This window comes from Lonchura striata, unplaced genomic scaffold (assembly GCF_046129695.1).
Source record: "Lonchura striata isolate bLonStr1 unplaced genomic scaffold, bLonStr1.mat Scaffold_82, whole genome shotgun sequence".
Classification (NCBI taxonomy): domain Eukaryota; kingdom Metazoa; phylum Chordata; class Aves; order Passeriformes; family Estrildidae; genus Lonchura; species Lonchura striata.
The window spans coordinates 3,152,266-3,224,354 of record NW_027461187.1 but is presented as its reverse complement, the minus strand read 5'-3'; positions in this window follow the sequence as shown (position 1 = coordinate 3,224,354).

Genomic DNA, 72,089 nt, shown 5'->3' with positions numbered 1-72,089 from the left:
GGATTTGAGATGTACCTCCCTGATGGCTCTGACTATCTCGGTCTTGGATATTTATCGTGTATTTATCGTCCGGGTGTTTCTCGGACAACCTTGATGCATGATCCCTCTCTGGGCTGGCCACTTTCGTTCGCTTGTAAATAAAGTCCTCCCTCTCTTGTCCAGGTGGCTTTGACATGGTGTTGCAGTCGCTGTTGCTGGCTTGTGCGATTTAAAAACTTCTTATAAGAGTATAATTTAACAGCACATAACTATAAAAGAGACGACAATTTTATTTGCACGAATTATCCTATAGACATATAACAGTCCTAATGATTCCTTGAGGCCTTGCAGTGTCACAATGTTCTCCATGGTTCCACAGGCCCCACAGTGTCATGTGACTCCTCTGTTCCATGAGTCCTGCAATGTCACAATGGACCTTTGGACCAATGGACCATGGGGCTTTGCAGTGTCACAACGCTCTCCTTTGGCTCCACAGGGTCACAATGGAGCACTGATTACAGGCAGCCTCTCTGTGTTACCCTGGAGCTTTGTTTCCGTGGGGTCTCGCAGTGTCCCAATGGAGCCTTGGCTGGATGGGGCCTCACAGTGTCACAATGATGCCTACATTCCACTGAGGCACACGGCGTCACTAGGGTCCCCTTGCTTCCATGAGGCCCAGCAATGTCACAGTGGTGTCCATGAATCCATGAGGACTCACAGTAACCCAATGGTCCCTTGATCTCACATGGTCCCACAGTGTCCCAATGGTCCCTTGGTCTCACAAGGCCCCACAGTGTCCCAGTGGTCACTTCTTCTCACATGGCCCCACAGTGTAACAATGGTCCCTTGGTTCCATGGTTCCTGGTCTGGTGCATTCCCCTTTCCCCTTCTCAGGCCGCCCTGCCAGCTGAGAAATGCTCACTGGGCCAGGGCCTTGGCCAGCAGCCCCTGGGCTCAGCTCCTCTGGAGCTCATCACAGACACTGTCTGCTCCAGGCTCAACCCTTCATCCCCTGGGGAGATGCCAAAGTCTCCACAGGGAACATTTCCCTTTGCTCAGGGGAATTTCTCACAGGTGCCTTGTAGTGACTCTTTGTGTCTGTGTGCACACAGGAGTGCCTGTGCTCAGGGAAATGTGGCAGAAATGCTGCTCTCTGAGGGCTTTGATTGCCTTGGATAGCTGAGCCAGTCAGGCCTGGAAGTAAGGTTAAGTCATGTCACCCTGATTCTTAAGATTTTCTAAAGCCTTCTGAGTTTCCATTCTGTTGGAGAACCTTCCCACACAATTTCTGTCAACAACATATTGTTTACAATCTTTTATGGGGCTGGACAAACTTGATGTACTAGTGCTTTGTCCAATGTCTTTGGACAGGTGGCCCATTCACTCTCCAATCCAATGTCACCTTTGGGAAAGTATAAAAGTTGGAGTCAGAGAATAAACTTTTCTCTTTACCTTGAAAATAGCAGGTGGCTCGCGTCGTGCTTTCACGTGTCTTATAGCGACAAAGTCACAAGCTGTAAGCAAAGTTAAATGCTGCTAAGAGTTGTTCTTTTGCTAATTTTTGAAGCTTAATAGAAGTTATAAGCGAAGTTGAATATTGTTAAGTGTTATTCCACAGCTGTGTTTAGCTTTTAGGCTGTATTCCTTTTATCCTTGCCCTCACTGTCCTTTCGTCACACACACACACACACACAAACACACAGAGACACACAGACACCGGGACAGTTCTTGACTCCTTTTTGGTTTGATTGCCTGGATTTTGTTTGGTTTTGTTGTTGCTTTGTTTCCTTGGTGTGCCTGAAGTGTCCAGTCAGGAGCAGAGTGACTCTTGCCAAGGAACTCTGTGGTGCTGTCACTTAATATTAAAGCTGTTTTATGCTACTCCCCTGCTGGGGATTTTTAAAGTGCTCTCAAGCCCTCCTTCATAAGAGGGTGAAGGAGCCCTGGCCAAGCTCTGGCCCTGGGGGCACAGGGATGCTGCTAGGGGGTCCCTGTCTCCCTGTTCCAACTGTTACGGCCCTGAGCCCCTGTCCCCATGTCAGGCTCTGGGCTTGATCTCCTCGAACATCCTCAGCGGGAGGCTGCAGCGCCAGGGGCAGGGGGACCCAGAGGGACACGGGATGCCACCGGGCACGAGCAGCTTTGGACTTCTCTGGGAGGAACTGTGAGTGGGAGCTGGCTTGAAGTGACCTCCCCAGTAAGGTCACAGAGCCCCTGAGATGTCACACTGCCTCCTGGGATGTCACAGCCCACCCTGAGATCTCACAAATCCCCCTTGTGATGTCACAGAGCCAGTGCTGCTCCATCACTCTGGGATGTCATACAGTTGCGCTGTGATGGCACAGAAGACTCTGGCATCACAAAGTCAGCCCGTGTCACAATCCTCTAGTGCAAGCGGGAATCATGACAGTTCATTTTCCCCATCTCAGAATTAGCAGAAGTAGATAGGCTTATCATGAGAAACCGAATGTGATAAACATCTTAGAAATGCAAGGCTCCAAGTTATTAATTTTTAATTTAATAAAAGTTATTAAGTGTACCAAATATAAACTTTGAGAAAAATGAAAAAAAGCCACTATAAAAAAAAGTCAATGTGGAGCCCGGGATTGCCACCGGGTGAGACACAGGTTGGACAGCTGCAGCAGAGGGTCCTCTATGCTTCACACCGACCGTCCTGTCTGACCCATTTTTATACGATTTTCCTTGCCTGAGCCAGAGTCCCCTTTCTTCCTTTTCAAAGTGCATGTATTCATGTGGAGTTCTTTTCTCTGTGGCAAGTTGAACAATACGTGTCCGGAGAGTGATGAACACCTGTGTTTGCAGTCCCGGAATTCGGATTTGAGATGTACCTCCCTGATGGCTCTGACTATCTCGGTCTTGGATATTTATCGTGTATTTATCGTCCGGGTGTTTCTCGGACAACCTTGATGCATGATCCCTCTCTGGGCTGGCCACTTTCGTTCGCTTGTAAATAAAGTCCTCCCTCTCTTGTCCAGGTGGCTTTGACATGGTGTTGCAGTCGCTGTTGCTGGCTTGTGCGATTTAAAAACTTCTTATAAGAGTATAATTTAACAGCACATAACTATAAAATAGACGACAATTTTATTTGCATGAATTATCCTATAGACATATAACAGTCCTAATGATTCCTTGAGGCCTTGCAGTGTCACAATGTTCTCCATGGTTCCACAGGCCCCACAGTGTCATGTGACTCCTCTGTTCCATGAGTCCTGCAATGTCACAATGGACCTTTGGACCAATGGACCATGGGGCTTTGCAGTGTCACAACACTCTCCTTTGGCTCCACAGGGTCACAATGGAGCACTGATTACAGGCAGCCTCTCTGTGTTACCCTGGAGCTTTGTTTCCGTGGGGTCTCGCAGTGTCCCAATGGAGCCTTGGCTGGATGGGGCCTCACAGTGTCACAATGATGCCTACATTCCACTGAGGCACACGGCGTCACTAGGGTCCCCTTGCTTCCATGAGGCCCAGCAATGTCACAGTGGTGTCCATGAATCCATGAGGACTCACAGTATCCCAATGGTCTCTTGATCTCACATGGTCCCACAATGTCCCAATTGTCCCTTGGTCTCACAAGGCCCCACAGTGTCCCAATGGTCACTTCTTCTCACATGGCCCCACAGTGTAACAATGGTCCCTTGGTTCCATGGTTCCTGGTCTGGTGCATTCCCCTTTCCCCTTCTCAGGCCGCCCTGCCAGCTGAGAAATGTTCACTGGGCCTGGGCCTTGGCCAGCAGCCCCTGGGCTCAGCTCCTCTGGAGCTCATCACAGACACTGTCTGCTCCAGGCTCAACCCTTCATCCCCTGGGGAGATGCCAAAGCCTCCACAGGGAACATTTCCCTTTGCTCAGGGGAATTTCTCACAGGTGCCTTGTAGTGACTCTTTGTGTCTGTGTGCACACAGGAGTGCCTGTGCTCAGGGAAATGTGGCAGAAATGCTGCTCTCTGAGGGCTTTGATTGCCTTGGATAGCTGAGCCAGTCAGGCCTGGAAGTAAGGTTAAGTCATGTCACCCTGATTCTTAAGATTTTCTAAAGCCTTCTGAGTTTCCATTCTGTTGGAGAACCTTCCCACACAATTTCTGTCAACAACATATTGTTTACAATCTTTTATGGGGCTGGACAAACTTGATGTACTAGTGCTTTGTCCGATGTCTTTGGACAGGTGGCCCATTCACTCTCCAATCCAATGTCACCTTTGGGAAAGTATAAAAGTTGGAGTCAGAGAATAAACTTTTCTCTTTACCTTGAAAATAGCAGGTGGCTCGCGTCGTGCTTTCACGTGTCTTATAGCGACAATGTCACAAGCTCTAAGCAAAGTTAAATGCTGCTAAAAGTTGTTCTTTTGCTAATTTGTGAAGCTTAATAGAAGTTATAAGCAAAGTTGAATATTGTTAAGTGTTATTCCACAGCTCTGTTTAGTTTTTAGGCTGTATTCCTTTTATCCTTGCCCTCACTGTCCTTTCGTCACACACACACACACACCCACACACACACACACACACAAACACACAGAGACACACAGACACCGGGACAGTTCTTGACTCCTTTTTGGTTTGATTGCCTGGATTTTGTTTGGTTTTGTTGTTGCTTTGTTTCCTTGGTGTGCCTGAAGTGTCCAGTCAGGAGCAGAGTGACTCTTGCCAAGGAACTCTGTGGTGCTGTCACTTAATATTAAAGCTGTTTTATGCTACTCCCCTGCTGGGGATTTTTAAAGTGCTCTCAAGCCCTCCTTCATAAGAGGGTGAAGGAGCCCTGGCCAAGCTCTGGCCCTGGGGGCACAGGGATGCTGCTAGGGGGTCCCTGTCTCCCTGTTCCAACTGTGACGGCCCTGAGCCCCTGTCCCCGTGTCAGGCTCTGGGCTTGATCTCCTCGAACATCCTCAGTGGGAGGCTGCAGCGCCAGGGGCAGGGGGACCCAGAGGGACACGGGATGCCACCGGGCACGAGCAGCTTTGGACTTCTCTGGGAGGAACTGTGAGTGGGAGCTGGCTTGAAGTGACCTCCCCAGTAAGGTCACAGAGCCCCTGAGATGTCACACTGCCTCCTGGGATGTCACAGCCCACCCTGAGATCTCACAAATCCCCCTTGTGATGTCACAGAGCCAGTGCTGCTCTATCACTCTGGGATGTCATACAGTTGCGCTGTGATGGCACAGAAGACTCTGGCATCACAAAGTCAGCCCGTGTCACAATCCTTTAGTGCCAGCGGGAATCATGACAGTTCATTTTCCCCATCTCAGAATTAGCAGAAGTAGATAGGCTTATCATGAGAAACCCAATGTGATAAACATCTTAGAAATGCAAGGCTCCAAGTTATTAATTTTTAATTTAATAAAAGTTATTAAGTGTACCAAATATAAACTTTGAGAAAAATGAAAAAAAGCCACTATAAAAAAAGTTCAATGTGGAGCCCGGGATTGCCACCGGGTGAGACACAGGTTTGACAGCTGCAGCAGAGGGTCCTCTATGCTTCACACCGACCGTCCTGTCTGACCCATTTTTATACGATTTTCCTTGCCTGAGCCAGAGTCCCCTTTCTTCCTTTTCAAAGTGCATGTATTCATGTGGAGTTCTTTTCTCTGTGGCAAGTTGAACAATACGTGTCCGGAGAGTGATGAACACCTGTGTTTGCAGTCCCGGAATTCGGATTTGAGATGTACCTCCTTGATGGCTCTGACTATCTCGGTCTCGGATATTTATCGTGTATTTATCGTCCGGGTGTTTCTCGGACAACCTTGATGCATGATCCCTCTCTGGGCTGGCCACTTTCGTTCGCTTGTAAATAAAGTCCTCCCTCTCTCGTCCAGGTGGCTTTGACATGGTGTTGCAGTCGCTGTTGCTGGCTTGTGCGATTTAAAAACTTCTTATAAGAGTATAATTTAACAGCACATAACTATAAAAGAGACGACAATTTTATTTGCACGAATTATCCTATAGACATATAACAGTCCTAATGATTCCTTGAGGCCTTGCAGTGTCACAATGTTCTCCATGGTTCCACAGGCCCCACAGTGTCATGTGACTCCTCTGTTCCATGAGTCCTGCAATGTCACAATGGACCTTTGGACCAATGGACCATGGGGCTTTGCAGTGTCACAACACTCTCCTTTGGCTCCACAGGGTCACAATGGAGCACTGATTACAGGCAGCCTCTCTGTGTTACCCTGGAGCTTTGTTTCCGTGGGGTCTCGCAGTGTCCCAATGGAGCCTTGGCTGGATGGGGCCTCACAGTGTCACAATGATGCCTACATTCCACTGAGGCACACGGCATCACTAGGGTCCCCTTGCTTCCATGAGGCCCAGCAATGTCACAGTGGTGTCCATGAATCCATGAGGACTCACAGTATCCCAATGGTCCCTTGATCTCACATGGTCCCACAGTGTCCCAATGGTCCCTTGGTCTCACAAGGCCCCACAGTGTCCCAATGGTCACTTCTTCTCACATGGCCCCACAGTGTAACAATGGTCCCTTGGTTCCATGGTTCCTGGTCTGGTGCATTCCCCTTTCCCCTTCTCAGGCCGCCCTGCCAGCTGAGAAATGCTCACTGGGCCAGGGCGTTGGCCAGCAGCCCCTGGGCTCAGCTCCTCTGGAGCTCATCACAGACACTGTCTGCTCCAGGCTCAACCCTTCATCCCCTGGGGAGATGCCAAAGTCTCCTCAGGGAACATTTCCCTTTGCTCAGGGGAATTTCTCACAGGTGCCTTGTAGTGACTCTTTGTGTCTGTGTGCACACAGGAGTGCCTGTGCTCAGGGAAATGTGGCAGAAATGCTGCTCTCTGAGGGCTTTGATTGCCTTGGATAGCTGAGCCAGTCAGGCCTGGAAGTAAGGTTAAGTCATGTCACCCTGATTCTTAAGATTTTCTAAAGCCTTCTGAGTTTCCATTCTGTTGGAGAACCTTCCCACACAATTTCTGTCAACAACATATTGTTTACAATCTTTTATGGGGCTGGACAAACTTGATGTACTAGTGCTTTGTCCAATGTCTTTGGACAGGTGGCCCATTCACTCTCCAATCCAATGTCACCTTTGGGAAAGTATAAAAGTTGGAGTCAGAGAATAAACTTTTCTCTTTACCTTGAAAATAGCAGGTGGCTCGCGTCGTGCTTTCACGTGTCTTATAGCGACAAAGTCACAAGCTGTAAGCAAAGTTAAATGCTGCTAAGAGTTGTTCTTTTGCTAATTTGTGAAGCTTAATAGAAGTTATAAGCGAAGTTGAATATTGTTAAGTGTAATTCCACAGCTTTCTTTAGCTTTTAGGCTGTATTCCTTTTATCCTTTCCCTCACTGTCCTTTCGTCACACACACACACACACACAAACACACAGAGACACACAGACACCGGGACAGTTCTTGACTCCTTTTTGGTTTGATTGCCTGGATTTTGTTTGGTTTTGTTGTTGCTTTGTTTCCTTGGTGTGCCTGAAGTGTCCAGTCAGGAGCAGAGTGACTCTTGCCAAGGAACTCTGTGGTGCTGTCACTTAATATTAAAGCTGTTTTATGCTACTCCCCTGCTGGGGATTTTTAAAGTGCTCTCAAGCCCTCCTTCATAAGAGGGTGAAGGAGCCCTGGCCAAGCTCTGGCCCTGGGGGCACAGGGATGCTGCTAGGGGGTCCCTGTCTCCCTGTTCCAACTGTGACGGCCCTGAGCCCCTGTCCCCATGTCAGGCTCTGGCCTTGATCTCCTCGAACATCCTCAGCGGGAGGCTGCAGCGCCAGGGGCAGGGGGACCCAGAGGGACACGGGATGCCACCGGGCACGAGCAGCTTTGGACTTCTCTGGGAGGAACTGTGAGTGGGAGCTGGCTTGAAGTGACCTCCCCAGTAAGGTCACAGAGCCCCTGAGATGTCACACTGCCTCCTGGGATGTCACAGCCCACCCTGAGATCTCACAAATCCCCCTTGTGATGTCACAGAGCCAGTGCTGCTCCATCACTCTGGGATGTCATACAGTTGCGCTGTGATGGCACAGAAGACTCTGGCATCACAAAGTCAGCCCGTGTCACAATCCTTTAGTGCAAGCGGGAATCATGACAGTTCATTTTCCCCATCTCAGAATTAGCAGAAGTAGATAGGCTTATCATGAGAAACCGAATGTGATAAACATCTTAGAAATGCAAGGCTCCAAGTTATTAATTTTTAATTTAATAAAAGTTATTAAGTGTACCAAATATAAACTTTGAGAAAAATGAAAAAAAGCCACTATAAAAAAAGGTCAATGTGGAGCCCGGGATTGCCACCGGGTGAGACACAGGTTGGACAGCTGCAGCAGAGGGTCCTCTATGCTTCACACCGACCGTCCTGTCTGACCCATTTTTATACGATTTTCCTTGCCTGAGCCAGAGTCCCCTTTCTTCCTTTTCAAAGTGCATGTATTCATGTGGAGTTCTTTTCTCTGTGGCAAGTTGAACAATACGTGTCCGGAGAGTGATGAACACCTGTGTTTGCAGTCCCGGAATTCGGATTTGACATGTACCTCCCTGATGGCTCTGACTATCTCGGTCTCGGATATTTATCGTGTATTTATCGTCCGGGTGTTTCTCGGACAACCTTGATGCATGATCCCTCTCTGGGCTGGCCACTTTCGTTCGCTTGTAAATAAAGTCCTCCCTCTCTCGTCCAGGTGGCTTTGACATGGTGTTGCAGTCGCTGTTGCTGGCTTGTGCGATTTAAAAACTTCTTATAAGAGTATAATTTAACAGCACATAACTATAAAAGAGACGACAATTTTATTTGCACGAATTATCCTATAGACATATAACAGTCCTAATGATTCCTTGAGGCCTTGCAGTGTCACAATGTTCTCCATGGTTCCACAGGCCCCACAGTGTCATGTGACTCCTCTGTTCCATGAGTCCTGCAATGTCACAATGGACCTTTGGACCAATGGACCATGGGGCTTTGCAGTGTCACAACGCTCTCCTTTGGCTCCACAGGGTCACAATGGAGCACTGATTACAGGCAGCCTCTCTGTGTTACCCTGGAGCTTTGTTTCCGTGGGGTCTCGCAGTGTCCCAATGGAGCCTTGGCTGGATGGGGCCTCACAGTGTCACAATGATGCCTACATTCCACTGAGGCACACGGCGTCACTAGGGTCCCCTTGCTTCCATGAGGCCCAGCAATGTCACAGTGGTGTCCATGAATCCATGAGGACTCACAGTATCCCAATGGTCTCTTGATCTCACATGGTCCCACAGTGTCCCAATGGTCCCTTGGTCTCACAAGGCCCCACAGTGTCCCAATGGTCACTTCTTCTCACATGGCCCCACAGTGTAACAATGGTCCCTTGGTTCCATGGTTCCTGGTCTGGTGCATTCCCCTTTCCCCTTCTCAGGCCGCCCTGCCAGCTGAGAAATGCTCACTGGGCCAGGGCGTTGGCCAGCAGCCCCTGGGCTCAGCTCCTCTGGAGCTCATCACAGACACTGTCTGCTCCAGGCTCAACCCTTCATCCCCTGGGGAGATGCCAAAGTCTCCACAGGGAACATTTCCCTTTGCTCAGGGGAATTTCTCACAGGTGCCTTGTAGTGACTCTTTGTGTCTGTGTGCACACAGGAGTGCCTGTGCTCAGGGAAATGTGGCAGAAATGCTGCTCTCTGAGGGCTTTGATTGCCTTGGATAGCTGAGCCAGTCAGGCCTGGAAGTAAGGTTAAGTCATGTCACCCTGATTCTTAAGATTTTCTAAAGCCTTCTGAGTTTCCATTCTGTTGGAGAACCTTCCCACACAATTTCTGTCAACAACATATTGTTTACAATCTTTTATGGGGCTGGACAAACTTGATGTACTAGTGCTTTGTCCAATGTCTTTGGACAGGTGGCCCATTCACTCTCCAATCCAATGTCACCTTTGGGAAAGTATAAAAGTTGGAGTCAGAGAATAAACTTTTCTCTTTACCTTGAAAATAGCAGGTGGCTCGCGTCGTGCTTTCACGTGTCTTATAGCGACAAAGTCACAAGCTGTAAGCAAAGTTAAATGCTGCTAAGAGTTGTTCTTTTGCTAATTTTTGAAGCTTAATAGAAGTTATAAGCGAAGTTGAATATTGTTAAGTGTTATTCCACAGCTGTGTTTAGCTTTTAGGCTGTATTCCTTTTATCCTTGCCCTCACTGTCCTTTCGTCACACACACACACACACACAAACACACAGAGACACACAGACACCGGGACAGTTCTTGACTCCTTTTTGGTTTGATTGCCTGGATTTTGTTTGGTTTTGTTGTTGCTTTGTTTCCTTGGTGTGCCTGAAGTGTCCAGTCAGGAGCAGAGTGACTCTTGCCAAGGAACTCTGTGGTGCTGTCACTTAATATTAAAGCTGTTTTATGCTACTCCCCTGCTGGGGATTTTTAAAGTGCTCTCAAGCCCTCCTTCATAAGAGGGTGAAGGAGCCCTGGCCAAGCTCTGGCCCTGGGGGCACAGGGATGCTGCTAGGGGGTCCCTGTCTCCCTGTTCCAACTGTTACGGCCCTGAGCCCCTGTCCCCATGTCAGGCTCTGGGCTTGATCTCCTCGAACATCCTCAGCGGGAGGCTGCAGCGCCAGGGGCAGGGGGACCCAGAGGGACACGGGATGCCACCGGGCACGAGCAGCTTTGGACTTCTCTGGGAGGAACTGTGAGTGGGAGCTGGCTTGAAGTGACCTCCCCAGTAAGGTCACAGAGCCCCTGAGATGGCACACTGCCTCCTGGGATGTCACAGCCCACCCTGAGATCTCACAAATCCCCCTTGTGATGTCACAGAGCCAGTGCTGCTCCATCACTCTGGGATGTCATACAGTTGCGCTGTGATGGCACAGAAGACTCTGGCATCACAAAGTCAGCCCGTGTCACAATCCTTTAGTGCAAGCGGGAATCATGACAGTTCATTTTCCCCATCTCAGAATTAGCAGAAGTAGATAGGCTTATCATGAGAAACCGAATGTGATAAACATCTTAGAAATGCAAGGCTCCAAGTTATTAATTATTAATTTAATAAAAGTTATTAAGTGTACCAAATATAAACTTTGAGAAAAATGAAAAAAAGCCACTATAAAAAAAGGTCAATGTGGAGCCCGGGATTGCCACCGGGTGAGACACAGGTTGGACAGCTGCAGCAGAGGGTCCTCTATGCTTCACACCGACCGTCCTGTCTGACCCATTTTTATACGATTTTCCTTGCCTGAGCCAGAGTCCCCTTTCTTCCTTTTCAAAGTGCATGTATTCATGTGGAGTTCTTTTCTCTGTGGCAAGTTGAACAATACGTGTCCGGAGAGTGATGAACACCTGTGTTTGCAGTCCCGGAATTCGGATTTGAGATGTACCTCCCTGATGGCTCTGACTATCTCGGTCTCGGATATTTATCGTGTATTTATCGTCCGGGTGTTTCTCGGACAACCTTGATGCATGATCCCTCTCTGGGCTGGCCACTTTCGTTCGCTTGTAAATAAAGTCCTCCCTCTCTCGTCCAGGTGGCTTTGACATGGTGTTGCAGTCGCTGTTGCTGGCTTGTGCGATTTAAAAACTTCTTATAAGAGTATAATTTAACAGCACATAACTATAAAATAGACGACAATTTTATTTGCACGAATTATCCTATAGACATATAACAGTCCTAATGATTCCTTGAGGCCTTGCAGTGTCACAATGTTCTCCATGGTTCCACAGGCCCCACAGTGTCATGTGACTCCTCTGTTCCATGAGTCCTGCAATGTCACAATGGACCTTTGGACCAATGGACCATGGGGCTTTGCAGTGTCACAACGCTCTCCTTTGGCTCCACAGGGTCACAATGGAGCACTGATTACAGGCAGCCTCTCTGTGTTACCCTGGAGCTTTGTTTCCGTGGGGTCTCGCAGTGTCCCAATGGAGCCTTGGCTGGATGGGGCCTCACAGTGTCACAATGATGCCTACATTCCACTGAGGCACACGGCGTCACTAGGGTCCCCTTGCTTCCATGAGGCCCAGCAATGTCACAGTGGTGTCCATGAATCCATGAGGACTCACAGTAACCCAATGGTCCCTTGATCTCACATGGTCCCACAGTGTCCCAATGGTCCCTTGGTCTCACAAGGCCCCACAGTGTCCCAGTGGTCACTTCTTCTCACATGGCCCCACAGTGTAACAATGGTCCCTTGGTTCCATGGTTCCTGGTCTGGTGCATTCCCCTTTCCCCTTCTCAGGCCGCCCTGCCAGCTGAGAAATGCTCACTGGGCCAGGGCCTTGGCCAGCAGCCCCTGGGCTCAGCTCCTCTGGAGCTCATCACAGACACTGTCTGCTCCAGGCTCAACCCTTCATCCCCTGGGGAGATGCCAAAGTCTCCACAGGGAACATTTCCCTTTGCTCAGGGGAATTTCTCACAGGTGCCTTGTAGTGACTCTTTGTGTCTGTGTGCACACAGGAGTGCCTGTGCTCAGGGAAATGTGGCAGAAATGCTGCTCTCTGAGGGCTTTGATTGCCTTGGATAGCTGAGCCAGTCAGGCCTGGAAGTAAGGTTAAGTCATGTCACCCTGATTCTTAAGATTTTCTAAAGCCTTCTGAGTTTCCATTCTGTTGGAGAACCTTCCCACACAATTTCTGTCAACAACATATTGTTTACAATCTTTTATGGGGCTGGACAAACTTGATGTACTAGTGCTTTGTCCAATGTCTTTGGACAGGTGGCCCATTCACTCTCCAATCCAATGTCACCTTTGGGAAAGTATAAAAGTTGGAGTCAGAGAATAAACTTTTCTCTTTACCTTGAAAATAGCAGGTGGCTCGCGTCGTGCTTTCACGTGTCTTATAGCGACAAAGTCACAAGCTGTAAGCAAAGTTAAATGCTGCTAAGAGTTGTTCTTTTGCTAATTTTTGAAGCTTAATAGAAGTTATAAGCGAAGTTGAATATTGTTAAGTGTTATTCCACAGCTCTCTTTAGCTTTTAGGCTGTATTCCTTTTATCCTTGCCCTCACTGTCCTTTCGTCACACACACACACACACACAAACACACAGAGACACACAGACACCGGGACAGTTCTTGACTCCTTTTTGGTTTGATTGCCTGGATTTTGTTTGGTTTTGTTGTTGCTTTGTTTCCTTGGTGTGCCTGAAGTGTCCAGTCAGGAGCAGAGTGACTCTTGCCAAGGAACTCTGTGGTGCTGTCACTTAATATTAAAGCTGTTTTATGCTACTCCCCTGCTGGGGATTTTTAAAGTGCTCTCAAGCCCTCCTTCATAAGAGGGTGAAGGAGCCCTGGCCAAGCTCTGGCCCTGGGGGCACAGGGATGCTGCTAGGGGGTCCCTGTCTCCCTGTTCCAACTGTTACGGCCCTGAGCCCCTGTCCCCATGTCAGGCTCTGGGCTTGATCTCCTCGAACATCCTCAGCGGGAGGCTGCAGCGCCAGGGGCAGGGGGACCCAGAGGGACACGGGATGCCACCGGGCACGAGCAGCTTTGGACTTCTCTGGGAGGAACTGTGAGTGGGAGCTGGCTTGAAGTGACCTCCCCAGTAAGGTCACAGAGCCCCTGAGATGGCACACTGCCTCCTGGGATGTCACAGCCCACCCTGAGATCTCACAAATCCCCCTTGTGATGTCACAGAGCCAGTGCTGCTCCATCACTCTGGGATGTCATACAGTTGCGCTGTGATGGCACAGAAGACTCTGGCATCACAAAGTCAGCCCGTGTCACAATCCTTTAGTGCAAGCGGGAATCATGACAGTTCATTTTCCCCATCTCAGAATTAGCAGAAGTAGATAGGCTTATCATGAGAAACCGAATGTGATAAACATCTTAGAAATGCAAGGCTCCAAGTTATTAATTATTAATTTAATAAAAGTTATTAAGTGTACCAAATATAAACTTTGAGAAAAATGAAAAAAAGCCACTATAAAAAAAGGTCAATGTGGAGCCCGGGATTGCCACCGGGTGAGACACAGGTTGGACAGCTGCAGCAGAGGGTCCTCTATGCTTCACACCGACCGTCCTGTCTGACCCATTTTTATACGATTTTCCTTGCCTGAGCCAGAGTCCCCTTTCTTCCTTTTCAAAGTGCATGTATTCATGTGGAGTTCTTTTCTCTGTGGCAAGTTGAACAATACGTGTCCGGAGAGTGATGAACACCTGTGTTTGCAGTCCCGGAATTCGGATTTGAGATGTACCTCCCTGATGGCTCTGACTATCTCGGTCTCGGATATTTATCGTGTATTTATCGTCCGGGTGTTTCTCGGACAACCTTGATGCATGATCCCTCTCTGGGCTGGCCACTTTCGTTCGCTTGTAAATAAAGTCCTCCCTCTCTTGTCCAGGTGGCTTTGACATGGTGTTGCAGTCGCTGTTGCTGGCTTGTGCGATTTAAAAACTTCTTATAAGAGTATAATTTAACAGCACATAACTATAAAAGAGACGACAATTTTATTTGCACGAATTATCCTATAGACATATAACAGTCCTAATGATTCCTTGAGGCCTTGCAGTGTCACAATGTTCTCCATGGTTCCACAGGCCCCACAGTGTCATGTGACTCCTCTGTTCCATGAGTCCTGCAATGTCACAATGGACCTTTGGACCAATGGACCATGGGGCTTTGCAGTGTCACAACGCTCTCCTTTGGCTCCACAGGGTCACAATGGAGCACTGATTACAGGCAGCCTCTCTGTGTTACCCTGGAGCTTTGTTTCCGTGGGGTCTCGCAGTGTCCCAATGGAGCCTTGGCTGGATGGGGCCTCACAGTGTCACAATGATGCCTACATTCCACTGAGGCACACGGCGTCACTAGGGTCCCCTTGCTTCCATGAGGCCCAGCAATGTCACAGTGGTGTCCATGAATCCATGAGGACTCACAGTAACCCAATGGTCCCTTGATCTCACATGGTCCCACAGTGTCCCAATGGTCCCTTGGTCTCACAAGGCCCCACAGTGTCCCAGTGGTCACTTCTTCTCACATGGCCCCACAGTGTAACAATGGTCCCTTGGTTCCATGGTTCCTGGTCTGGTGCATTCCCCTTTCCCCTTCTCAGGCCGCCCTGCCAGCTGAGAAATGCTCACTGGGCCAGGGCCTTGGCCAGCAGCCCCTGGGCTCAGCTCCTCTGGAGCTCATCACAGACACTGTCTGCTCCAGGCTCAACCCTTCATTTCCTGGGGAGATGCCAAAGTCTCCACAGGGAACATTTCCCTTTGCTCAGGGGAATTTCTCACAGGTGCCTTGTAGTGACTCTTTGTGTCTGTGTGCACACAGGAGTGCCTGTGCTCAGGGAAATGTGGCAGAAATGCTGCTCTCTGAGGGCTTTGATTGCCTTGGATAGCTGAGCCAGTCAGGCCTGGAAGTAAGGTTAAGTCATGTCACCCTGATTCTTAAGATTTTCTAAAGCCTTCTGAGTTTCCATTCTGTTGGAGAACCTTCCCACACAATTTCTGTCAACAACATATTGTTTACAATCTTTTATGGGGCTGGACAAACTTGATGTACTAGTGCTTTGTCCAATGTCTTTGGACAGGTGGCCCATTCACTCTCCAATCCAATGTCACCTTTGGGAAAGTATAAAAGTTGGAGTCAGAGAATAAACTTTTCTCTTTACCTTGAAAATAGCAGGTGGCTCGCGTCGTGCTTTCACGTGTCTTATAGCGACAAAGTCACAAGCTGTAAGCAAAGTTAAATGCTGCTAAGAGTTGTTCTTTTGCTAATTTTTGAAGCTTAATAGAAGTTATAAGCGAAGTTGAATATTGTTAAGTGTTATTCCACAGCTGTGTTTAGCTTTTAGGCTGTATTCCTTTTATCCTTGCCCTCACTGTCCTTTCGTCACACACACACACACACACAAACACACAGAGACACACAGACACCGGGACAGTTCTTGACTCCTTTTTGGTTTGATTGCCTGGATTTTGTTTGGTTTTGTTGTTGCTTTGTTTCCTTGGTGTGCCTGAAGTGTCCAGTCAGGAGCAGAGTGACTCTTGCCAAGGAACTCTGTGGTGCTGTCACTTAATATTAAAGCTGTTTTATGCTACTCCCCTGCTGGGGATTTTTAAAGTGCTCTCAAGCCCTCCTTCATAAGAGGGTGAAGGAGCCCTGGCCAAGCTCTGGCCCTGGGGGCACAGGGATGCTGCTAGGGGGTCCCTGTCTCCCTGTTCCAACTGTTACGGCCCTGAGCCCCTGTCCCCGTGTCAGGCTCTGGGCTTGATCTCTTCGAACATCCTCAGCGGGAGGCTGCAGCGCCAGGGGCAGGGGGACCCAGAGGGACACGGGATGCCACCGGGCACGAGCAGCTTTGGACTTCTCTGGGAGGAACTGTGAGTGGGAGCTGGCTTGAAGTGACCTCCCCAGTAAGGTCACAGAGCCCCTGAGATGTCACACTGCCTCCTGGGATGTCACAGCCCACCCTGAGATCTCACAAATCCCCCTTGTGATGTCACAGAGCCAGTGCTGCTCCATCACTCTGGGATGTCATACAGTTGCGCTGTGATGGCACAGAAGACTCTGGCATCACAAAGTCAGCCCGTGTCACAATCCTTTAGTGCAAGCGGGAATCATGACAGTTCATTTTCCCCATCTCAGAATTAGCAGAAGTAGATAGGCTTATCATGAGAAACCGAATGTGATAAACATCTTAGAAATGCAAGGCTCCAAGTTATTAATTTTTAATTTAATAAAAGTTATTAAGTGTACCAAATATAAACTTTGAGAAAAATGAAAAAAAGCCACTATAAAAAAAAGTCAATGTGGAGCCCGGGATTGCCACCGGGTGAGACACAGGTTGGACAGCTGCAGCAGAGGGTCCTCTATGCTTCACACCGACCGTCCTGTCTGACCCATTTTTATACGATTTTCCTTGCCTGAGCCAGAGTCCCCTTTCTTCCTTTTCAAAGTGCATGTATTCATGTGGAGTTCTTTTCTCTGTGGCAAGTTGAACAATACGTGTCCGGAGAGTGATGAACACCTGTGTTTGCAGTCCCGGAATTCGGATTTGAGATGTACCTCCCTGATGGCTCTGACTATCTCGGTCTCGGATATTTATCGTGTATTTATCGTCCGGGTGTTTCTCGGACAACCTTGATGCATGATCCCTCTCTGGGCTGGCCACTTTCGTTCGCTTGTAAATAAAGTCCTCCCTCTCTTGTCCAGGTGGCTTTGACATGGTGTTGCAGTCGCTGTTGCTGGCTTGTGCGATTTAAAAACTTCTTATAAGAGTATAATTTAACAGCACATAACTATAAAAGAGACGACAATTTTATTTGCACGAATTATCCTATAGACATATAACAGTCCTAATGATTCCTTGAGGCCTTGCAGTGTCACAATGTTCTCCATGGTTCCACAGGCCCCACAGTGTCATGTGACTCCTCTGTTCCATGAGTCCTGCAATGTCACAATGGACCTTTGGACCAATGGACCATGGGGCTTTGCAGTGTCACAACGCTCTCCTTTGGCTCCACAGGGTCACAATGGAGCACTGATTACAGGCAGCCTCTCTGTGTTACCCTGGAGCTTTGTTTCCGTGGGGTCTCGCAGTGTCCCAATGGAGCCTTGGCTGGATGGGGCCTCACAGTGTCACAATGATGCCTACATTCCACTGAGGCACACGGCGTCACTAGGGTCCCCTTGCTTCCATGAGGCCCAGCAATGTCACAGTGGTGTCCATGAATCCATGAGGACTCACAGTAACCCAATGGTCCCTTGATCTCACATGGTCCCACAGTGTCCCAATGGTCCCTTGGTCTCACAAGGCCCCACAGTGTCCCAGTGGTCACTTCTTCTCACATGGCCCCACAGTGTAACAATGGTCCCTTGGTTCCATGGTTCCTGGTCTGGTGCATTCCCCTTTCCCCTTCTCAGGCCGCCCTGCCAGCTGAGAAATGCTCACTGGGCCAGGGCCTTGGCCAGCAGCCCCTGGGCTCAGCTCCTCTGGAGCTCATCACAGACACTGTCTGCTCCAGGCTCAACCCTTCATTTCCTGGGGAGATGCCAAAGTCTCCACAGGGAACATTTCCCTTTGCTCAGGGGAATTTCTCACAGGTGCCTTGTAGTGACTCTTTGTGTCTGTGTGCACACAGGAGTGCCTGTGCTCAGGGAAATGTGGCAGAAATGCTGCTCTCTGAGGGCTTTGATTGCCTTGGATAGCTGAGCCAGTCAGGCCTGGAAGTAAGGTTAAGTCATGTCACCCTGATTCTTAAGATTTTCTAAAGCCTTCTGAGTTTCCATTCTGTTGGAGAACCTTCCCACACAATTTCTGTCAACAACATATTGTTTACAATCTTTTATGGGGCTGGACAAACTTGATGTACTAGTGCTTTGTCCAATGTCTTTGGACAGGTGGCCCATTCACTCTCCAATCCAATGTCACCTTTGGGAAAGTATAAAAGTTGGAGTCAGAGAATAAACTTTTCTCTTTACCTTGAAAATAGCAGGTGGCTCGCGTCGTGCTTTCACGTGTCTTATAGCGACAAAGTCACAAGCTGTAAGCAAAGTTAAATGCTGCTAAGAGTTGTTCTTTTGCTAATTTTTGAAGCTTAATAGAAGTTATAAGCGAAGTTGAATATTGTTAAGTGTTATTCCACAGCTGTGTTTAGCTTTTAGGCTGTATTCCTTTTATCCTTGCCCTCACTGTCCTTTCGTCACACACACACACACACACAAACACACAGAGACACACAGACACCGGGACAGTTCTTGACTCCTTTTTGGTTTGATTGCCTGGATTTTGTTTGGTTTTGTTGTTGCTTTGTTTCCTTGGTGTGCCTGAAGTGTCCAGTCAGGAGCAGAGTGACTCTTGCCAAGGAACTCTGTGGTGCTGTCACTTAATATTAAAGCTGTTTTATGCTACTCCCCTGCTGGGGATTTTTAAAGTGCTCTCAAGCCCTCCTTCATAAGAGGGTGAAGGAGCCCTGGCCAAGCTCTGGCCCTGGGGGCACAGGGATGCTGCTAGGGGGTCCCTGTCTCCCTGTTCCAACTGTTACGGCCCTGAGCCCCTGTCCCCGTGTCAGGCTCTGGGCTTGATCTCTTCGAACATCCTCAGCGGGAGGCTGCAGCGCCAGGGGCAGGGGGACCCAGAGGGACACGGGATGCCACCGGGCACGAGCAGCTTTGGACTTCTCTGGGAGGAACTGTGAGTGGGAGCTGGCTTGAAGTGACCTCCCCAGTAAGGTCACAGAGCCCCTGAGATGTCACACTGCCTCCTGGGATGTCACAGCCCACCCTGAGATCTCACAAATCCCCCTTGTGATGTCACAGAGCCAGTGCTGCTCCATCACTCTGGGATGTCATACAGTTGCGCTGTGATGGCACAGAAGACTCTGGCATCACAAAGTCAGCCCGTGTCACAATCCTTTAGTGCAAGCGGGAATCATGACAGTTCATTTTCCCCATCTCAGAATTAGCAGAAGTAGATAGGCTTATCATGAGAAACCGAATGTGATAAACATCTTAGAAATGCAAGGCTCCAAGTTATTAATTTTTAATTTAATAAAAGTTATTAAGTGTACCAAATATAAACTTTGAGAAAAATGAAAAAAAGCCACTATAAAAAAAAGTCAATGTGGAGCCCGGGATTGCCACCGGGTGAGACACAGGTTGGACAGCTGCAGCAGAGGGTCCTCTATGCTTCACACCGACCGTCCTGTCTGACCCATTTTTATACGATTTTCCTTGCCTGAGCCAGAGTCCCCTTTCTTCCTTTTCAAAGTGCATGTATTCATGTGGAGTTCTTTTCTCTGTGGCAAGTTGAACAATACGTGTCCGGAGAGTGATGAACACCTGTGTTTGCAGTCCCGGAATTCGGATTTGAGATGTACCTCCCTGATGGCTCTGACTATCTCGGTCTTGGATATTTATCGTGTATTTATCGTCCGGGTGTTTCTCGGACAACCTTGATGCATGATCCCTCTCTGGGCTGGCCACTTTCGTTCGCTTGTAAATAAAGTCCTCCCTCTCTTGTCCAGGTGGCTTTGACATGGTGTTGCAGTCGCTGTTGCTGGCTTGTGCGATTTAAAAACTTCTTATAAGAGTATAATTTAACAGCACATAACTATAAAATAGACGACAATTTTATTTGCATGAATTATCCTATAGACATATAACAGTCCTAATGATTCCTTGAGGCCTTGCAGTGTCACAATGTTCTCCATGGTTCCACAGGCCCCACAGTGTCATGTGACTCCTCTGTTCCATGAGTCCTGCAATGTCACAATGGACCTTTGGACCAATGGACCATGGGGCTTTGCAGTGTCACAACACTCTCCTTTGGCTCCACAGGGTCACAATGGAGCACTGATTACAGGCAGCCTCTCTGTGTTACCCTGGAGCTTTGTTTCCGTGGGGTCTCGCAGTGTCCCAATGGAGCCTTGGCTGGATGGGGCCTCACAGTGTCACAATGATGCCTACATTCCACTGAGGCACACGGCGTCACTAGGGTCCCCTTGCTTCCATGAGGCCCAGCAATGTCACAGTGGTGTCCATGAATCCATGAGGACTCACAGTATCCCAATGGTCTCTTGATCTCACATGGTCCCACAATGTCCCAATTGTCCCTTGGTCTCACAAGGCCCCACAGTGTCCCAATGGTCACTTCTTCTCACATGGCCCCACAGTGTAACAATGGTCCCTTGGTTCCATGGTTCCTGGTCTGGTGCATTCCCCTTTCCCCTTCTCAGGCCGCCCTGCCAGCTGAGAAATGTTCACTGGGCCTGGGCCTTGGCCAGCAGCCCCTGGGCTCAGCTCCTCTGGAGCTCATCACAGACACTGTCTGCTCCAGGCTCAACCCTTCATCCCCTGGGGAGATGCCAAAGCCTCCACAGGGAACATTTCCCTTTGCTCAGGGGAATTTCTCACAGGTGCCTTGTAGTGACTCTTTGTGTCTGTGTGCACACAGGAGTGCCTGTGCTCAGGGAAATGTGGCAGAAATGCTGCTCTCTGAGGGCTTTGATTGCCTTGGATAGCTGAGCCAGTCAGGCCTGGAAGTAAGGTTAAGTCATGTCACCCTGATTCTTAAGATTTTCTAAAGCCTTCTGAGTTTCCATTCTGTTGGAGAACCTTCCCACACAATTTCTGTCAACAACATATTGTTTACAATCTTTTATGGGGCTGGACAAACTTGATGTACTAGTGCTTTGTCCGATGTCTTTGGACAGGTGGCCCATTCACTCTCCAATCCAATGTCACCTTTGGGAAAGTATAAAAGTTGGAGTCAGAGAATAAACTTTTCTCTTTACCTTGAAAATAGCAGGTGGCTCGCGTCGTGCTTTCACGTGTCTTATAGCGACAATGTCACAAGCTCTAAGCAAAGTTAAATGCTGCTAAAAGTTGTTCTTTTGCTAATTTGTGAAGCTTAATAGAAGTTATAAGCAAAGTTGAATATTGTTAAGTGTTATTCCACAGCTCTGTTTAGTTTTTAGGCTGTATTCCTTTTATCCTTGCCCTCACTGTCCTTTCGTCACACACACACACACACCCACACACACACACACACACAAACACACAGAGACACACAGACACCGGGACAGTTCTTGACTCCTTTTTGGTTTGATTGCCTGGATTTTGTTTGGTTTTGTTGTTGCTTTGTTTCCTTGGTGTGCCTGAAGTGTCCAGTCAGGAGCAGAGTGACTCTTGCCAAGGAACTCTGTGGTGCTGTCACTTAATATTAAAGCTGTTTTATGCTACTCCCCTGCTGGGGATTTTTAAAGTGCTCTCAAGCCCTCCTTCATAAGAGGGTGAAGGAGCCCTGGCCAAGCTCTGGCCCTGGGGGCACAGGGATGCTGCTAGGGGGTCCCTGTCTCCCTGTTCCAACTGTGACGGCCCTGAGCCCCTGTCCCCGTGTCAGGCTCTGGGCTTGATCTCCTCGAACATCCTCAGCGGGAGGCTGCAGCGCCAGGGGCAGGGGGACCCAGAGGGACACGGGATGCCACCGGGCACGAGCAGCTTTGGACTTCTCTGGGAGGAACTGTGAGTGGGAGCTGGCTTGAAGTGACCTCCCCAGTAAGGTCACAGAGCCCCTGAGATGTCACACTGCCTCCTGGGATGTCACAGCCCACCCTGAGATCTCACAAATCCCCCTTGTGATGTCACAGAGCCAGTGCTGCTCCATCACTCTGGGATGTCATACAGTTGCGCTGTGATGGCACAGAAGACTCTGGCATCACAAAGTCAGCCCGTGTCACAATCCTTTAGTGCAAGCGGGAATCATGACAGTTCATTTTCCCCATCTCAGAATTAGCAGAAGTAGATAGGCTTATCATGAGAAACCGAATGTGATAAACATCTTAGAAATGCAAGGCTCCAAGTTATTAATTTTTAATTTAATAAAAGTTATTAAGTGTACCAAATATAAACTTTGAGAAAAATGAAAAAAAGCCACTATAAAAAAAAGTCAATGTGGAGCCCGGGATTGCCACCGGGTGAGACACAGGTTGGACAGCTGCAGCAGAGGGTCCTCTATGCTTCACACCGACCGTCCTGTCTGACCCATTTTTATACGATTTTCCTTGCCTGAGCCAGAGTCCCCTTTCTTCCTTTTCAAAGTGCATGTATTCATGTGGAGTTCTTTTCTCTGTGGCAAGTTGAACAATACGTGTCCGGAGAGTGATGAACACCTGTGTTTGCAGTCCCGGAATTCGGATTTGAGATGTACCTCCCTGATGGCTCTGACTATCTCGGTCTTGGATATTTATCGTGTATTTATCGTCCGGGTGTTTCTCGGACAACCTTGATGCATGATCCCTCTCTGGGCTGGCCACTTTCGTTCGCTTGTAAATAAAGTCCTCCCTCTCTTGTCCAGGTGGCTTTGACATGGTGTTGCAGTCGCTGTTGCTGGCTTGTGCGATTTAAAAACTTCTTATAAGAGTATAATTTAACAGCACATAACTATAAAAGAGACGACAATTTTATTTGCACGAATTATCCTATAGACATATAACAGTCCTAATGATTCCTTGAGGCCTTGCAGTGTCACAATGTTCTCCATGGTTCCACAGGCCCCACAGTGTCATGTGACTCCTCTGTTCCATGAGTCCTGCAATGTCACAATGGACCTTTGGACCAATGGACCATGGGGCTTTGCAGTGTCACAACGCTCTCCTTTGGCTCCACAGGGTCACAATGGAGCACTGATTACAGGCAGCCTCTCTGTGTTACCCTGGAGCTTTGTTTCCGTGGGGTCTCGCAGTGTCCCAATGGAGCCTTGGCTGGATGGGGCCTCACAGTGTCACAATGATGCCTACATTCCACTAAGGCACACGGCGTCACTAGGGTCCCCTTGCTTCCATGAGGCCCAGCAATGTCACAGTGGTGTCCATGAATCCATGAGGACTCACAGTATCCCAATGGTCTCTTGATCTCACATGGTCCCACAGTGTCCCAATGGTCCCTTGGTCTCACAAGGCCCCACAGTGTCCCAATGGTCACTTCTTCTCACATGGCCCCACAGTGTAACAATGGTCCCTTGGTTCCATGGTTCCTGGTCTGGTGCATTCCCCTTTCCCCTTCTCAGGCCGCCCTGCCAGCTGAGAAATGCTCACTGGGCCAGGGCCTTGGCCAGCAGCCCCTGGGCTCAGCTCCTCTGGAGCTCATCACAGACACTGTCTGCTCCAGGCTCAACCCTTCATCCCCTGGGGAGATGCCAAAGTCTCCTCAGGGAACATTTCCCTTTGCTCAGGGGAATTTCTCACAGGTGCCTTGTAGTGACTCTTTGTGTCTGTGTGCACGCAGGAGTGCCTGTGCTCAGGGAAATGTGGCAGAAATGCTGCTCTCTGAGGGCTTTGATTGCCTTGGATAGCTGAGCCAGTCAGGCCTGGAAGTAAGGTTAAGTCATGTCACCCTGATTCTTAAGATTTTCTAAAGCCTTCTGAGTTTCCATTCTGTTGGAGAACCTTCCCACACAATTTCTGTCAACAACATATTGTTTACAATCTTTTATGGGGCTGGACAAACTTGATGTACTAGTGCTTTGTCCAATGTCTTTGGACAGGTGGCCCATTCACTCTCCAATCCAATGTCACCTTTGGGAAAGTATAAAAGTTGGAGTCAGAGAATAAACTTTTCTCTTTACCTTGAAAATAGCAGGTGGCTCGCGTCGTGCTTTCACGTGTCTTATAGCGACAAAGTCACAAGCTGTAAGCAAAGTTAAATGCTGCTAAGAGTTGCTCTTTTGCTAATTTGTGAAGCTTAATAGAAGTTATAAGCGAAGTTGAATATTGTTAAGTGTTATTCCACAGCTCTGTTTAGCTTTTAGGCTGTATTCCTTTTATCCTTGCCCTCACTGTCCTTTCGTTACACACACACACACACACACACACACACACACACACACACACACACAAAAACACACAGAGAAACACAGACACCGGGACAGTTCTTGACTCCTTTTTGGTTTCATTGCCTGGATTTTGTTTGGTTTTGTTGTTGCTTTGTTTCCTTGGTGTGCCTGAAGTGTCCAGTCAGGAGCAGAGTGACTCTTGCCAAGGAACTCTGTGGTGCTGTCACTTAATATTAAAGCTGTTTTATGCTACTCCCCTGCTGGGGATTTTTAAAGTGCTCTCAAGCCCTCCTTCATAAGAGGGTGAAGGAGCCCTGGCCAAGCTCTGGCCCTGGGGGCACAGGGATGCTGCTAGGGGGTCCCTGTCTCCCTGTTCCAACTGTGACGGCCCTGAGCCCCTGTCCCCGTGTCAGGCTCTGGCCTTGATCTCCTCGAACATCCTCAGCGGGAGGCTGCAGCGCCAGGGGCAGGGGGACCCAGAGGGACACGGGATGCCACCGGGCACGAGCAGCTTTGGACTTCTCTGGGAGGAACTGTGAGTGGGAGCTGGCTTGAAGTGACCTCCCCAGTAAGGTCACAGAGCCCCTGAGATCTCACACTGCCTCCTGGGATGTCACAGCCCACCCTGAGATCTCACAAATCCCCCTTGTGATGTCACAGAGCCAGTGCTGCTCCATCACTCTGGGATGTCATACAGTTGCGCTGTGATGGCACAGAAGACTCTGGCATCACAAAGTCAGCCCGTGTCACAATCCTTTAGTGCAAGCGGGAATCATGACAGTTCATTTTCCCCATCTCAGAATTAGCAGAAGTAGATAGGCTTATCATGAGAAACCCAATGTGATAAACATCTTAGAAATGCAAGGCTCCAAGTTATTAATTTTTAATTTAATAAAAGTTATTAAGTGTACCAAATATAAACTTTGAGAAAAATGAAAAAAAGCCACTATAAAAAAAGTTCAATGTGGAGCCCGGGATTGCCACCGGGTGAGACACAGGTTGGACAGCTGCAGCAGAGGGTCCTCTATGCTTCACACCGACCGTCCTGTCTGACCCATTTTTATACGATTTTCCTTGCCTGAGCCAGAGTCCCCTTTCTTCCTTTTCAAAGTGCATGTATTCATGTGGAGTTCTTTTCTCTGTGGCAAGTTGAACAATACGTGTCCGGAGAGTGATGAACACCTGTGTTTGCAGTCCCGGAATTCGGATTTGAGATGTACCTCCCTGATGGCTCTGACTATCTCGGTCTTGGATATTTATCGTGTATTTATCGTCCGGGTGTTTCTCGGACAACCTTGATGCATGATCCCTCTCTGGGCTGGCCACTTTCGTTCGCTTGTAAATAAAGTCCTCCCTCTCTTGTCCAGGTGGCTTTCACATGGTGTTGCAGTCGCTGTTGCTGGCTTGTGCGATTTAAAAACTTCTTATAAGAGTATAATTTAACAGCACATAACTATAAAATAGACAACAATTTTATTTGCACGAATTATCCTATAGACATATAACAGTCCTAATGATTCCTTGAGGCCTTGCAGTGTCACAATGTTCTCCATGGTTCCACAGGCCCCACAGTGTCATGTGACTCCTCTGTTCCATGAGTCCTGCAATGTCACAATGGACCTTTGGACCAATGGACCATGGGGCTTTGCAGTGTCACAACGCTCTCCTTTGGCTCCACAGGGTCACAATGGAGCACTGATTACAGGCAGCCTCTCTGTGTTACCCTGGAGCTTTGTTTCCGTGGGGTCTCGCAGTGTCCCAATGGAGCCTTGGCTGGATGGGGCCTCACAGTGTCACAATGATGCCTACATTCCACTGAGGCACACGGCGTCACTAGGGTCCCCTTGCTTCCATGAGGCCCAGCAATGTCACAGTGGTGTCCATGAATCCATGAGGACTCACAGTATCCCAATGGTCCCTTGATCTCACATGGTCCCATAGTGTCCCAATGGTCCCTTGGTCTCACAAGGCCCCACAGTGTCCCAATGGTCACTTCTTCTCACATGGCCCCACAGTGTAACAATGGTCCCTTGGTTCCATGGTTCCTGGTCTGGTGCATTCCCCTTTCCCCTTCTCAGGCCGCCCTGCCAGCTGAGAAATGCTCACTGGGCCTGGGCCTTGGCCAGCAGCCCCTGGGCTCAGCTCCTCTGGAGCTCATCACAGACACTGTCTGCTCCAGGCTCAACCCTTCATCCCCTGGGGAGATGCCAAAGCCTCCACAGGGAACATTTCCCTTTGCTCAGGGGAATTTCTCACAGGTGCCTTGTAGTGACTCTTTGTGTCTGTGTGCACACAGGAGTGCCTGTGCTCAGGGAAATGTGGCAGAAATGCTGCTCTCTGAGGGCTTTGATTGCCTTGGATAGCTGAGCCAGTCAGGCCTGGAAGTAAGGTTAAGTCATGTCACCCTGATTCTTAAGATTTTCTAAAGCCTTCTGAGTTTCCATTCTGTTGGAGAACCTTCCCACACAATTTCTGTCAACAACATATTGTTTACAATCTTTTATGGGGCTGGACAAACTTGATGTACTAGTGCTTTGTCCGATGTCTTTGGACAGGTGGCCCATTCACTCTCCAATCCAATGTCACCTTTGGGAAAGTATAAAAGTTGGAGTCAGAGAATAAACTTTTCTCTTTACCTTGAAAATAGCAGGTGGCTCGCGTCGTGCTTTCACGTGTCTTATAGCGACAAAGTCACAAGCTCTAAGCAAAGTTAAATGCTGCTAAAAGTTGTTCTTTTGCTAATTTGTGAAGCTTAATAGAAGTTATAAGCAAAGTTGAATATTGTTAAGTGTTATTCCACAGCTCTGTTTAGTTTTTAGGCTGTATTCCTTTTATCCTTGCCCTCACTGTCCTTTCGTCACACACACACACACACCCACACACACACACACACACACAAACACACAGAGACACACAGACACCGGGACAGTTCTTGACTCCTTTTTGGTTTGATTGCCTGGATTTTGTTTGGTTTTGTTGTTGCTTTGTTTCCTTGGTGTGCCTGAAGTGTCCAGTCAGGAGCAGAGTGACTCTTGCCAAGGAACTCTGTGGTGCTGTCACTTAATCTTAAAGCTGTTTTATGCTACTCCCCTGCTGGGGATTTTTAAAGTGCTCTCAAGCCCTCCTTCATAAGAGGGTGAAGGAGCCCTGGCCAAGCTCTGGCCCTGGGGGCACAGGGATGCTGCTAGGGGGTCCCTGTCTCCCTGTTCCAACTGTGACGGCCCTGAGCCCCTGTCCCCGTGTCAGGCTCTGGGCTTGATCTCCTCGAACATCCTCAGGGGGAGGCTGCAGCGCTAGGGGCAGGGGGACCCAGAGGGACACGGGATGCCACCGGGCACGAGCAGCTTTGGACTTCTCTGGGAGGAACTGTGAGTGGGAGCTGGCTTGAAGTGACCTCCCCAGTAAGGTCACAGAGCCCCTGAGATGTCACACTGCCTCCTGGGATGTCACAGCCCACCCTGAGATCTCACAAATCCCCCTTGTGATGTCACAGAGCCAGTGCTGCTCCATCACTCTGGGATGTCATACAGTTGCGCTGTGATGGCACAGAAGACTCTGGCATCACAAAGTCAGCCCGTGTCACAATCCTTTAGTGCAAGCGGGAATCATGACAGTTCATTTTCCCCATCTCAGAATTAGCAGAAGTAGATAGGCTTATCATGAGAAACCCAATGTGATAAACATCTTAGAAATGCAAGGCTCCAAGTTATTAATTTTTAATTTAATAAAAGTTATTAAGTGTACCAAATATAAACTTTGAGAAAAATGAAAAAAAGCCACTATAAAAAAAAGTCAATGTGGAGCCCGGGATTGCCACCGGGTGAGACACAGGTTGGACAGCTGCAGCAGAGGGTCCTCTATGCTTCACACCGACCGTCCTGTCTGACCCATTTTTATACGATTTTCCTTGCCTGAGCCAGAGTCCCCTTTCTTCCTTTTCAAAGTGCATGTATTCATGTGGAGTTCTTTTCTCTGTGGCAAGTTGAACAATACGTGTCCGGAGAGTGATGAACACCTGTGTTTGCAGTCCCGGAATTCGGATTTGAGATGTACCTCCCTGATGGCTCTGACTATCTCGGTCTTGGATATTTATCGTGTATTTATCGTCCGGGTGTTTCTCGGACAACCTTGATGCATGATCCCTCTCTGGGCTGGCCACTTTCGTTCGCTTGTAAATAAAGTCCTCCCTCTCTTGTCCAGGTGGCTTTGACATGGTGTTGCAGTCGCTGTTGCTGGCTTGTGCGATTTAAAAACTTCTTATAAGAGTATAATTTAACAGCACATAACTATAAAAGAGACGACAATTTTATTTGCACGAATTATCCTATAGACATATAACAGTCCTAATGATTCCTTGAGGCCTTGCAGTGTCACAATGTTCTCCATGGTTCCACAGGCCCCACAGTGTCATGTGACTCCTCTGTTCCATGAGTCCTGCAATGTCACAATGGACCTTTGGACCAATGGACCATGGGGCTTTGCAGTGTCACAACGCTCTCCTTTGGCTCCACAGGGTCACAATGGAGCACTGATTACAGGCAGCCTCTCTGTGTTACCCTGGAGCTTTGTTTCCGTGGGGTCTCGCAGTGTCCCAATGGAGCCTTGGCTGGATGGGGCCTCACAGTGTCACAATGATGCCTACATTCCACTGAGGCACACGGCGTCACTAGGGTCCCCTTGCTTCCATGAGGCCCAGCAATGTCACAGTGGTGTCCATGAATCCATGAGGACTCACAGTAACCCAATGGTCCCTTGATCTCACATGGTCCCACAGTGTCCCAATGGTCCCTTGGTCTCACAAGGCCCCACAGTGTCCCAATGGTCACTTCTTCTCACATGGCCCCACAGTGTAACAATGGTCCCTTGGTTCCATGGTTCCTGGTCTGGTGCATTCCCCTTTCCCCTTCTCAGGCCGCCCTGCCAGCTGAGAAATGCTCACTGGGCCAGGGCCTTGGCCAGCAGCCCCTGGGCTCAGCTCCTCTGGAGCTCATCACAGACACTGTCTGCTCCAGGCTCAACCCTTCATCCCCTGGGGAGATGCCAAAGTCTCCTCAGGGAACATTTCCCTTTGCTCAGGGGAATTTCTCACAGGTGCCTTGTAGTGACTCTTTGTGTCTGTGTGCACACAGGAGTGCCTGTGCTCAGGGAAATGTGGCAGAAATGCTGCTCTCTGAGGGCTTTGATTGCCTTGGATAGCTGAGCCAGTCAGGCCTGCAAGTAAGGTTAAGTCATGTCACCCTGATTCTTAAGATTTTCTAAAGCCTTCTGAGTTTCCATTCTGTTGGAGAACCTTCCCACACAATTTCTGTCAACAACATATTGTTTACAATCTTTTATGGGGCTGGACAAACTTGATGTACTAGTGCTTTGTCCAATGTCTTTGGACAGGTGGCCCATTCACTCTCCAATCCAATGTCACCTTTGGGAAAGTATAAAAGTTGGAGTCAGAGAATAAACTTTTCTCTTTACCTTGAAAATAGCAGGTGGCTCGCGTCGTGCTTTCACGTGTCTTATAGCGACAAAGTCACAAGCTGTAAGCAAAGTTAAATGCTGCTAAGAGTTGCTCTTTTGCTAATTTGTGAAGCTTAATAGAAGTTATAAGCAAAGTTGAATATTGTTAAGTGTTATTCCACAGCTCTGTTTAGCTTTTAGGCTGTATTCCTTTTATCCTTGCCCTCACTGTCCTTTCGTCACACACACACACACACACACACACACACACACACACACACACACAAAAACACACAGAGAAACACAGACACCGGGACAGTTCTTGACTCCTTTTTGGTTTCATTGCCTGGATTTTGTTTGGTTTTGTTGTTGCTTTGTTTCCTTGGTGTGCCTGAAGTGTCCAGTCAGGAGCAGAGTGACTCTTGCCAAGGAACTCTGTGGTGCTGTCACTTAATCTTAAAGCTGTTTTATGCTACTCCCCTGCTGGGGATTTTTAAAGTGCTCTCAAGCCCTCCTTCATAAGAGGGTGAAGGAGCCCTGGCCAAGCTCTGGCCCTGGGGGCACAGGGATGCTGCTAGGGGGTCCCTGTCTCCCTGTTCCAACTGTGACGGCCCTGAGCCCCTGTCCCCGTGTCAGGCTCTGGGCTTGATCTCCTCGAACATCCTCAGCGGGAGGCTGCAGCGCCAGGGGCAGGGGGACCCAGAGGGACACGGGATGCCACCGGGCACGAGCAGCTTTGGACTTCTCTGGGAGGAACTGTGAGTGGGAGCTGGCTTGAAGTGACCTCCCCAGTAAGGTCACAGAGCCCCTGAGATGTCACACTGCCTCCTGGGATGTCACAGCCCACCCTGAGATCTCACAAATCCCCCTTGTGATGTCACAGAGCCAGTGCTGCTCCATCACTCTGGGATGTCATACAGTTGCGCTGTGATGGCACAGAAGACTCTGGCATCACAAAGTCAGCCCGTGTCACAATCCTTTAGTGCAAGCGGGAATCATGACAGTTCATTTTCCCCATCTCAGAATTAGCAGAAGTAGATAGGCTTATCATGAGAAACCCAATGTGATAAACATCTTAGAAATGCAAGGCTCCAAGTTATTAATTTTTAATTTAATAAAAGTTATTAAGTGTACCAAATATAAACTTTGAGAAAAATGAAAAAAAGCCACTATAAAAAAAGTTCAATGTGGAGCCCGGGATTGCCACCGGGTGAGACACAGGTTGGACAGCTGCAGCAGAGGGTCCTCTATGCTTCACACCGACCGTCCTGTCTGACCCATTTTTATACGATTTTCCTTGCCTGAGCCAGAGTCCCCTTTCTTCCTTTTCAAAGTGCATGTATTCATGTGGAGTTCTTTTCTCTGTGGCAAGTTGAACAATACGTGTCCGGAGAGTGATGAACACCTGTGTTTGCAGTCCCGGAATTCGGATTTGAGATGTACCTCCCTGATGGCTCTGACTATCTCGGTCTTGGATATTTATCGTGTATTTATCGTCCGGGTGTTTCTCGGACAACCTTGATGCATGATCCCTCTCTGGGCTGGCCACTTTCGTTCGCTTGTAAATAAAGTCCTCCCTCTCTTGTCCAGGTGGCTTTCACATGGTGTTGCAGTCGCTGTTGCTGGCTTGTGCGATTTAAAAACTTCTTATAAGAGTATAATTTAACAGCACATAACTATAAAATAGACGACAATTTTATTTGCACGAATTATCCTATAGACATATAACAGTCCTAATGATTCCTTGAGGCCTTGCAGTGTCACAATGTTCTCCATGGTTCCACAGGCCCCACAGTGTCATGTGACTCCTCTGTTCCATGAGTCCTGCAATGTCACAATGGACCTTTGGACCAATGGACCATGGGGCTTTGCAGTGTCACAACGCTCTCCTTTGGCTCCACAGGGTCACAATGGAGCACTGATTACAGGCAGCCTCTCTGTGTTACCCTGGAGCTTTGTTTCCGTGGGGTCTCGCAGTGTCCCAATGGAGCCTTGGCTGGATGGGGCCTCACAGTGTCACAATGATGCCTACATTCCACTAAGGCACACGGCGTCACTAGGGTCCCCTTGCTTCCATGAGGCCCAGCAATGTCACAGTGGTGTCCATGAATCCATGAGGACTCACAGTATCCCAATGGTCTCTTGATCTCACATGGTCCCACAGTGTCCCAATGGTCCCTTGGTCTCACAAGGCCCCACAGTGTCCCAATGGTCACTTCTTCTCACATGGCCCCACAGTGTAACAATGGTCCCTTGGTTCCATGGTTCCTGGTCTGGTGCATTCCCCTTTCCCCTTCTCAGGCCGCCCTGCCAGCTGAGAAATGCTCACTGGGCCAGGGCCTTGGCCAGCAGCCCCTGGGCTCAGCTCCGCTGGAGCTCATCACAGACACTGTCTGCTCCAGGCTCAACCCTTCATCCCCTGGGGAGATGCCAAAGTCTCCTCAGGGAACATTTCCCTTTGCTCAGGGGAATTTCTCACAGGTGCCTTGTAGTGACTCTTTGTGTCTGTGTGCACACAGGAGTGCCTGTGCTCAGGGAAATGTGGCAGAAATGCTGCTCTCTGAGGGCTTTGATTGCCTTGGATAGCTGAGCCAGTCAGGCCTGGAAGTAAGGTTAAGTCATGTCACCCTGATTCTTAAGATTTTCTAAAGCCTTCTGAGTTTCCATTCTGTTGGAGAACCTTCCCACACAATTTCTGTCAACAACATATTGTTTACAATCTTTTATGGGGCTGGACAAACTTGATGTACTAGTGCTTTGTCCAATGTCTTTGGACAGGTGGCCCATTCACTCTCCAATCCAATGTCACCTTTGGGAAAGTATAAAAGTTGGAGTCAGAGAATAAACTTTTCTCTTTACCTTGAAAATAGCAGGTGGCTCGCGTCGTGCTTTCACGTGTCTTATAGCGACAAAGTCACAAGCTGTAAGCAAAGTTAAATGCTGCTAAGAGTTGCTCTTTTGCTAATTTGTGAAGCTTAATAGAAGTTATAAGCAAAGTTGAATATTGTTAAGTGTTATTCCACAGCTCTGTTTAGCTTTTAGGCTGTATTCCTTTTATCCTTGCCCTCACTGTCCTTTCGTCACACACACACACACACACACACACACACACACACACACACACACACACACAAAAACACACAGAGAAACACAGACACCGGGACAGTTCTTGACTCCTTTTTGGTTTGATTGCCTGGATTTTGTTTGGTTTTGTTGTTGCTTTGTTTCCTTGGTGTGCCTGAAGTGTCCAGTCAGGAGCAGAGTGACTCTTGCCAAGGAACTCTGTGGTGCTGTCACTTAATATTAAAGCTGTTTTATGCTACTCCCCTGCTGGGGATTTTTAAAGTGCTCTCAAGCCCTCCTTCATAAGAGGGTGAAGGAGCCCTGGCCAAGCTCTGGCCCTGGGGGCACAGGGATGCTGCTAGGGGGTCCCTGTCTCCCTGTTCCAACTGTGACGGCCCTGAGCCCCTGTCCCCGTGTCAGGCTCTGGGCTTGATCTCCTCGAACATCCTCAGCGGGAGGCTGCAGCGCCAGGGGCAGGGGGACCCAGAGGGACACGGGATGCCACCGGGCACGAGCAGCTTTGGACTTCTCTGGGAGGAACTGTGAGTGGGAGCTGGCTTGAAGTGACCTCCCCAGTAAGGTCACAGAGCCCCTGAGATGTCACACTGCCTCCTGGGATGTCACAGCCCACCCTGAGATCTCACAAATCCCCCTTGTGATGTCACAGAGCCAGTGCTGCTCTATCACTCTGGGATGTCATACAGTTGCGCTGTGATGGCACAGAAGACTCTGGCATCACAAAGTCAGCCCGTGTCACAATCCTTTAGTGCAAGCGGGAATCATGACAGTTCATTTTCCCCATCTCAGAATTAGCAGAAGTAGATAGGCTTATCATGAGAAACCCAATGTGATAAACATCTTAGAAATGCAAGGCTCCAAGTTATTAATTTTTAATTTAATAAAAGTTATTAAGTGTACCAAATATAAACTTTGAGAAAAATGAAAAAAAGCCACTATAAAAAAAGGTCAATGTGGAGCCCGGGATTGCCACCGGGTGAGACACAGGTTGGACAGCTGCAGCAGAGGGTCCTCTATGCTTCACACCGACCGTCCTGTCTGACCCATTTTTATACGATTTTCCTTGCCTGAGCCAGAGTCCCCTTTCTTCCTTTTCAAAGTGCATGTATTCATGTGGAGTTCTTTTCTCTGTGGCAAGTTGAACAATACGTGTCCGGAGAGTGATGAACACCTGTGTTTGCAGTCCCGGAATTCGGATTTGAGATGTACCTCCCTGATGGCTCTGACTATCTCGGTCTTGGATATTTATCGTGTATTTATCGTCCGGGTGTTTCTCGGACAACCTTGATGCATGATCCCTCTCTGGGCTGGCCACTTTCGTTCGCTTGTAAATAAAGTCCTCCCTCTCTTGTCCAGGTGGCTTTCACATGGTGTTGCAGTCGCTGTTGCTGGCTTGTGCGATTTAAAAACTTCTTATAAGAGTATAATTTAACAGCACATAACTATAAAAGAGACGACAATTTTATTTGCACGAATTATCCTATAGACATATAACAGTCCTAATGATTCCTTGAGGCCTTGCAGTGTCACAATGTTCTCCATGGTTCCACAGGCCCCACAGTGTCATGTGACTCCTCTGTTCCATGAGTCCTGCAATGTCACAATGGACCTTTGGACCAATGGACCATGGGGCTTTGCAGTGTCACAACGCTCTCCTTTGGCTCCACAGGGTCACAATGGAGCACTGATTACAGGCAGCCTCTCTGTGTTACCCTGGAGCTTTGTTTCCGTGGGGTCTCGCAGTGTCCCAATGGAGCCTTGGCTGGATGGGGCCTCACAGTGTCACAATGATGCCTACATTCCACTAAGGCACACGGCGTCACTAGGGTCCCCTTGCTTCCATGAGGCCCAGCAATGTCACAGTGGTGTCCATGAATCCATGAGGACTCACAGTATCCCAATGGTCTCTTGATCTCACATGGTCCCACAGTGTCCCAATGGTCCCTTGGTCTCACAAGGCCCCACAGTGTCCCAATGGTCACTTCTTCTCACATGGCCCCACAGTGTAACAATGGTCCCTTGGTTCCATGGTTCCTGGTCTGGTGCATTCCCCTTTCCCCTTCTCAGGCCGCCCTGCCAGCTGAGAAATGCTCACTGGGCCAGGGCCTTGGCCAGCAGCCCCTGGGCTCAGCTCCGCTGGAGCTCATCACAGACACTGTCTGCTCCAGGCTCAACCCTTCATCCCCTGGGGAGATGCCAAAGTCTCCTCAGGGAACATTTCCCTTTGCTCAGGGGAATTTCTCACAGGTGCCTTGTAGTGACTCTTTGTGTCTGTGTGCACACAGGAGTGCCTGTGCTCAGGGAAATGTGGCAGAAATGCTGCTCTCTGAGGGCTTTGATTGCCTTGGATAGCTGAGCCAGTCAGGCCTGGAAGTAAGGTTAAGTCATGTCACCCTGATTCTTAAGATTTTCTAAAGCCTTCTGAGTTTCCATTCTGTTGGAGAACCTTCCCACACAATTTCTGTCAACAACATATTGTTTACAATCTTTTATGGGGCTGGACAAACTTGATGTACTAGTGCTTTGTCCAATGTCTTTGGACAGGTGGCCCATTCACTCTCCAATCCAATGTCACCTTTGGGAAAGTATAAAAGTTGGAGTCAGAGAATAAACTTTTCTCTTTACCTTGAAAATAGCAGGTGGCTCGCGTCGTGCTTTCACGTGTCTTATAGCGACAAAGTCACAAGCTGTAAGCAAAGTTAAATGCTGCTAAGAGTTGCTCTTTTGCTAATTTGTGAAGCTTAATAGAAGTTATAAGCAAAGTTGAATATTGTTAAGTGTTATTCCACAGCTCTGTTTAGCTTTTAGGCTGTATTCCTTTTATCCTTGCCCTCACTGTCCTTTCGTCACACACACACACACACACACACACACACGCACACACACACACACACACAAAAACACACAGAGAAACACAGACACCGGGACAGTTCTTGACTCCTTTTTGGTTTGATTGCCTGGATTTTGTTTGGTTTTGTTGTTGCTTTGTTTCCTTGGTGTGCCTGAAGTGTCCAGTCAGGAGCAGAGTGACTCTTGCCAAGGAACTCTGTGGTGCTGTCACTTAATATTAAAGCTGTTTTATGCTACTCCCCTGCTGGGGATTTTTAAAGTGCTCTCAAGCCCTCCTTCATAAGAGGGTGAAGGAGCCCTGGCCAAGCTCTGGCCCTGGGGGCACAGGGATGCTGCTAGGGGGTCCCTGTCTCCCTGTTCCAACTGTGACGGCCCTGAGCCCCTGTCCCCGTGTCAGGCTCTGGGCTTGATCTCCTCGAACATCCTCAGCGGGAGGCTGCAGCGCCAGGGGCAGGGGGACCCAGAGGGACACGGGATGCCACCGGGCACGAGCAGCTTTGGACTTCTCTGGGAGGAACTGTGAGTGGGAGCTGGCTTGAAGTGACCTCCCCAGTAAGGTCACAGAGCCCCTGAGATGTCACACTGCCTCCTGGGATGTCACAGCCCACCCTGAGATCTCACAAATCCCCCTTGTGATGTCACAGAGCCAGTGCTGCTCCATCACTCTGGGATGTCATACAGTTGCGCTGTGATGGCACAGAAGACTCTGGCATCACAAAGTCAGCCCGTGTCACAATCCTTTAGTGCAAGCGGGAATCATGACAGTTCATTTTCCCCATCTCAGAATTAGCAGAAGTAGATAGGCTTATCATGAGAAACCGAATGTGATAAACATCTTAGAAATGCAAGGCTCCAAGTTATTAATTTTTAATTTAATAAAAGTTATTAAGTGTACCAAATATAAACTTTGAGAAAAATGAAAAAAAGCCACTATAAAAAAAGGTCAATGTGGAGCCCGGGATTGCCACCGGGTGAGACACAGGTTGGACAGCTGCAGCAGAGGGTCCTCTATGCTTCACACCGACCGTCCTGTCTGACCCATTTTTATACGATTTTCCTTGCCTGAGCCAGAGTCCCCTTTCTTCCTTTTCAAAGTGCATGTATTCATGTGGAGTTCTTTTCTCTGTGGCAAGTTGAACAATACGTGTCCGGAGAGTGATGAACACCTGTGTTTGCAGTCCCGGAATTCGGATTTGAGATGTACCTCCCTGATGGCTCTGACTATCTCGGTCTTGGATATTTATCGTGTATTTATCGTCCGGGTGTTTCTCGGACAACCTTGATGCATGATCCCTGTCTGGGCTGGCCACTTTCGTTCTCTTGTAAATAAAGTCCTCCCTCTCTCGTCCAGGTGGCTTTCACATGGTGTTGCAGTCGCTGTTGCTGGCTTGTGCGATTTAAAAACTTCTTATAAGAGTATAATTTAACAGCACATAACTATAAAATAGACGACAATTTTATTTGCACGAATTATCCTATAGACATATAACAGTCCTAATGATTCCTTGAGGCCTTGCAGTGTCACAATGTTCTCCATGGTTCCACAGGCCCCACAGTGTCATGTGACTCCTCTGTTCCATGAGTCCTGCAATGTCACAATGGACCTTTGGACCAATGGACCATGGGGCTTTGCAGTGTCACAACGCTCTCCTTTGGCTCCACAGGGTCACAATGGAGCACTGATTACAGGCAGCCTCTCTGTGTTACCCTGGAGCTTTGTTTCCGTGGGGTCTCGCAGTGTCCCAATGGAGCCTTGGCTGGATGGGGCCTCACAGTGTCACAATGATGCCTACATTCCACTGAGGCACACGGCGTCACTAGGGTCCCCTTGCTTCCATGAGGCCCAGCAATGTCACAGTGGTGTCCATGAATCCATGAGGACTCACAGTATCCCAATGGTCTCTTGATCTCACATGGTCCCACAGTGTCCCAATGGTCCCTTGGTCTCACAAGGCCCCACAGTGTCCCAATGGTCACTTCTTCTCACATGGCCCCACAGTGTAACAATGGTCCCTTGGTTCCATGGTTCCTGGTCTGGTGCATTCCCCTTTCCCCTTCTCAGGCCGCCCTGCCAGCTGAGAAATGCTCACTGGGCCAGGGCCTTGGCCAGCAGCCCCTGGGCTCAGCTCCTCTGGAGCACATCACAGACACTGTCTGCTCCAGGCTCAACCCTTCATCCCCTGGGGAGATGCCAAAGTCTCCTCAGGGAACATTTCCCTTTGCTCAGGGGAATTTCTCACAGGTGCCTTGTAGTGACTCTTTGTGTCTGTGTGCACACAGGAGTGCCTGTGCTCAGGGAAATGTGGCAGAAATGCTGCTCTCTGAGGGCTTTGATTGCCTTGGATAGCTGAGCCAGTCAGGCCTGGAAGTAAGGTTAAGTCATGTCACCCTGATTCTTAAGATTTTCTAAAGCCTTCTGAGTTTCCATTCTGTTGAGAACCTTCCCACACAATTTCTGTCAACAACATATTGTTTACAATCTTTTATGGGGCTGGACAAACTTGATGTACTAGTGCTTTGTCCAATGTCTTTGGACAGGTGGCCCATTCACTCTCCAATCCAATGTCACCTTTGGGAAAGTATAAAAGTTGGAGTCAGAGAATAAACTTTTCTCTTTACCTTGAAAATAGCAGGTGGCTCGCGTCGTGCTTTCACGTGTCTTATAGCGACAAAGTCACAAGCTGTAAGCAAAGTTAAATGCTGCTAAGAGTTGCTCTTTTGCTAATTTGTGAAGCTTAATAGAAGTTATAAGCAAAGTTGAATATTGTTAAGTGTTATTCCACAGCTCTGTTTAGCTTTTAGGCTGTATTCCTTTTATCCTTGCCCTCACTGTCCTTTCATTACACACACACACACACACACACACACACACACACACACACACACACACACACAAAAACACACAGAGAAACACAGACACCGGGACAGTTCTTGACTCCTTTTTGGTTTCATTGCCTGGATTTTGTTTGGTTTTGTTGTTGCTTTGTTTCCTTGGTGTGCCTGAAGTGTCCAGTCAGGAGCAGAGTGACTCTTGCCAAGGAACTCTGTGGTGCTGTCACTTAATATTAAAGCTGTTTTATGCTACTCCCCTGCTGGGGATTTTTAAAGTGCTCTCAAGCCCTCCTTCATAAGAGGGTGAAGGAGCCCTGGCCAAGCTCTGGCCCTGGGGGCACAGGGATGCTGCTAGGGGGTCCCTGTCTCCCTGTTCCAACTGTGACGGCCCTGAGCCCCTGTCCCCATGTCAGGCTCTGGGCTTGATCTCCTCGAACATCCTCAGCGGGAGGCTGCAGCGCCAGGGGCAGGGGGACCCAGAGGGACACGGGATGCCACCGGGCACGAGCAGCTTTGGACTTCTCTGGGAGGAACTGTGAGTGGGAGCTGGCTTGAAGTGACCTCCCCAGTAAGGTCACAGAGCCCCTGAGATGTCACACTGCCTCCTGGGATGTCACAGCCCACCCTGAGATCTCACAAATCCCCCTTGTGATGTCACAGAGCCAGTGCTGCTCCATCACTCTGGGATGTCATACAGTTGCGCTGTGATGGCACAGAAGACTCTGGCATCACAAAGTCAGCCCGTGTCACAATCCTTTAGTGCAAGCGGGAATCATGACAGTTCATTTTCCCCATCTCAGAATTAGCAGAAGTAGATAGGCTTATCATGAGAAACCGAATGTGATAAACATCTTAGAAATGCAAGGCTCCAAGTTATTAATTTTTAATTTAATAAAAGTTATTAAGTGTACCAAATATAAACTTTGAGAAAAATGAAAAAAAGCCACTATAAAAAAAGGTCAATGTGGAGCCCGGGATTGCCACCGGGTGAGACACAGGTTGGACAGCTGCAGCAGAGGGTCCTCTATGCTTCACACCGACCGTCCTGTCTGACCCATTTTTATACGATTTTCCTTGCCTGAGCCAGAGTCCCCTTTCTTCCTTTTCAAAGTGCATGTATTCATGTGGAGTTCTTTTCTCTGTGGCAAGTTGAACAATACGTGTCCGGAGAGTGATGAACACCTGTGTTTGCAGTCCCGGAATTCGGATTTGAGATGTACCTCCCTGATGGCTCTGACTATCTCGGTCTCGGATATTTATCGTGTATTTATCGTCCGGGTGTTTCTCGGACAACCTTGATGCATGATCCCTCTCTGGGCTGGCCACTTTCGTTCGCTTGTAAATAAAGTCCTCCCTCTCTTGTCCAGGTGGCTTTCACATGGTGTTGCAGTCGCTGTTGCTGGCTTGTGCGATTTAAAAACTTCTTATAAGAGTATAATTTAACAGCACATAACTATAAAAGAGACGACAATTTTATTTGCACGAATTATCCTATAGACATATAACAGTCCTAATGATTCCTTGAGGCCTTGCAGTGTCACAATGTTCTCCATGGTTCCACAGGCCCCACAGTGTCATGTGACTCCTCTGTTCCATGAGTCCTGCAATGTCACAATGGACCTTTGGACCAATGGACCATGGGGCTTTGCAGTGTCACAACGCTCTCCTTTGGCTCCACAGGGTCACAATGGAGCACTGATTACAGGCAGCCTCTCTGTGTTACCCTGGAGCTTTGTTTCCGTGGGGTCTCGCAGTGTCCCAATGGAGCCTTGGCTGGATGGGGCCTCACAGTGTCACAATGATGCCTACATTCCACTAAGGCACACGGCGTCACTAGGGTCCCCTTGCTTCCATGAGGCCCAGCAATGTCACAGTGGTGTCCATGAATCCATGAGGACTCACAGTGTCCCAATGGTCTCTTGATCTCACATGGTCCCACAGTGTCCCAATGGTCCCTTGGTCTCACAAGGCCCCACAGTGTCCCAATGGTCACTTCTTCTCACATGGCCCCACAGTGTAACAATGGTCCCTTGGTTCCATGGTTCCTGGTCTGGTGCATTCCCCTTTCCCCTTCTCAGGCCGCCCTGCCAGCTGAGAAATGCTCACTGGGCCAGGGCCTTGGCCAGCAGCCCCTGGGCTCAGCTCCTCTGGAGCTCATCACAGACACTGTCTGCTCCAGGCTCAACCCTTCATCCCCTGGGGAGATGCCAAAGTCTCCTCAGGGAACATTTCCCTTTGCTCAGGGGAATTTCTCACAGGTGCCTTGTAGTGACTCTTTGTGTCTGTGTGCACACAGGAGTGCCTGTGCTCAGGGAAATGTGGCAGAAATGCTGCTCTCTGAGGGCTTTGATTGCCTTGGATAGCTGAGCCAGTCAGGCCTGGAAGTAAGGTTAAGTCATGTCACCCTGATTCTTAAGATTTTCTAAAGCCTTCTGAGTTTCCATTCTGTTGGAGAACCTTCCCACACAATTTCTGTCAACAACATATTGTTTACAATCTTTTATGGGGCTGGACAAACTTGATGTACTAGTGCTTTGTCCAATGTCTTTGGACAGGTGGCCCATTCACTCTCCAATCCAATGTCACCTTTGGGAAAGTATAAAAGTTGGAGTCAGAGAATAAACTTTTCTCTTTACCTTGAAAATAGCAGGTGGCTCGCGTCGTGCTTTCACGTGTCTTATAGCGACAAAGTCACAAGCTGTAAGCAAAGTTAAATGCTGCTAAGAGTTGCTCTTTTGCTAATTTGTGAAGCTTAATAGAAGTTATAAGCAAAGTTGAATATTGTTAAGTGTTATTCCACAGCTCTGTTTAGCTTTTAGGCTGTATTCCTTTTATCCTTGCCCTCACTGTCCTTTCGTCACACACACACACACACACACACACACACGCACACACACACACACACACAAAAACACACAGAGAAACACAGACACCGGGACAGTTCTTGACTCCTTTTTGGTTTGATTGCCTGGATTTTGTTTGGTTTTGTTGTTGCTTTGTTTCCTTGGTGTGCCTGAAGTGTCCAGTCAGGAGCAGAGTGACTCTTGCCAAGGAACTCTGTGGTGCTGTCACTTAATATTAAAGCTGTTTTATGCTACTCCCCTGCTGGGGATTTTTAAAGTGCTCTCAAGCCCTCCTTCATAAGAGGGTGAAGGAGCCCTGGCCAAGCTCTGGCCCTGGGGGCACAGGGATGCTGCTAGGGGGTCCCTGTCTCCCTGTTCCAACTGTGACGGCCCTGAGCCCCTGTCCCCGTGTCAGGCTCTGGGCTTGATCTCCTCGAACATCCTCAGCGGGAGGCTGCAGCGCCAGGGGCAGGGGGACCCAGAGGGACACGGGATGCCACCGGGCACGAGCAGCTTTGGACTTCTCTGGGAGGAACTGTGAGTGGGAGCTGGCTTGAAGTGACCTCCCCAGTAAGGTCACAGAGCCCCTGAGATGTCACACTGCCTCCTGGGATGTCACAGCCCACCCTGAGATCTCACAAATCCCCCTTGTGATGTCACAGAGCCAGTGCTGCTCCATCACTCTGGGATGTCATACAGTTGCGCTGTGATGGCACAGAAGACTCTGGCATCACAAAGTCAGCCCGTGTCACAATCCTTTAGTGCAAGCGGGAATCATGACAGTTCATTTTCCCCATCTCAGAATTAGCAGAAGTAGATAGGCTTATCATGAGAAACCGAATGTGATAAACATCTTAGAAATGCAAGGCTCCAAGTTATTAATTTTTAATTTAATAAAAGTTATTAAGTGTACCAAATATAAACTTTGAGAAAAATGAAAAAAAGCCACTATAAAAAAAGGTCAATGTGGAGCCCGGGATTGCCACCGGGTGAGACACAGGTTGGACAGCTGCAGCAGAGGGTCCTCTATGCTTCACACCGACCGTCCTGTCTGACCCATTTTTATACGATTTTCCTTGCCTGAGCCAGAGTCCCCTTTCTTCCTTTTCAAAGTGCATGTATTCATGTGGAGTTCTTTTCTCTGTGGCAAGTTGAACAATACGTGTCCGGAGAGTGATGAACACCTGTGTTTGCAGTCCCGGAATTCGGATTTGAGATGTACCTCCCTGATGGCTCTGACTATCTCGGTCTTGGATATTTATCGTGTATTTATCGTCCGGGTGTTTCTCGGACAACCTTGATGCATGATCCCTGTCTGGGCTGGCCACTTTCGTTCTCTTGTAAATAAAGTCCTCCCTCTCTCGTCCAGGTGGCTTTCACATGGTGTTGCAGTCGCTGTTGCTGGCTTGTGCGATTTAAAAACTTCTTATAAGAGTATAATTTAACAGCACATAACTATAAAATAGACGACAATTTTATTTGCACGAATTATCCTATAGACATATAACAGTCCTAATGATTCCTTGAGGCCTTGCAGTGTCACAATGTTCTCCATGGTTCCACAGGCCCCACAGTGTCATGTGACTCCTCTGTTCCATGAGTCCTGCAATGTCACAATGGACCTTTGGACCAATGGACCATGGGGCTTTGCAGTGTCACAACGCTCTCCTTTGGCTCCACAGGGTCACAATGGAGCACTGATTACAGGCAGCCTCTCTGTGTTACCCTGGAGCTTTGTTTCCGTGGGGTCTCGCAGTGTCCCAATGGAGCCTTGGCTGGATGGGGCCTCACAGTGTCACAATGATGCCTACATTCCACTGAGGCACACGGCGTCACTAGGGTCCCCTTGCTTCCATGAGGCCCAGCAATGTCACAGTGGTGTCCATGAATCCATGAGGACTCACAGTATCCCAATGGTCTCTTGATCTCACATGGTCCCACAGTGTCCCAATGGTCCCTTGGTCTCACAAGGCCCCACAGTGTCCCAATGGTCACTTCTTCTCACATGGCCCCACAGTGTAACAATGGTCCCTTGGTTCCATGGTTCCTGGTCTGGTGCATTCCCCTTTCCCCTTCTCAGGCCGCCCTGCCAGCTGAGAAATGCTCACTGGGCCAGGGCCTTGGCCAGCAGCCCCTGGGCTCAGCTCCTCTGGAGCACATCACAGACACTGTCTGCTCCAGGCTCAACCCTTCATCCCCTGGGGAGATGCCAAAGTCTCCTCAGGGAACATTTCCCTTTGCTCAGGGGAATTTCTCACAGGTGCCTTGTAGTGACTCTTTGTGTCTGTGTGCACACAGGAGTGCCTGTGCTCAGGGAAATGTGGCAGAAATGCTGCTCTCTGAGGGCTTTGATTGCCTTGGATAGCTGAGCCAGTCAGGCCTGGAAGTAAGGTTAAGTCATGTCACCCTGATTCTTAAGATTTTCTAAAGCCTTCTGAGTTTCCATTCTGTTGAGAACCTTCCCACACAATTTCTGTCAACAACATATTGTTTACAATCTTTTATGGGGCTGGACAAACTTGATGTACTAGTGCTTTGTCCAATGTCTTTGGACAGGTGGCCCATTCACTCTCCAATCCAATGTCACCTTTGGGAAAGTATAAAAGTTGGAGTCAGAGAATAAACTTTTCTCTTTACCTTGAAAATAGCAGGTGGCTCGCGTCGTGCTTTCACGTGTCTTATAGCGACAAAGTCACAAGCTGTAAGCAAAGTTAAATGCTGCTAAGAGTTGCTCTTTTGCTAATTTGTGAAGCTTAATAGAAGTTATAAGCAAAGTTGAATATTGTTAAGTGTTATTCCACAGCTCTGTTTAGCTTTTAGGCTGTATTCCTTTTATCCTTGCCCTCACTGTCCTTTCATTACACACACACACACACACACACACACACACACACACACACACACACACACAAAAACACACAGAGAAACACAGACACCGGGACAGTTCTTGACTCCTTTTTGGTTTCATTGCCTGGATTTTGTTTGGTTTTGTTGTTGCTTTGTTTCCTTGGTGTGCCTGAAGTGTCCAGTCAGGAGCAGAGTGACTCTTGCCAAGGAACTCTGTGGTGCTGTCACTTAATATTAAAGCTGTTTTATGCTACTCCCCTGCTGGGGATTTTTAAAGTGCTCTCAAGCCCTCCTTCATAAGAGGGTGAAGGAGCCCTGGCCAAGCTCTGGCCCTGGGGGCACAGGGATGCTGCTAGGGGGTCCCTGTCTCCCTGTTCCAACTGTGACGGCCCTGAGCCCCTGTCCCCATGTCAGGCTCTGGGCTTGATCTCCTCGAACATCCTCAGCGGGAGGCTGCAGCGCCAGGGGCAGGGGGACCCAGAGGGACACGGGATGCCACCGGGCACGAGCAGCTTTGGACTTCTCTGGGAGGAACTGTGAGTGGGAGCTGGCTTGAAGTGACCTCCCCAGTAAGGTCACAGAGCCCCTGAGATGTCACACTGCCTCCTGGGATGTCACAGCCCACCCTGAGATCTCACAAATCCCCCTTGTGATGTCACAGAGCCAGTGCTGCTCCATCACTCTGGGATGTCATACAGTTGCGCTGTGATGGCACAGAAGACTCTGGCATCACAAAGTCAGCCCGTGTCACAATCCTTTAGTGCAAGCGGGAATCATGACAGTTCATTTTCCCCATCTCAGAATTAGCAGAAGTAGATAGGCTTATCATGAGAAACCGAATGTGATAAACATCTTAGAAATGCAAGGCTCCAAGTTATTAATTTTTAATTTAATAAAAGTTATTAAGTGTACCAAATATAAACTTTGAGAAAAATGAAAAAAAGCCACTATAAAAAAAGGTCAATGTGGAGCCCGGGATTGCCACCGGGTGAGACACAGGTTGGACAGCTGCAGCAGAGGGTCCTCTATGCTTCACACCGACCGTCCTGTCTGACCCATTTTTATACGATTTTCCTTGCCTGAGCCAGAGTCCCCTTTCTTCCTTTTCAAAGTGCATGTATTCATGTGGAGTTCTTTTCTCTGTGGCAAGTTGAACAATACGTGTCCGGAGAGTGATGAACACCTGTGTTTGCAGTCCCGGAATTCGGATTTGAGATGTACCTCCCTGATGGCTCTGACTATCTCGGTCTCAGATATTTATCGTGTATTTATCATCCGGGTGTTTCTCGGACAACCTTGATGCATGATCCCTGTCTGGGCTGGCCACTTTCGTTCTCTTGTAAATAAAGTCCTCCCTCTCTCGTCCAGGTGGCTTTGACATGGTGTTGCAGTCGCTGTTGCTGGCTTGTGCGATTTAAAAACTTCTTATAAGAGTATAATTTAACAGCACATAACTATAAAATAGACGACAATTTTATTTGCACATATTATCCTATAGACATATAACAGTCCTAATGATTCCTTGAGGCCTTGCAGTGTCACAATGTTCTCCATGGTTCCACAGGCCCCACAGTGTCATGTGACTCCTCTGTTCCATGAGTCCTGCAATGTCACAATGGACCTTTGGACCAATGGACCATGGGGCTTTGCAGTGTCACAACGCTCTCCTTTGGCTCCACAGGGTCACAATGGAGCACTGATTACAGGCAGCCTCTCTGTGTTACCCTGGAGCTTTGTTTCCGTGGGGTCTCGCAGTGTCCCAATGGAGCCTTGGCTGGATGGGGCCTCACAGTGTCACAATGATGCCTACATTCCACTGAGGCACACGGCGTCACTAGGGTCCCCTTGCTTCCATGAGGCCCAGCAATGTCACAGTGGTGTCCATGAATCCATGAGGACTCACAGTATCCCAATGGTCTCTTGATCTCACATGGTCCCACAGTGTCCCAATGGTCCCTTGGTCTCACAAGGCCCCACAGTGTCCCAATGGTCACTTCTTCTCACATGGCCCCACAGTGTAACAATGGTCCCTTGGTTCCATGGTTCCTGGTCTGGTGCATTCCCCTTTCCCCTTCTCAGGCCGCCCTGCCAGCTGAGAAATGCTCACTGGGCCAGGGCCTTGGCCAGCAGCCCCTGGGCTCAGCTCCTCTGGAGCTCATCACAGACACTGTCTGCTCCAGGCTCAACCCTTCATCCCCTGGGGAGATGCCAAAGTCTCCTCAGGGAACATTTCCCTTTGCTCAGGGGAATTTCTCACAGGTGCCTTGTAGTGACTCTTTGTGTCTGTGTGCACACAGGAGTGCCTGTGCTCAGGGAAATGTGGCAGAAATGCTGCTCTCTGAGGGCTTTGATTGCCTTGGATAGCTGAGCCAGTCAGGCCTGGAAGTAAGGTTAAGTCATGTCACCCTGATTCTTAAGATTTTCTAAAGCCTTCTGAGTTTCCATTCTGTTGGAGAACCTTCCCACACAATTTCTGTCAACAACATATTGTTTACAATCTTTTATGGGGCTGGACAAACTTGATGTACTAGTGCTTTGTCCAATGTCTTTGGACAGGTGGCCCATTCACTCTCCAATCCAATGTCACCTTTGGGAAAGTATAAAAGTTGGAGTCAGAGAATAAACTTTTCTCTTTACCTTGAAAATAGCAGGTGGCTCGCGTCGTGCTTTCACGTGTCTTATAGCGACAAAGTCACAAGCTGTAAGCAAAGTTAAATGCTGCTAAGAGTTGCTCTTTTGCTAATTTGTGAAGCTTAATAGAAGTTATAAGCAAAGTTGAATATTGTTAAGTGTTATTCCACAGCTCTGTTTAGCTTTTAGGCTGTATTCCTTTTATCCTTGCCCTCACTGTCCTTTCGTCACACACACACACACACACACACACACACACACACACACACAAAAACACACAGAGAAACACAGACACCGGGACAGTTCTTGACTCCTTTTTGGTTTCATTGCCTGGATTTTGTTTGGTTTTGTTGTTGCTTTGTTTCCTTGGTGTGCCTGAAGTGTCCAGTCAGGAGCAGAGTGACTCTTGCCAAGGAACTCTGTGGTGCTGTCACTTAATATTAAAGCTGTTTTATGCTACTCCCCTGCTGGGGATTTTTAAAGTGCTCTCAAGCCCTCCTTCATAAGAGGGTGAAGGAGCCCTGGCCAAGCTCTGGCCCTGGGGGCACAGGGATGCTGCTAGGGGGTCCCTGTCTCCCTGTTCCAACTGTTACGGCCCTGAGCCCCTATCCCCATGTCAGGCTCTGGGCTTGATCTCCTCGAACATCCTCAGCGGGAGGCTGCAGCGCCAGGGGCAGGGGGACCCAGAGGGACACGGGATGCCACCGGGCACGAGCAGCTTTGGACTTCTCTGGGAGGAACTGTGAGTGGGAGCTGGCTTGAAGTGACCTCCCCAGTAAGGTCACAGAGCCCCTGAGATGTCACACTGCCTCCTGGGATGTCACAGCCCACCCTGAGATCTCACAAATCCCCCTTGTGATGTCACAGAGCCAGTGCTGCTCCATCACTCTGGGATGTCATACAGTTGCGCTGTGATGGCACAGAAGACTTTGGCATCACAAAGTCAGCCCGTGTCACAATCCTTTAGTGCAAGCGGGAATCATGACAGTTCATTTTCCCCATCTCAGAATTAGCAGAAGTAGATAGGCTTATCATGAGAAACCGAATGTGATAAACATCTTAGAAATGCAAGGCTCCAAGTTATTAATTTTTAATTTAATAAAAGTTATTAAGTGTACCAAATATAAACTTTGAGAAAAATGAAAAAAAGCCACTATAAAAAAAGTTCAATGTGGAGCCCGGGATTGCCACCGGGTGAGACACAGGTTGGACAGCTGCAGCAGAGGGTCCTCTATGCTTCACACCGACCGTCCTGTCTGACCCATTTTTATACGATTTTCCTTGCCTGAGCCAGAGTCCCCTTTCTTCCTTTTCAAAGTGCATGTATTCATGTGGAGTTCTTTTCTCTGTGGCAAGTTGAACAATACGTGTCCGGAGAGTGATGAACACCTGTGTTTGCAGTCCCGGAATTCGGATTTGAGATGTACCTCCCTGATGGCTCTGACTATCTCGGTCTCGGATATTTATCGTGTATTTATCGTCCGGGTGTTTCTCGGACAACCTTGATGCATGATCCCTCTCTGGGCTGGCCACTTTCGTTCGCTTGTAAATAAAGTCCTCCCTCTCTTGTCCAGGTGGCTTTCACATGGTGTTGCAGTCGCTGTTGCTGGCTTGTGCGATTTAAAAACTTCTTATAAGAGTATAATTTAACAGCACATAACTATAAAAGAGACGACAATTTTATTTGCACGAATTATCCTATAGACATATAACAGTCCTAATGATTCCTTGAGGCCTTGCAGTGTCACAATGTTCTCCATGGTTCCACAGGCCCCACAGTGTCATGTGACTCCTCTGTTCCATGAGTCCTGCAATGTCACAATGGACCTTTGGACCAATGGACCATGGGGCTTTGCAGTGTCACAACGCTCTCCTTTGGCTCCACAGGGTCACAATGGAGCACTGATTACAGGCAGCCTCTCTGTGTTACCCTGGAGCTTTGTTTCCGTGGGGTCTCGCAGTGTCCCAATGGAGCCTTGGCTGGATGGGGCCTCACAGTGTCACAATGATGCCTACATTCCACTAAGGCACACGGCGTCACTAGGGTCCCCTTGCTTCCATGAGGCCCAGCAATGTCACAGTGGTGTCCATGAATCCATGAGGACTCACAGTGTCCCAATGGTCTCTTGATCTCACATGGTCCCACAGTGTCCCAATGGTCCCTTGGTCTCACAAGGCCCCACAGTGTCCCAATGGTCACTTCTTCTCACATGGCCCCACAGTGTAACAATGGTCCCTTGGTTCCATGGTTCCTGGTCTGGTGCATTCCCCTTTCCCCTTCTCAGGCCGCCCTGCCAGCTGAGAAATGCTCACTGGGCCAGGGCCTTGGCCAGCAGCCCCTGGGCTCAGCTCCTCTGGAGCTCATCACAGACACTGTCTGCTCCAGGCTCAACCCTTCATCCCCTGGGGAGATGCCAAAGTCTCCTCAGGGAACATTTCCCTTTGCTCAGGGGAATTTCTCACAGGTGCCTTGTAGTGACTCTTTGTGTCTGTGTGCACACAGGAGTGCCTGTGCTCAGGGAAATGTGGCAGAAATGCTGCTCTCTGAGGGCTTTGATTGCCTTGGATAGCTGAGCCAGTCAGGCCTGGAAGTAAGGTTAAGTCATGTCACCCTGATTCTTAAGATTTTCTAAAGCCTTCTGAGTTTCCATTCTGTTGGAGAACCTTCCCACACAATTTCTGTCAACAACATATTGTTTACAATCTTTTATGGGGCTGGACAAACTTGATGTACTAGTGCTTTGTCCAATGTCTTTGGACAGGTGGCCCATTCACTCTCCAATCCAATGTCACCTTTGGGAAAGTATAAAAGTTGGAGTCAGAGAATAAACTTTTCTCTTTACCTTGAAAATAGCAGGTGGCTCGCGTCGTGCTTTCACGTGTCTTATAGCGACAAAGTCACAAGCTGTAAGCAAAGTTAAATGCTGCTAAGAGTTGCTCTTTTGCTAATTTGTGAAGCTTAATAGAAGTTATAAGCAAAGTTGAATATTGTTAAGTGTTATTCCACAGCTCTGTTTAGCTTTTAGGCTGTATTCCTTTTATCCTTGCCCTCACTGTCCTTTCGTCACACACACACACACACACACACAAAAACACACAGAGAAACACAGACACCGGGACAGTTCTTGACTCCTTTTTGGTTTCATTGCCTGGATTTTGTTTGGTTTTGTTGTTGCTTTGTTTCCTTGGTGTGCCTGAAGTGTCCAGTCAGGAGCAGAGTGACTCTTGCCAAGGAACTCTGTGGTGCTGTCACTTAATATTAAAGCTGTTTTATGCTACTCCCCTGCTGGGGATTTTTAAAGTGCTCTCAAGCCCTCCTTCATAAGAGGGTGAAGGAGCCCTGGCCAAGCTCTGGCCCTGGGGGCACAGGGATGCTGCTAGGGGGTCCCTGTCTCCCTGTTCCAACTGTTACGGCCCTGAGCCCCTATCCCCATGTCAGGCTCTGGGCTTGATCTCCTCGAACATCCTCAGCGGGAGGCTGCAGCGCCAGGGGCAGGGGGACCCAGAGGGACACGGGATGCCACCGGGCACGAGCAGCTTTGGACTTCTCTGGGAGGAACTGTGAGTGGGAGCTGGCTTGAAGTGACCTCCCCAGTAAGGTCACAGAGCCCCTGAGATGTCACACTGCCTCCTGGGATGTCACAGCCCACCCTGAGATCTCACAAATCCCCCTTGTGATGTCACAGAGCCAGTGCTGCTCCATCACTCTGGGATGTCATACAGTTGCGCTGTGATGGCACAGAAGACTCTGGCATCACAAAGTCAGCCCGTGTCACAATCCTTTAGTGCAAGCGGGAATCATGACAGTTCATTTTCCCCATCTCAGAATTAGCAGAAGTAGATAGGCTTATCATGAGAAACCGAATGTGATAAACATCTTAGAAATGCAAGGCTCCAAGTTATTAATTTTTAATTTAATAAAAGTTATTAAGTGTACCAAATATAAACTTTGAGAAAAATGAAAAAAAGCCACTATAAAAAAAGTTCAATGTGGAGCCCGGGATTGCCACCGGGTGAGACACAGGTTGGACAGCTGCAGCAGAGGGTCCTCTATGCTTCACACCGACCGTCCTGTCTGACCCATTTTTATACGATTTTCCTTGCCTGAGCCAGAGTCCCCTTTCTTCCTTTTCAAAGTGCATGTATTCATGTGGAGTTCTTTTCTCTGTGGCAAGTTGAACAATACGTGTCCGGAGAGTGATGAACACCTGTGTTTGCAGTCCCGGAATTCGGATTTGAGATGTACCTCCCTGATGGCTCTGACTATCTCGGTCTTGGATATTTATCGTGTATTTATCGTCCGGGTGTTTCTCGGACAACCTTGATGCATGATCCCTCTCTGGGCTGGCCACTTTCGTTCGCTTGTAAATAAAGTCCTCCCTCTCTTGTCCAGGTGGCTTTCACATGGTGTTGCAGTCGCTGTTGCTGGCTTGTGCGATTTAAAAACTTCTTATAAGAGTATAATTTAACAGCACATAACTATAAAAGAGACGACAATTTTATTTGCACGAATTATCCTATAGACATATAACAGTCCTAATGATTCCTTGAGGCCTTGCAGTGTCACAATGTTCTCCATGGTTCCACAGGCCCCACAGTGTCATGTGACTCCTCTGTTCCATGAGTCCTGCAATGTCACAATGGACCTTTGGACCAATGGACCATGGGGCTTTGCAGTGTCACAACGCTCTCCTTTGGCTCCACAGGGTCACAATGGAGCACTGATTACAGGCAGCCTCTCTGTGTTACCCTGGAGCTTTGTTTCCGTGGGGTCTCGCAGTGTCCCAATGGAGCCTTGGCTGGATGGGGCCTCACAGTGTCACAATGATGCCTACATTCCACTAAGGCACACGGCGTCACTAGGGTCCCCTTGCTTCCATGAGGCCCAGCAATGTCACAGTGGTGTCCATGAATCCATGAGGACTCACAGTATCCCAATGGTCTCTTGATCTCACATGGTCCCACAGTGTCCCAATGGTCCCTTGGTCTCACAAGGCCCCACAGTGTCCCAATGGTCACTTCTTCTCACATGGCCCCACAGTGTAACAATGGTCCCTTGGTTCCATGGTTCCTGGTCTGGTGCATTCCCCTTTCCCCTTCTCAGGCCGCCCTGCCAGCTGAGAAATGCTCACTGGGCCAGGGCCTTGGCCAGCAGCCCCTGGGCTCAGCTCCTCTGGAGCTCATCACAGACACTGTCTGCTCCAGGCTCAACCCTTCATCCCCTGGGGAGATGCCAAAGTCTCCTCAGGGAACATTTCCCTTTGCTCAGGGGAATTTCTCACAGGTGCCTTGTAGTGACTCTTTGTGTCTGTGTGCACACAGGAGTGCCTGTGCTCAGGGAAATGTGGCAGAAATGCTGCTCTCTGAGGGCTTTGATTGCCTTGGATAGCTGAGCCAGTCAGGCCTGCAAGTAAGGTTAAGTCATGTCACCCTGATTCTTAAGATTTTCTAAAGCCTTCTGAGTTTCCATTCTGTTGGAGAACCTTCCCACACAATTTCTGTCAACAACATATTGTTTACAATCTTTTATGGGGCTGGACAAACTTGATGTACTAGTGCTTTGTCCAATGTCTTTGGACAGGTGGCCCATTCACTCTCCAATCCAATGTCACCTTTGGGAAAGTATAAAAGTTGGAGTCAGAGAATAAACTTTTCTCTTTACCTTGAAAATAGCAGGTGGCTCGCGTCGTGCTTTCACGTGTCTTATAGCGACAAAGTCACAAGCTGTAAGCAAAGTTAAATGCTGCTAAGAGTTGCTCTTTTGCTAATTTGTGAAGCTTAATAGAAGTTATAAGCAAAGTTGAATATTGTTAAGTGTTATTCCACAGCTCTGTTTAGCTTTTAGGCTGTATTCCTTTTATCCTTGCCCTCACTGTCCTTTCGTCACACACACACACACACACACACACACACACACACACAAAAACACACAGAGAAACACAGACACCGGGACAGTTCTTGACTCCTTTTTGGTTTCATTGCCTGGATTTTGTTTGGTTTTGTTGTTGCTTTGTTTCCTTGGTGTGCCTGAAGTGTCCAGTCAGGAGCAGAGTGACTCTTGCCAAGGAACTCTGTGGTGCTGTCACTTAATATTAAAGCTGTTTTATGCTACTCCCCTGCTGGGGATTTTTAAAGTGCTCTCAAGCCCTCCTTCATAAGAGGGTGAAGGAGCCCTGGCCAAGCTCTGGCCCTGGGGGCACAGGGATGCTGCTAGGGGGTCCCTGTCTCCCTGTTCCAACTGTGACGGCCCTGAGCCCCTGTCCCCGTGTCAGGCTCTGGGCTTGATCTCCTCGAACATCCTCAGCGGGAGGCTGCAGCGCCAGGGGCAGGGGGACCCAGAGGGACACGGGATGCCACCGGGCACGAGCAGCTTTGGACTTCTCTGGGAGGAACTGTGAGTGGGAGCTGGCTTGAAGTGACCTCCCCAGTAAGGTCACAGAGCCCCTGAGATGTCACACTGCCTCCTGGGATGTCACAGCCCACCCTGAGATCTCACAAATCCCCCTTGTGATGTCACAGAGCCAGTGCTGCTCCATCACTCTGGGATGTCATACAGTTGCGCTGTGATGGCACAGAAGACTCTGGCATCACAAAGTCAGCCCGTGTCACAATCCTTTAGTGCAAGCGGGAATCATGACAGTTCATTTTCCCCATCTCAGAATTAGCAGAAGTAGATAGGCTTATCATGAGAAACCGAATGTGATAAACATCTTAGAAATGCAAGGCTCCAAGTTATTAATTTTTAATTTAATAAAAGTTATTAAGTGTACCAAATATAAACTTTGAGAAAAATGAAAAAAAGCCACTATAAAAAAAGTTCAATGTGGAGCCCGGGATTGCCACCGGGTGAGACACAGGTTGGACAGCTGCAGCAGAGGGTCCTCTATGCTTCACACCGACCGTCCTGTCTGACCCATTTTTATACGATTTTCCTTGCCTGAGCCAGAGTCCCCTTTCTTCCTTTTCAAAGTGCATGTATTCATGTGGAGTTCTTTTCTCTGTGGCAAGTTGAACAATACGTGTCCGGAGAGTGATGAACACCTGTGTTTGCAGTCCCGGAATTCGGATTTGAGATGTACCTCCCTGATGGCTCTGACTATCTCGGTCTTGGATATTTATCGTGTATTTATCGTCCGGGTGTTTCTCGGACAACCTTGATGCATGATCCCTCTCTGGGCTGGCCACTTTCGTTCGCTTGTAAATAAAGTCCTCCCTCTCTTGTCCAGGTGGCTTTCACATGGTGTTGCAGTCGCTGTTGCTGGCTTGTGCGATTTAAAAACTTCTTATAAGAGTATAATTTAACAGCACATAACTATAAAAGAGACGACAATTTTATTTGCACGAATTATCCTATAGACATATAACAGTCCTAATGATTCCTTGAGGCCTTGCAGTGTCACAATGTTCTCCATGGTTCCACAGGCCCCACAGTGTCATGTGACTCCTCTGTTCCATGAGTCCTGCAATGTCACAATGGACCTTTGGACCAATGGACCATGGGGCTTTGCAGTGTCACAACGCTCTCCTTTGGCTCCACAGGGTCACAATGGAGCACTGATTACAGGCAGCCTCTCTGTGTTACCCTGGAGCTTTGTTTCCGTGGGGTCTCGCAGTGTCCCAATGGAGCCTTGGCTGGATGGGGCCTCACAGTGTCACAATGATGCCTACATTCCACTGAGGCACACGGCGTCACTAGGGTCCCCTTGCTTCCATGAGGCCCAGCAATGTCACAGTGGTGTCCATGAATCCATGAGGACTCACAGTATCCCAATGGTCTCTTGATCTCACATGGTCCCACAGTGTCCCAATGGTCCCTTGGTCTCACAAGGCCCCACAGTGTCCCAATGGTCACTTCTTCTCACATGGCCCCACAGTGTAACAATGGTCCCTTGGTTCCATGGTTCCTGGTCTGGTGCATTCCCCTTTCCCCTTCTCAGGCCGCCCTGCCAGCTGAGAAATGCTCACTGGGCCAGGGCCTTGGCCAGCAGCCCCTGGGCTCAGCTCCTCTGGAGCTCATCACAGACACTGTCTGCTCCAGGCTCAACCCTTCATCCCCTGGGGAGATGCCAAAGTCTCCTCAGGGAACATTTCCCTTTGCTCAGGGGAATTTCTCACAGGTGCCTTGTAGTGACTCTTTGTATCTGTGTGCACACAGGAGTGCCTGTGCTCAGGGAAATGTGGCAGAAATGCTGCTCTCTGAGGGCTTTGATTGCCTTGGATAGCTGAGCCAGTCAGGCCTGCAAGTAAGGTTAAGTCATGTCACCCTGATTCTTAAGATTTTCTAAAGCCTTCTGAGTTTCCATTCTGTTGGAGAACCTTCCCACACAATTTCTGTCAACAACATATTGTTTACAATCTTTTATGGGGCTGGACAAACTTGATGTACTAGTGCTTTGTCCAATGTCTTTGGACAGGTGGCCCATTCACTCTCCAATCCAATGTCACCTTTGGGAAAGTATAAAAGTTGGAGTCAGAGAATAAACTTTTCTCTTTACCTTGAAAATAGCAGGTGGCTCGCGTCGTGCTTTCACGTGTCTTATAGCGACAAAGTCACAAGCTGTAAGCAAAGTTAAATGCTGCTAAGAGTTGCTCTTTTGCTAATTTGTGAAGCTTAATAGAAGTTATAAGCAAATTGAATATTGTTAAGTGTTATTCCACAGCTCTGTTTAGCTTTTAGGCTGTATTCCTTTTATCCTTGCCCTCACTGTCCTTTCATTACACACACACAAACACACACACACACACACACACACACACACACACACACACACACACACACACACAAAAACACACAGAGAAACACAGACACCGGGACAGTTCTTGACTCCTTTTTGGTTTCATTGCCTGGATTTTGTTTGGTTTTGTTGTTGCTTTGTTTCCTTGGTGTGCCTGAAGTGTCCAGTCAGGAGCAGAGTGACTCTTGCCAAGGAACTCTGTGGTGCTGTCACTTAATATTAAAGCTGTTTTATGCTACTCCCCTGCTGGGGATTTTTAAAGTGCTCTCAAGCCCTCCTTCATAAGAGGGTGAAGGAGCCCTGGCCAAGCTCTGGCCCTGGGGGCACAGGGATGCTGCTAGGGGGTCCCTGTCTCCCTGTTCCAACTGTTACGGCCCTGAGCCCCTATCCCCATGTCAGGCTCTGGGCTTGATCTCCTCGAACATCCTCAGCGGGAGGCTGCAGCGCCAGGGGCAGGGGGACCCAGAGGGACACGGGATGCCACCGGGCACGAGCAGCTTTGGACTTCTCTGGGAGGAACTGTGAGTGGGAGCTGGCTTGAAGTGACCTCCCCAGTAAGGTCACAGAGCCCCTGAGATGTCACACTGCTTCCTGGGATGTCACAGCCCACCCTGAGATCTCACAAATCCCCCTTGTGATGTCACAGAGCCAGTGCTGCTCTATCACTCTGGGATGTCATACAGTTGCGCTGTGATGGCACAGAAGACTCTGGCATCACAAAGTCAGCCCGTGTCACAATCCTTTAGTGCAAGCGGGAATCATGACAGTTCATTTTCCCCATCTCAGAATTAGCAGAAGTAGATAGGCTTATCATGAGAAACCGAATGTGATAAACATCTTAGAAATGCAAGGCTCCAAGTTATTAATTTTTAATTTAATAAAAGTTATTAAGTGTACCAAATATAAACTTTGAGAAAAATGAAAAAAAGCCACTATAAAAAAAGTTCAATGTGGAGCCCGGGATTGCCACCGGGTGAGACACAGGTTGGACAGCTGCAGCAGAGGGTCCTCTATGCTTCACACCGACCGTCCTGTCTGACCCATTTTTATACGATTTTCCTTGCCTGAGCCAGAGTCCCCTTTCTTCCTTTTCAAAGTGCATGTATTCATGTGGAGTTCTTTTCTCTGTGGCAAGTTGAACAATACGTGTCCGGAGAGTGATGAACACCTGTGTTTGCAGTCCCGGAATTCGGATTTGAGATGTACCTCCCTGATGGCTCTGACTATCTCGGTCTTGGATATTTATCGTGTATTTATCGTCCGGGTGTTTCTCGGACAACCTTGATGCATGATCCCTCTCTGGGCTGGCCACTTTCGTTCGCTTGTAAATAAAGTCCTCCCTCTCTTGTCCAGGTGGCTTTCACATGGTGTTGCAGTCGCTGTTGCTGGCTTGTGCGATTTAAAAACTTCTTATAAGAGTATAATTTAACAGCACATAACTATAAAAGAGACGACAATTTTATTTGCACGAATTATCCTATAGACATATAACAGTCCTAATGATTCCTTGAGGCCTTGCAGTGTCACAATGTTCTCCATGGTTCCACAGGCCCCACAGTGTCATGTGACTCCTCTGTTCCATGAGTCCTGCAATGTCACAATGGACCTTTGGACCAATGGACCATGGGGCTTTGCAGTGTCACAACGCTCTCCTTTGGCTCCACAGGGTCACAATGGAGCACTGATTACAGGCAGCCTCTCTGTGTTACCCTGGAGCTTTGTTTCCGTGGGGTCTCGCAGTGTCCCAATGGAGCCTTGGCTGGATGGGGCCTCACAGTGTCACAATGATGCCTACATTCCACTGAGGCACACGGCGTCACTAGGGTCCCCTTGCTTCCATGAGGCCCAGCAATGTCACAGTGGTGTCCATGAATCCATGAGGACTCACAGTATCCCAATGGTCTCTTGATCTCACATGGTCCCACAGTGTCCCAATGGTCCCTTGGTCTCACAAGGCCCCACAGTGTCCCAATGGTCACTTCTTCTCACATGGCCCCACAGTGTAACAATGGTCCCTTGGTTCCATGGTTCCTGGTCTGGTGCATTCCCCTTTCCCCTTCTCAGGCCGCCCTGCCAGCTGAGAAATGCTCACTGGGCCAGGGCCTTGGCCAGCAGCCCCTGGGCTCAGCTCCTCTGGAGCTCATCACAGACACTGTCTGCTCCAGGCTCAACCCTTCATCCCCTGGGGAGATGCCAAAGTCTCCTCAGGGAACATTTCCCTTTGCTCAGGGGAATTTCTCACAGGTGCCTTGTAGTGACTCTTTGTGTCTGTGTGCACACAGGAGTGCCTGTGCTCAGGGAAATGTGGCAGAAATGCTGCTCTCTGAGGGCTTTGATTGCCTTGGATAGCTGAGCCAGTCAGGCCTGGAAGTAAGGTTAAGTCATGTCACCCTGATTCTTAAGATTTTCTAAAGCCTTCTGAGTTTCCATTCTGTTGGAGAACCTTCCCACACAATTTCTGTCAACAACATATTGTTTACAATCTTTTATGGGGCTGGACAAACTTGATGTACTAGTGGTTTCTCCAATGTCTTTGGACAGGTGGCCCATTCACTCTCCAATCCAATGTCACCTTTGGGAAAGTATAAAAGTTGGAGTCAGAGAATAAACTTTTCTCTTTACCTTGAAAATAGCAGGTGGCTCGCGTCGTGCTTTCACGTGTCTTATAGCGACAAAGTCACAAGCTGTAAGCAAAGTTAAATGCTGCTAAGAGTTGCTCTTTTGCTAATTTGTGAAGCTTAATAGAAGTTATAAGCAAAGTTGAATATTGTTAAGTGTTATTCCACAGCTCTGTTTAGCTTTTAGGCTGTATTCCTTTTATCCTTGCCCTCACTGTCCTTTCATTACATACACACACACACACACACACACACACACACACACACACACACAAAAAAAAACACACAGAGAAACACAGACACCGGGACAGTTCTTGACTCCTTTTTGGTTTCATTGCCTGGATTTTGTTTGGTTTTGTTGTTGCTTTGTTTCCTTGGTGTGCCTGAAGTGTCCAGTCAGGAGCAGAGTGACTCTTGCCAAGGAACTCTGTGGTGCTGTCACTTAATATTAAAGCTGTTTTATGCTACTCCCCTGCTGGGGATTTTTAAAGTGCTCTCAAGCCCTCCTTCATAAGAGGGTGAAGGAGCCCTGGCCAAGCTCTGGCCCTGGGGGCACAGGGATGCTGCTAGGGGGTCCCTGTCTCCCTGTTCCAACTGTGACGGCCCTGAGCCCCTGTCCCCATGTCAGGCTCTGGGCTTGATCTCCTCGAACATCCTCAGCGGGAGGCTGCAGCGCCAGGGGCAGGGGGACCCAGAGGGACACGGGATGCCACCGGGCACGAGCAGCTTTGGACTTCTCTGGGAGGAACTGTGAGTGGGAGCTGGCTTGAAGTGACCTCCCCAGTAAGGTCACAGAGCCCCTGAGATGTCACACTGCCTCCTGGGATGTCACAGCCCACCCTGAGATCTCACAAATCCCCCTTGTGATGTCACAGAGCCAGTGCTGCTCCATCACTCTGGGATGTCATACAGTTGCGCTGTGATGGCACAGAAGACTCTGGCATCACAAAGTCAGCCCGTGTCACAATCCTTTAGTGCAAGCGGGAATCATGACAGTTCATTTTCCCCATCTCAGAATTAGCAGAAGTAGATAGGCTTATCATGAGAAACCGAATGTGATAAACATCTTAGAAATGCAAGGCTCCAAGTTATTAATTTTTAATTTAATAAAAGTTATTAAGTGTACCAAATATAAACTTTGAGAAAAATGAAAAAAAGCCACTATAAAAAAAGGTCAATGTGGAGCCCGGGATTGCCACCGGGTGAGACACAGGTTGGACAGCTGCAGCAGAGGGTCCTCTATGCTTCACACCGACCGTCCTGTCTGACCCATTTTTATACGATTTTCCTTGCCTGAGCCAGAGTCCCCTTTCTTCCTTTTCAAAGTGCATGTATTCATGTGGAGTTCTTTTCTCTGTGGCAAGTTGAACAATACGTGTCCGGAGAGTGATGAACACCTGTGTTTGCAGTCCCGGAATTCGGATTTGAGATGTACCTCCCTGATGGCTCTGACTATCTCGGTCTCAGATATTTATCGTGTATTTATCATCCGGGTGTTTCTCGGACAACCTTGATGCATGATCCCTGTCTGGGCTGGCCACTTTCGTTCTCTTGTAAATAAAGTCCTCCCTCTCTCGTCCAGGTGGCTTTGACATGGTGTTGCAGTCGCTGTTGCTGGCTTGTGCGATTTAAAAACTTCTTATAAGAGTATAATTTAACAGCACATAACTATAAAATAGACGACAATTTTATTTGCACATATTATCCTATAGACATATAACAGTCCTAATGATTCCTTGAGGCCTTGCAGTGTCACAATGTTCTCCATGGTTCCACAGGCCCCACAGTGTCATGTGACTCCTCTGTTCCATGAGTCCTGCAATGTCACAATGGACCTTTGGACCAATGGACCATGGGGCTTTGCAGTGTCACAACGCTCTCCTTTGGCTCCACAGGGTCACAATGGAGCACTGATTACAGGCAGCCTCTCTGTGTTACCCTGGAGCTTTGTTTCCGTGGGGTCTCGCAGTGTCCCAATGGAGCCTTGGCTGGATGGGGCCTCACAGTGTCACAATGATGCCTACATTCCACTGAGGCACACGGCGTCACTAGGGTCCCCTTGCTTCCATGAGGCCCAGCAATGTCACAGTGGTGTCCATGAATCCATGAGGACTCACAGTATCCCAATGGTCTCTTGATCTCACATGGTCCCACAGTGTCCCAATGGTCCCTTGGTCTCACAAGGCCCCACAGTGTCCCAATGGTCACTTCTTCTCACATGGCCCCACAGTGTAACAATGGTCCCTTGGTTCCATGGTTCCTGGTCTGGTGCATTCCCCTTTCCCCTTCTCAGGCCGCCCTGCCAGCTGAGAAATGCTCACTGGGCCAGGGCCTTGGCCAGCAGCCCCTGGGCTCAGCTCCTCTGGAGCTCATCACAGACACTGTCTGCTCCAGGCTCAACCCTTCATCCCCTGGGGAGATGCCAAAGTCTCCTCAGGGAACATTTCCCTTTGCTCAGGGGAATTTCTCACAGGTGCCTTGTAGTGACTCTTTGTGTCTGTGTGCACACAGGAGTGCCTGTGCTCAGGGAAATGTGGCAGAAATGCTGCTCTCTGAGGGCTTTGATTGCCTTGGATAGCTGAGCCAGTCAGGCCTGGAAGTAAGGTTAAGTCATGTCACCCTGATTCTTAAGATTTTCTAAAGCCTTCTGAGTTTCCATTCTGTTGGAGAACCTTCCCACACAATTTCTGTCAACAACATATTGTTTACAATCTTTTATGGGGCTGGACAAACTTGATGTACTAGTGCTTTGTCCAATGTCTTTGGACAGGTGGCCCATTCACTCTCCAATCCAATGTCACCTTTGGGAAAGTATAAAAGTTGGAGTCAGAGAATAAACTTTTCTCTTTACCTTGAAAATAGCAGGTGGCTCGCGTCGTGCTTTCACGTGTCTTATAGCGACAAAGTCACAAGCTGTAAGCAAAGTTAAATGCTGCTAAGAGTTGCTCTTTTGCTAATTTGTGAAGCTTAATAGAAGTTATAAGCAAAGTTGAATATTGTTAAGTGTTATTCCACAGCTCTGTTTAGCTTTTAGGCTGTATTCCTTTTATCCTTGCCCTCACTGTCCTTTCGTCACACACACACACACACACACACACACACACACACACACAAAAACACACAGAGAAACACAGACACCGGGACAGTTCTTGACTCCTTTTTGGTTTCATTGCCTGGATTTTGTTTGGTTTTGTTGTTGCTTTGTTTCCTTGGTGTGCCTGAAGTGTCCAGTCAGGAGCAGAGTGACTCTTGCCAAGGAACTCTGTGGTGCTGTCACTTAATATTAAAGCTGTTTTATGCTACTCCCCTGCTGGGGATTTTTAAAGTGCTCTCAAGCCCTCCTTCATAAGAGGGTGAAGGAGCCCTGGCCAAGCTCTGGCCCTGGGGGCACAGGGATGCTGCTAGGGGGTCCCTGTCTCCCTGTTCCAACTGTTACGGCCCTGAGCCCCTATCCCCATGTCAGGCTCTGGGCTTGATCTCCTCGAACATCCTCAGCGGGAGGCTGCAGCGCCAGGGGCAGGGGGACCCAGAGGGACACGGGATGCCACCGGGCACGAGCAGCTTTGGACTTCTCTGGGAGGAACTGTGAGTGGGAGCTGGCTTGAAGTGACCTCCCCAGTAAGGTCACAGAGCCCCTGAGATGTCACACTGCCTCCTGGGATGTCACAGCCCACCCTGAGATCTCACAAATCCCCCTTGTGATGTCACAGAGCCAGTGCTGCTCCATCACTCTGGGATGTCATACAGTTGCGCTGTGATGGCACAGAAGACTTTGGCATCACAAAGTCAGCCCGTGTCACAATCCTTTAGTGCAAGCGGGAATCATGACAGTTCATTTTCCCCATCTCAGAATTAGCAGAAGTAGATAGGCTTATCATGAGAAACCGAATGTGATAAACATCTTAGAAATGCAAGGCTCCAAGTTATTAATTTTTAATTTAATAAAAGTTATTAAGTGTACCAAATATAAACTTTGAGAAAAATGAAAAAAAGCCACTATAAAAAAAGTTCAATGTGGAGCCCGGGATTGCCACCGGGTGAGACACAGGTTGGACAGCTGCAGCAGAGGGTCCTCTATGCTTCACACCGACCGTCCTGTCTGACCCATTTTTATACGATTTTCCTTGCCTGAGCCAGAGTCCCCTTTCTTCCTTTTCAAAGTGCATGTATTCATGTGGAGTTCTTTTCTCTGTGGCAAGTTGAACAATACGTGTCCGGAGAGTGATGAACACCTGTGTTTGCAGTCCCGGAATTCGGATTTGAGATGTACCTCCCTGATGGCTCTGACTATCTCGGTCTCGGATATTTATCGTGTATTTATCGTCCGGGTGTTTCTCGGACAACCTTGATGCATGATCCCTCTCTGGGCTGGCCACTTTCGTTCGCTTGTAAATAAAGTCCTCCCTCTCTTGTCCAGGTGGCTTTCACATGGTGTTGCAGTCGCTGTTGCTGGCTTGTGCAATTTAAAAACTTCTTATAAGAGTATAATTTAACAGCACATAACTATAAAAGAGACGACAATTTTATTTGCACGAATTATCCTATAGACATATAACAGTCCTAATGATTCCTTGAGGCCTTGCAGTGTCACAATGTTCTCCATGGTTCCACAGGCCCCACAGTGTCATGTGACTCCTCTGTTCCATGAGTCCTGCAATGTCACAATGGACCTTTGGACCAATGGACCATGGGGCTTTGCAGTGTCACAACGCTCTCCTTTGGCTCCACAGGGTCACAATGGAGCACTGATTACAGGCAGCCTCTCTGTGTTACCCTGGAGCTTTGTTTCCGTGGGGTCTCGCAGTGTCCCAATGGAGCCTTGGCTGGATGGGGCCTCACAGTGTCACAATGATGCCTACATTCCACTAAGGCACACGGCGTCACTAGGGTCCCCTTGCTTCCATGAGGCCCAGCAATGTCACAGTGGTGTCCATGAATCCATGAGGACTCACAGTATCCCAATGGTCTCTTGATCTCACATGGTCCCACAGTGTCCCAATGGTCCCTTGGTCTCACAAGGCCCCACAGTGTCCCAATGGTCACTTCTTCTCACATGGCCCCACAGTGTAACAATGGTCCCTTGGTTCCATGGTTCCTGGTCTGGTGCATTCCCCTTTCCCCTTCTCAGGCCGCCCTGCCAGCTGAGAAATGCTCACTGGGCCAGGGCCTTGGCCAGCAGCCCCTGGGCTCAGCTCCTCTGGAGCTCATCACAGACACTGTCTGCTCCAGGCTCAACCCTTCATCCCCTGGGGAGATGCCAAAGTCTCCTCAGGGAACATTTCCCTTTGCTCAGGGGAATTTCTCACAGGTGCCTTGTAGTGACTCTTTGTGTCTGTGTGCACACAGGAGTGCCTGTGCTCAGGGAAATGTGGCAGAAATGCTGCTCTCTGAGGGCTTTGATTGCCTTGGATAGCTGAGCCAGTCAGGCCTGGAAGTAAGGTTAAGTCATGTCACCCTGATTCTTAAGATTTTCTAAAGCCTTCTGAGTTTCCATTCTGTTGGAGAACCTTCCCACACAATTTCTGTCAACAACATATTGTTTACAATCTTTTATGGGGCTGGACAAACTTGATGTACTAGTGCTTTGTCCAATGTCTTTGGACAGGTGGCCCATTCACTCTCCAATCCAATGTCACCTTTGGGAAAGTATAAAAGTTGGAGTCAGAGAATAAACTTTTCTCTTTACCTTGAAAATAGCAGGTGGCTCGCGTCGTGCTTTCACGTGTCTTATAGCGACAAAGTCACAAGCTGTAAGCAAAGTTAAATGCTGCTAAGAGTTGCTCTTTTGCTAATTTGTGAAGCTTAATAGAAGTTATAAGCAAAGTTGAATATTGTTAAGTGTTATTCCACAGCTCTGTTTAGCTTTTAGGCTGTATTCCTTTTATCCTTGCCCTCACTGTCCTTTCGTCACACACACACACACACACACACACACACACACACACACACAAAAACACACAGAGAAACACAGACACCGGGACAGTTCTTGACTCCTTTTTGGTTTGATTGCCTGGATTTTGTTTGGTTTTGTTGTTGCTTTGTTTCCTTGGTGTGCCTGAAGTGTCCAGTCAGGAGCAGAGTGACTCTTGCCAAGGAACTCTGTGGTGCTGTCACTTAATATTAAAGCTGTTTTATGCTACTCCCCTGCTGGGGATTTTTAAAGTGCTCTCAAGCCCTCCTTCATAAGAGGGTGAAGGAGCCCTGGCCAAGCTCTGGCCCTGGGGGCACAGGGATGCTGCTAGGGGGTCCCTGTCTCCCTGTTCCAACTGTGACGGCCCTGAGCCCCTGTCCCCGTGTCAGGCTCTGGGCTTGATCTCCTCGAACATCCTCAGCGGGAGGCTGCAGCGCCAGGGGCAGGGGGACCCAGAGGGACACGGGATGCCACCGGGCACGAGCAGCTTTGGACTTCTCTGGGAGGAACTGTGAGTGGGAGCTGGCTTGAAGTGACCTCCCCAGTAAGGTCACAGAGCCCCTGAGATGTCACACTGCCTCCTGGGATGTCACAGCCCACCCTGAGATCTCACAAATCCCCCTTGTGATGTCACAGAGCCAGTGCTGCTCCATCACTCTGGGATGTCATACAGTTGCGCTGTGATGGCACAGAAGACTCTGGCATCACAAAGTCAGCCCGTGTCACAATCCTTTAGTGCAAGCGGGAATCATGACAGTTCATTTTCCCCATCTCAGAATTAGCAGAAGTAGATAGGCTTATCATGAGAAACCGAATGTGATAAACATCTTAGAAATGCAAGGCTCCAAGTTATTAATTTTTAATTTAATAAAAGTTATTAAGTGTACCAAATATAAACTTTGAGAAAAATGAAAAAAAGCCACTATAAAAAAAGTTCAATGTGGAGCCCGGGATTGCCACCGGGTGAGACACAGGTTGGACAGCTGCAGCAGAGGGTCCTCTATGCTTCACACCGACCGTCCTGTCTGACCCATTTTTATACGATTTTCCTTGCCTGAGCCAGAGTCCCCTTTCTTCCTTTTCAAAGTGCATGTATTCATGTGGAGTTCTTTTCTCTGTGGCAAGTTGAACAATACGTGTCCGGAGAGTGATGAACACCTGTGTTTGCAGTCCCGGAATTCGGATTTGAGATGTACCTCCCTGATGGCTCTGACTATCTCGGTCTTGGATATTTATCGTGTATTTATCGTCCGGGTGTTTCTCGGACAACCTTGATGCATGATCCCTCTCTGGGCTGGCCACTTTCGTTCGCTTGTAAATAAAGTCCTCCCTCTCTTGTCCAGGTGGCTTTCACATGGTGTTGCAGTCGCTGTTGCTGGCTTGTGCGATTTAAAAACTTCTTATAAGAGTATAATTTAACAGCACATAACTATAAAAGAGACGACAATTTTATTTGCACGAATTATCCTATAGACATATAACAGTCCTAATGATTCCTTGAGGCCTTGCAGTGTCACAATGTTCTCCATGGTTCCACAGGCCCCACAGTGTCATGTGACTCCTCTGTTCCATGAGTCCTGCAATGTCACAATGGACCTTTGGACCAATGGACCATGGGGCTTTGCAGTGTCACAACGCTCTCCTTTGGCTCCACAGGGTCACAATGGAGCACTGATTACAGGCAGCCTCTCTGTGTTACCCTGGAGCTTTGTTTCCGTGGGGTCTCGCAGTGTCCCAATGGAGCCTTGGCTGGATGGGGCCTCACAGTGTCACAATGATGCCTACATTCCACTGAGGCACACGGCGTCACTAGGGTCCCCTTGCTTCCATGAGGCCCAGCAATGTCACAGTGGTGTCCATGAATCCATGAGGACTCACAGTATCCCAATGGTCTCTTGATCTCACATGGTCCCACAGTGTCCCAATGGTCCCTTGGTCTCACAAGGCCCCACAGTGTCCCAATGGTCACTTCTTCTCACATGGCCCCACAGTGTAACAATGGTCCCTTGGTTCCATGGTTCCTGGTCTGGTGCATTCCCCTTTCCCCTTCTCAGGCCGCCCTGCCAGCTGAGAAATGCTCACTGGGCCAGGGCCTTGGCCAGCAGCCCCTGGGCTCAGCTCCTCTGGAGCTCATCACAGACACTGTCTGCTCCAGGCTCAACCCTTCATCCCCTGGGGAGATGCCAAAGTCTCCTCAGGGAACATTTCCCTTTGCTCAGGGGAATTTCTCACAGGTGCCTTGTAGTGACTCTTTGTATCTGTGTGCACACAGGAGTGCCTGTGCTCAGGGAAATGTGGCAGAAATGCTGCTCTCTGAGGGCTTTGATTGCCTTGGATAGCTGAGCCAGTCAGGCCTGGAAGTAAGGTTAAGTCATGTCACCCTGATTCTTAAGATTTTCTAAAGCCTTCTGAGTTTCCATTCTGTTGGAGAACCTTCCCACACAATTTCTGTCAACAACATATTGTTTACAATCTTTTATGGGGCTGGACAAACTTGATGTACTAGTGCTTTGTCCAATGTCTTTGGACAGGTGGCCCATTCACTCTCCAATCCAATGTCACCTTTGGGAAAGTATAAAAGTTGGAGTCAGAGAATAAACTTTTCTCTTTACCTTGAAAATAGCAGGTGGCTCGCGTCGTGCTTTCACGTGTCTTATAGCGACAAAGTCACAAGCTGTAAGCAAAGTTAAATGCTGCTAAGAGTTGCTCTTTTGCTAATTTGTGAAGCTTAATAGAAGTTATAAGCAAATTGAATATTGTTAAGTGTTATTCCACAGCTCTGTTTAGCTTTTAGGCTGTATTCCTTTTATCCTTGCCCTCACTGTCCTTTCATTACACACACACAAACACACACACACACACACACACACACACACACACACACACACACACAAAAACACACAGAGAAACACAGACACCGGGACAGTTCTTGACTCCTTTTTGGTTTCATTGCCTGGATTTTGTTTGGTTTTGTTGTTGCTTTGTTTCCTTGGTGTGCCTGAAGTGTCCAGTCAGGAGCAGAGTGACTCTTGCCAAGGAACTCTGTGGTGCTGTCACTTAATATTAAAGCTGTTTTATGCTACTCCCCTGCTGGGGATTTTTAAAGTGCTCTCAAGCCCTCCTTCATAAGAGGGTGAAGGAGCCCTGGCCAAGCTCTGGCCCTGGGGGCACAGGGATGCTGCTAGGGGGTCCCTGTCTCCCTGTTCCAACTGTGACGGCCCTGAGTCCCTGTCCCCGTGTCAGGCTCTGGGCTTGATCTCCTCGAACATCCTCAGCGGGAGGCTGCAGCGCCAGGGGCAGGGGGACCCAGAGGGACACGGGATGCCACCGGGCACGAGCAGCTTTGGACTTCTCTGGGAGGAACTGTGAGTGGGAGCTGGCTTGAAGTGACCTCCCCAGTAAGGTCACAGAGCCCCTGAGATGTCACACTGCTTCCTGGGATGTCACAGCCCACCCTGAGATCTCACAAATCCCCCTTGTGATGTCACAGAGCCAGTGCTGCTCTATCACTCTGGGATGTCATACAGTTGCGCTGTGATGGCACAGAAGACTCTGGCATCACAAAGTCAGCCCGTGTCACAATCCTTTAGTGCAAGCGGGAATCATGACAGTTCATTTTCCCCATCTCAGAATTAGCAGAAGTAGATAGGCTTATCATGAGAAACCGAATGTGATAAACATCTTAGAAATGCAAGGCTCCAAGTTATTAATTTTTAATTTAATAAAAGTTATTAAGTGTACCAAATATAAACTTTGAGAAAAATGAAAAAAAGCCACTATAAAAAAAGTTCAATGTGGAGCCCGGGATTGCCACCGGGTGAGACACAGGTTGGACAGCTGCAGCAGAGGGTCCTCTATGCTTCACACCGACCGTCCTGTCTGACCCATTTTTATACGATTTTCCTTGCCTGAGCCAGAGTCCCCTTTCTTCCTTTTCAAAGTGCATGTATTCATGTGGAGTTCTTTTCTCTGTGGCAAGTTGAACAATACGTGTCCGGAGAGTGATGAACACCTGTGTTTGCAGTCCCGGAATTCGGATTTGAGATGTACCTCCCTGATGGCTCTGACTATCTCGGTCTTGGATATTTATCGTGTATTTATCGTCCGGGTGTTTCTCGGACAACCTTGATGCATGATCCCTCTCTGGGCTGGCCACTTTCGTTCGCTTGTAAATAAAGTCCTCCCTCTCTTGTCCAGGTGGCTTTCACATGGTGTTGCAGTCGCTGTTGCTGGCTTGTGCGATTTAAAAACTTCTTATAAGAGTATAATTTAACAGCACATAACTATAAAAGAGACGACAATTTTATTTGCACGAATTATCCTATAGACATATAACAGTCCTAATGATTCCTTGAGGCCTTGCAGTGTCACAATGTTCTCCATGGTTCCACAGGCCCCACAGTGTCATGTGACTCCTCTGTTCCATGAGTCCTGCAATGTCACAATGGACCTTTGGACCAATGGACCATGGGGCTTTGCAGTGTCACAACGCTCTCCTTTGGCTCCACAGGGTCACAATGGAGCACTGATTACAGGCAGCCTCTCTGTGTTACCCTGGAGCTTTGTTTCCGTGGGGTCTCGCAGTGTCCCAATGGAGCCTTGGCTGGATGGGGCCTCACAGTGTCACAATGATGCCTACATTCCACTGAGGCACACGGCGTCACTAGGGTCCCCTTGCTTCCATGAGGCCCAGCAATGTCACAGTGGTGTCCATGAATCCATGAGGACTCACAGTATCCCAATGGTCTCTTGATCTCACATGGTCCCACAGTGTCCCAATGGTCCCTTGGTCTCACAAGGCCCCACAGTGTCCCAATGGTCACTTCTTCTCACATGGCCCCACAGTGTAACAATGGTCCCTTGGTTCCATGGTTCCTGGTCTGGTGCATTCCCCTTTCCCCTTCTCAGGCCGCCCTGCCAGCTGAGAAATGCTCACTGGGCCAGGGCCTTGGCCAGCAGCCCCTGGGCTCAGCTCCTCTGGAGCTCATCACAGACACTGTCTGCTCCAGGCTCAACCCTTCATCCCCTGGGGAGATGCCAAAGTCTCCTCAGGGAACATTTCCCTTTGCTCAGGGGAATTTCTCACAGGTGCCTTGTAGTGACTCTTTGTGTCTGTGTGCACACAGGAGTGCCTGTGCTCAGGGAAATGTGGCAGAAATGCTGCTCTCTGAGGGCTTTGATTGCCTTGGATAGCTGAGCCAGTCAGGCCTGGAAGTAAGGTTAAGTCATGTCACCCTGATTCTTAAGATTTTCTAAAGCCTTCTGAGTTTCCATTCTGTTGGAGAACCTTCCCACACAATTTCTGTCAACAACATATTGTTTACAATCTTTTATGGGGCTGGACAAACTTGATGTACTAGTGCTTTGTCCAATGTCTTTGGACAGGTGGCCCATTCACTCTCCAATCCAATGTCACCTTTGGGAAAGTATAAAAGTTGGAGTCAGAGAATAAACTTTTCTCTTTACCTTGAAAATAGCAGGTGGCTCGCGTCGTGCTTTCACGTGTCTTATAGCGACAAAGTCACAAGCTGTAAGCAAAGTTAAATGCTGCTAAGAGTTGCTCTTTTGCTAATTTGTGAAGCTTAATAGAAGTTATAAGCAAATTGAATATTGTTAAGTGTTATTCCACAGCTCTGTTTAGCTTTTAGGCTGTATTCCTTTTATCCTTGCCCTCACTGTCCTTTCATTACACACACACAAACACACACACACACACACACACACACACACACACACACACACACACACACAAAAACACACAGAGAAACACAGACACCGGGACAGTTCTTGACTCCTTTTTGGTTTCATTGCCTGGATTTTGTTTGGTTTTGTTGTTGCTTTGTTTCCTTGGTGTGCCTGAAGTGTCCAGTCAGGAGCAGAGTGACTCTTGCCAAGGAACTCTGTGGTGCTGTCACTTAATATTAAAGCTGTTTTATGCTACTCCCCTGCTGGGGATTTTTAAAGTGCTCTCAAGCCCTCCTTCATAAGAGGGTGAAGGAGCCCTGGCCAAGCTCTGGCCCTGGGGGCACAGGGATGCTGCTAGGGGGTCCCTGTCTCCCTGTTCCAACTGTGACGGCCCTGAGCCCCTGTCCCCGTGTCAGGCTCTGGGCTTGATCTCCTCGAACATCCTCAGCGGGAGGCTGCAGCGCCAGGGGCAGGGGGACCCAGAGGGACACGGGATGCCACCGGGCACGAGCAGCTTTGGACTTCTCTGGGAGGAACTGTGAGTGGGAGCTGGCTTGAAGTGACCTCCCCAGTAAGGTCACAGAGCCCCTGAGATGTCACACTGCCTCCTGGGATGTCACAGCCCACCCTGAGATCTCACAAATCCCCCTTGTGATGTCACAGAGCCAGTGCTGCTCCATCACTCTGGGATGTCATACAGTTGCGCTGTGATGGCACAGAAGACTCTGGCATCACAAAGTCAGCCCGTGTCACAATCCTTTAGTGCAAGCGGGAATCATGACAGTTCATTTTCCCCATCTCAGAATTAGCAGAAGTAGATAGGCTTATCATGAGAAACCGAATGTGATAAACATCTTAGAAATGCAAGGCTCCAAGTTATTAATTTTTAATTTAATAAAAGTTATTAAGTGTACCAAATATAAACTTTGAGAAAAATGAAAAAAAGCCACTATAAAAAAAGTTCAATGTGGAGCCCGGGATTGCCACCGGGTGAGACACAGGTTTGACAGCTGCAGCAGAGGGTCCTCTATGCTTCACACCGACCGTCCTGTCTGACCCATTTTTATACGATTTTCCTTGCCTGAGCCAGAGTCCCCTTTCTTCCTTTTCAAAGTGCATGTATTCATGTGGAGTTCTTTTCTCTGTGGCAAGTTGAACAATACGTGTCCGGAGAGTGATGAACACCTGTGTTTGCAGTCCCGGAATTCGGATTTGAGATGTACCTCCCTGATGGCTCTGACTATCTCGGTCTTGGATATTTATCGTGTATTTATCGTCCGGGTGTTTCTCGGACAACCTTGATGCATGATCCCTCTCTGGGCTGGCCACTTTCGTTCGCTTGTAAATAAAGTCCTCCCTCTCTTGTCCAGGTGGCTTTCACATGGTGTTGCAGTCGCTGTTGCTGGCTTGTGCGATTTAAAAACTTCTTATAAGAGTATAATTTAACAGCACATAACTATAAAAGAGACGACAATTTTATTTGCACGAATTATCCTATAGACATATAACAGTCCTAATGATTCCTTGAGGCCTTGCAGTGTCACAATGTTCTCCATGGTTCCACAGGCCCCACAGTGTCATGTGACTCCTCTGTTCCATGAGTCCTGCAATGTCACAATGGACCTTTGGACCAATGGACCATGGGGCTTTGCAGTGTCACAACGCTCTCCTTTGGCTCCACAGGGTCACAATGGAGCACTGATTACAGGCAGCCTCTCTGTGTTACCCTGGAGCTTTGTTTCCGTGGGGTCTCGCAGTGTCCCAATGGAGCCTTGGCTGGATGGGGCCTCACAGTGTCACAATGATGCCTACATTCCACTGAGGCACACGGCGTCACTAGGGTCCCCTTGCTTCCATGAGGCCCAGCAATGTCACAGTGGTGTCCATGAATCCATGAGGACTCACAGTATCCCAATGGTCTCTTGATCTCACATGGTCCCACAGTGTCCCAATGGTCCCTTGGTCTCACAAGGCCCCACAGTGTCCCAATGGTCACTTCTTCTCACATGGCCCCACAGTGTAACAATGGTCCCTTGGTTCCATGGTTCCTGGTCTGGTGCATTCCCCTTTCCCCTTCTCAGGCCGCCCTGCCAGCTGAGAAATGCTCACTGGGCCAGGGCCTTGGCCAGCAGCCCCTGGGCTCAGCTCCTCTGGAGCTCATCACAGACACTGTCTGCTCCAGGCTCAACCCTTCATCCCCTGGGGAGATGCCAAAGTCTCCTCAGGGAACATTTCCCTTTGCTCAGGGGAATTTCTCACAGGTGCCTTGTAGTGACTCTTTGTATCTGTGTGCACACAGGAGTGCCTGTGCTCAGGGAAATGTGGCAGAAATGCTGCTCTCTGAGGGCTTTGATTGCCTTGGATAGCTGAGCCAGTCAGGCCTGGAAGTAAGGTTAAGTCATGTCACCCTGATTCTTAAGATTTTCT